Here is a 59,583-nt window from a genome sequence, read left to right on the forward strand (position 1 = left end):
CTCTCTTCATCCTCTGTAACGGCCCTACTCTCCTCTTCTTTACCATTGAATCCCTCTAAGTTTACAAATAGCCCTGTGGTGCTTTCCTCCCTTAAGATTTGGTCACAGTTTAGGCGCCACTTTAAATTTGCTTCTCCATCCACCTATACACCTGTTACTAAGAATCATCTGTTCCCTCCATTACTAATAGACACCACTTTTATGATTTGGTACAGCCGGGGCATTAAGCACTTCAGGGATCTATATAAGGATGGTATCTTTTCCACATTTTCAGATCTGAGGTCAAAGTTCAATTTGCCTGCCTCCCATTTGTTTCCCTACTTCCAGCTTCGACACTGTGCCTCTGCTCTGTTTCCATGCTTCCCTTCCCTTCCTGCGAACCAACCGTGGGATGATCTTCTAACTATGAAACTCAGTCAAAAGTCTCTGATATCTAAGATATATGCACTGTGTATGACATTTGATGATCATTCTGTAGATAAAGCTCGGGAGGGTTGGGGACGGGAGTTGGGCCTTGACTTCACAGGGGAGCTGTGGGATAAAGCTATCCGTAGCATACGATCTAGCACGCCTTGCGCTAGACTTGAACTTATTCAATTCAAGGTGCTGCATAGAGCCCACCTATCAAAATCCAGATTATCGGAAATATATCCGAATGTTGCAGACCTATGCGACAGATGCCAGGGTTCTCCCTGCAATTTAAGTCATATGTTTTTCTCCTGTCCTAGTTACAGACATTTTGGAGTGATTATTCTGTGATCATGTCTAAAGTTCTGGGGAAAAAAGTTGTTATGGCCCCTCTCTTAGCAATATTCGGACTCTCTGTTGACTCCTCACATATCAGCCCCACACAGTCAGAAGTATTGGCTTTCACATCCCTTTTAGCAAGACGTTGTATCTTACTTTCATGGAAATCCCCCAAGTCTCCGTCTATTTCTCTTTGGCTTAGTAATGTTATGTTTTTTCTCAAATTGGAAAAGGTGAGATACTCCGTAAAAGGCAACTCAGCTAAATTCGTTCATAAATGGCAATCCTTCATAGATCACTTTATCGCGTTGAAGACTCTACCCACCGACTGACCCCCCCTCCCTTAATTTTCTTTTCATTTCCTTTATTTGTTTTTTATTATTATTATTTATGTTGCATTTTATGTTTTATTTATTTCCATTTAATGGGATATCAGTGATGGGCATTTGCATTTACCACTGCATTTGTTTTTTGTATGCACTTTTGCTCATTCATTACTTTCCTCCTTTGATCATTTCTTGCTCATCTGTTTATTTATTATTTAACGCTACAGAGACTCTGTTCCTTAGTTAGGTTTTGTGTGTTTAAAAAAAAAAAAGGGGACAATGTATAATGCGTATCTTTGATTACATGTTTCCATGTTTTCATTGTATGTTGTTTCTTCTAAAAAGATCAATAAAAAAAAAAGTAATGTTTTTATCCTGATTTAAAGGAGCTGACAGTTTGATCAGACCTCAGGTCTACAGGAAGTTTGTTCCACAGGTGAGGAGCAGAATAACTTTGTAGACCAGCAGTAAGATTTTAAACTCTATCCTTTGACTCACTGGAAGCCAGTGTAGTGATTTCATGACCGGTGTAATATGGTCCAGTTTCCTGGTGTAATATGGTCCAGTTTCCTGGTGTAATCTGGTCCAGTTTCCTGGTGTAATATGGTCCAGTTTCCTGGTGTAATCTGGTCCAGTTTCCTGGTGTAATATGGTCCAGTTTCCTGGTGTTTGTAAGGACTCTGGCGGCAGAGTTCTGGATCGGCTGAAGCTGCCTGACATTATAAAACATTGTCCCACCGAGCAGCTAACAGCGGAGTTGCTACAATATAAAACCTGCAGGCAGCACTAACATTAAACTTTCATATTAAGGTGGGGGCCACAGAGAGTAGGGAGTAGGGAGTAGGGATCATTTGGTTCAAGATGTTCAAGATGTTCTTGTGTTTGCAGAAGTATGCAAAGAACATAACGAGTGTACTCTGATTACTTTGAAACCATCAGGAAGAAACTGCAACATCAGAAATGTCGATCCTTCTGGAAATATTTGAAGATTTAAGTCTCAAGGATCTTGAACATTTTAAGAGGCTTCTTATGACAAGAAGTGTCAGTAAAATTCCCAAATCGCGCCTTGAGATGGCCGGCAGAGTGGAACTCGTGGAGCTGATGGTGGAGGCGTGCGGTCAGCAGACTGTGAAGGTTGGAGGTTTTAAGTCTGATGAACTTTGCTGATCTGGTGCAGAAGCTGTCAGACATCAGCCTGGCATCTGAAGGTGAGTTATCTGTGTGAAACAGATGCCGGGCTTTTAAACGCAGAGATATACCATTATATCACTTATATTTCTACATTTCTCTGCATTTACTTGGAAACTTAGTTAAGGCAAATATGGACTTTCATTCAGGCACAGATATTTGATTTTAGATCACATTGATACACAGAAGAGTCAGCTCAGTGACTGGCCGCTCTTAAAACTCGCCCAAATGTATTACCGCAGATGCATCAGCCTCTCCAAACTAGCCGCACATTTCCAGTCTTTTTCTAATTGTTTATTTGTTTAATTAGGATCCCCATTAGCTACAGCATGACTGCAGCTATTCTTCCTGGGCTCCGCCAACATTTTAAAATAATACAGTACTAAACATAACATAATAAAAGCAAACCAAATAAATTTCCACGAGATAACGAGAATATCAAATTAAAAATACTCTGCAAAAAAAGCAGACACATTCCACAAAATGAAGACAGCGAAATGAGAACAAACACCAAACAAAACAAAAACTCTGCACAGTTAAGAGTTCATCTGAGGTCGTCAAAAAGTCTGAAAAGCAGTCCACAATTTCATTTCATTTGCAGTCTAGAACTTCACAACTGATCTAATACAGAAAAAAGAAAGAAAAAAATACATTTAACAGTCATAACATGTTTCAATTTCCAGCATGTCAGACAATCAGTCTCAGCAGCTGCTGGTTTCAGTGATCTCTATTTCAATCTTCTATAATTGTTACTTATACTGATTCAAAAGATGTTGCTTAACTAATAATTTGAATGTTCTTATGCTGTTTGTTTGTGTGATGTGTTTGGGAAATGAATTCCACTCATACATGGCCCTGAACACAACATTCCTTTTACCAGCATTAGAAACACATTTGGCAGCAGAATATCCTCCAGTTGCATGTCAGTGATTTATTTATGATAGTCAGAGCTGGAACATACAGCAGCTCCTGGTATAATACCTGAGGAGACATATTTCTAATAAATGATAATAATGAGTAAAGTAATCTGTCACTAACCATTAACCAACCAGGATTCTTATGCATTTTAATAACGCTTGTCGTCCAGTTACGACTAAGAACAATGCATGCAGCCTTGTTTTGTATTTTTTGTGGTTTTGCAATCATATCTGCAGTTGCATTTGACCAAACTGCCGGGCAATAGTCAAGATTTGATATAATTAAGGCCTGAATTACTAGTTTAGTTGCTACAGTTAAAGGAGCTTGAGGCAGGATTGAGGCAGGATTTATGAAAAAAATTCGTATACGTTTTGAGTTTTCTAGTAATAATGTCAGATGAAGCGTTCCAAACACAAAAGAATGAGCCTAGTGTATCTCTCCGTTGCCTTGAACAGGCTGTGTGCTGCAAAATGTGCTGCAATTCGGAGGCCGAATTTCCCGCGCTGTCCTGTGGATGTGACGTCACATGACGCTGCATGTGCGTTCTCCCCGTTCTCCCGTGCCGGCTTCACTGTTGGCTGCAGTACCCCCGACGGCCGTCGTGGTGAAGGGTGGCGCTAGAGAGTCTCATTTCTTAAAAGGAGCCTCATGCTCCTTTAAACATTTTTTATGTCTTCTTATGACAGAAATACCATTTCCCATTGTATTAACTATCTTGTTTATATGTGATTTCCATGACAATTTTTCATCAATGACTATTCCCAGCTTTATTCTAATCTTGCTGTGATGAGCTTTAATATCTCGCCTGATAGCTGAGGTCTGTTGGTTCTAAGAGGCAGCATGTCTGTGGACAATGTACCATAATCAAACTCTGTCTCAACAAGGGGCCTCAAGCAGCTCGGAGCCTGAGGGTCCTGCAAGTGTCACGGTAAGTCGTTTGTTGAAATTATTCTTCAATGACTCATTTGTCAAATGGAAACAGCTGTATGTTATTTTTTTACAGGAGAAATCCAGCATCTGGACTAAAGTGGAGCCAGAAGTGAATGACTCAGCTGCAGGCGAGGCTACGACTTACAGGTAAAAAAACAACGTCATAAATACTGAAGCGCAGCAAACTGGAACAGCTGGACAACCGTTGATCTTCAGTTTCACTTACAGAAGAAAAAACAACTTCTTTTACATAAGTCATAGCGCTACATCATCCACGTAGGTTCTCACTGGATTGAAACCATGCATCTTGAGTCACAGACATGTTCTTTAATCGTATTTCAGACTCCAGTCTGCAGCAGGACACTTTAAGAACAGCGTCTCTGGTTTGCGATGGGTTTGTAAGGAGGAGGTTGGCTTGAAGTACCAGTTTTGTTCTTGGGAGGGACACATGGAGAGGATGAAGAGCAGACAATACTCACCTGCCGGTCCCCTCATGGATGTCATGCTCATCGCTGGGAAGATAAATGAGGTGCTCCTGCCACACTGGGTCTGCATAGGTGAGACGACACGGAGATACCAATGCAAATGTATCACTGTTTTACATTTCTAAATATTTACGTTCAGAACTGATTCAAACCTTGTTGTCTCAAAATCTGTTCTTGTATTTCATGCAGATGACATTCCCAACTTATTACAGAATTTTAAAGTCCTACACATAAATGACTGCGGGGAAGTTCTGGAGACGGCCTCTGAGGTCACACCATCACACGTCAGGTTAACGGAACCGGACTTCTCGTTGTTAGCGGCCCTGGTCAGCTCCATCTTTCGTGTTAAAGTCAGCTGTGACATGTTGATATACTACCAACCCGACGCAACGTTCCTCAAGCTCCGCCTCTATCTGATTCCACATGATTCTGGTGTCAAAGAGGTGACTGAACATCTACCCAAACATGATGTTTATTCTCAGATTTAGAGGTATTTGGTAAAATTACACTTTTAGTTGAATGATTTTGCCTTTATACACTGTGCTCAAATGATTTGTTATAAAACAACCAGGATGAGATCCAAATGTGGAGTTACATCCGTGAGATATGAAATTTACCATTTAGGATTAATGATGTTTTAAGTAAAAGATACCCTGTTTTAAGGGGCTAAAAGTAATTGGATGCAGTGACATAATTGCCAATATAACAATCATTTTTAATATGTGGATGCAAATTAATTTCAGTTAACGGGTCTATGGACGTCAGCAGATTCCGAGGCTCCTCCCTGGAGTCGATTTCCCTGCAGCCTCCTTCAGCTGCTGCCTGATTTTCTTCAGTAACTGAAAAGCTGTTCTGTTGGGTTCAGATCAGATCTGAACAATATTCCTCAATTCATTTCAATTTTATTTATATAGTGTCTACTACAACAGTGGTTCTCAACTCCGGTCCTCGGGACCCCTTGCCCTGCATGTCTTAGATGTTTCCCTGCATCAACACACCTGATTCTAATTAACAGTCTTCACCAGCTTGTCATCAAAGTCTGGACAGTTCTGTTGATGACACAACTCCTTGTATCACGGTGTGCTGAAGCAGGGAAACATCTAAGACATGCAGGGCAGGGGGTCCTGAGGACCGGAGTTGAGAACCACTGTACTACAACACAAGTTGTCTCTAAGTTGCATCTAGGCGCTTTCCAGAGACCCAAAACATGCCCCTGAACAATTATTACATAAACAACGGTGTCTACATCCTTGTCGCCGGAGGCCAGATTGAATACAAACCCAAGTATTGATCTGATTTACTGACTAGAAAAGAATAAAAATGTTCGTGCTTTAACTTTAATTTTTCTTGTGCTTACAAACAGCAGAAAAGAGCTAACATACTTTTTAAGTTTCTGGCAATGTAGTTGATAAATGTCCTGAATATTATTTATATTAATCTGGATTCTAATCTACATTTTATTCTAGACTAAATCTAATAATAATAAGAAAGTAGTCATCTGAGGTGGCTTGGGCATCTGTATCGGATCCTCCTGGACGCCTCCCTAGGCAGGTGTTCCAGGCATGTCCCTCCTCCCTAGGGAGGTGTTCCAGGCATGTCCCTCCTCCCTAGGGAGGTGTTCCAGGCATGTCCCTCCTCCCTAGGGAGGTGTTCCAGGCATGTCCCTCCTCCCTAGGCAGGTGTTCCAGGCATGTCCCTCCTCCCTAGGGAGGTGTTCCAGGCATGTCCATCCTCTTTAGGGAGGTGTTCCAGGCATGTCTCTCCTCCCTAGGGAGCTGTTTCAGGCATGTCCCACCGGGAGGAGACCCGGGGGCAGACCCAGGACACGCTGGAGAGACTATATGTCTCTCGGCTGGCCTGGGAACACCTCGGACTCCCTTCGGAAGAGCTGGAGGAAGAGATGGAGGAAGAGATGGAGGAAGAGATGGAGGAAGAGCTGGAGGAAGAGCTGGAGGAAGAGATGGAGGAAGAGATGGAGGAAGAGATGGAGGAAGAGCTGGAGGAAGTGTCTGGGGTGAAGGAAGTCTGGGCATCTCTGCTGAGACTGCTGCCCTCGCGACCCGGGAACGGATAAGCGGAAGAAGATGGATGGATGGATAAATCTAATAATATTGATGTCCACATTTATAATTAATATACATTAGCTGCGCTGTTGGTTTTAAAACATTTTGAACCCATATTTTTTATTGTAATGTTGTCTATTAAGCAATTTTTACTATACATTGGAAAATGTGGGTAATACACTAAAATATTGCAAATATTGCAACTCATACATAAGCACTTCTGGTTAGATTAACTGCATTCCGTTGCCCTGTACTTTTTGACATGTGCAATGACAATAAAGTTGAATCTACATTACTTAAAATAGATTTAAATGGTAAATGCCATTTTTAAACAATCCAACATGTTTATCCTAAATTTCCTTCGGGATTAATAATGGTTTCCATCTATATATCTATCATCTTAAAGTAGGGACACATGTGTTCGGTACTAAATACCTAAATCTCATGAACAGACATTTAACTAAACATTTAAAATCTGTAAAAGTATACTTTCTTCTGTTTTTTAAAGGCAGTAAACAAGAGTGAATCTTCCAGGGGATTTGAAGAAATCAAAATGCATCGACCAAACAAGTTCCTGAAGATGCATCAGGGCTTCAGCCTCAACGCTACTGTGGACACGGTGAAAGTCCAACCAAAGGTTCGTGCAGCCTCAAAAACTAATGGACGCCACCTAAACAGTGTGTTTCACACTTTTATAAATACTGAAAGTTTCCTCAAGGTGAGGATCGTTTTGATTGGGTCAATTTATGAGTTTCGTGTGTGTGTGGCTTTGTGTCGGACCGGTGGCCCGTCCAGGGCGACCCCCTGCCTTTCATCAAAGAGAGCTGGGAAGGACTCCAGCAGACTGCCGATCTTTAAACGGGTGTTTGTTACACTTATTTAATGCAGTATTATGACATCAATCTCATGTTCTAAATTTAAAATGCTGCATGTTCAAGTATTAATTTTACTTGAATGAATGAAGGTTCTGCAAGAACCTACTCTGTAGATCTCTTATCAATATATTACTGAAATCGACGTGCAGCAGCTTCGTATCGGTGTGAACGAGTTTCTGACCTGTGCTCCATTTGACCAATCACCTTACTTTACTTTCATCTTGGACGATGGGACTTGTCTAACTGTTCTGGCTTTTGTGTCTTATGTCTGCACAGGAAATAACTCTGAGGTACGACAGTCAAGACCCAAACTGCTATGAAGTGTTGATGAAGAATCCAGACAGACAATTCAGCCTTGAGCTCCGAAAAAGTTCCTCACCAAAAGATGACCCGGTCTGGATCTGTGAATTTTGGGAAGGTCAGTACTCACTAATTTTCTAAGAATACTAGCTGAAATACGAGAAGGAAAATGTTAAGTAAATTTAGTAAAGAAGAATGAAATAACGATCTTGTTTTAGCAGCTTGATTTATGGGTTTATGTTCGGCGCCAACGTTCCAACCAATCCAACGCTGAAGTAAAAAAATTGCATATCCACCACTGATGACTAAAATTAGTGCGGTCAAGTGATTAAAGAAATTGAGGGATTAACTAATTAGGATCTGTGATAAATTAATCTAATTAATCTCTTTCTTAATTTCAACTAGAAATTGATGAAAAAAGCCCACAACTTGAGGTGTTTTCCTTTAAATTCATTACATTATTGTGACAAAATCAAAACATTGATATATTATTTTTTTAACAGACTTGAACAGATGCATTTGTAGCCATTTACATCCACTTGTCAAGAACATCCGCCAGCCAGAACATCCCCAAACGTGTGCCTGCGCGGGGTGCTCTCCTCGAGTCTAGTTTGGAGAATAGCATTGCTGTGCCTTGATAAATATCTAACATCTTTGCTGCAAACATTAGCTGTGGCTGCGCTAACGACCAGGTGCTCTGCGTTTGTGTTAAGGAGCTTTCACATAGAGGGCGCAAAGCAGCGGCCGCTGCCGGCTTTCCCGTTCATTGTGAATGTGCTGCCGCTGAGCTTGGCGGTGCGGAAGAGGGCGCATGCCGCGGGGTTTGCACGGTGGCAAAGCGAGGGGGCAGGCTGCCGCGGCGAATTGAACATTTTTTTATTTCACCGTACCGCCCTGTGACGACATCTCGGCGCATCCAATAGGAGAGAAGATGTGGAAGGGTGGAAAAAAACTGGCAGGTTATAGATCAGAGACAATCAACATGGAGGAAATTAATAATCTTGGCTGTGAGTCTGTGTGAGGAGCTGTGGAATGAGACTGCAGGCCTATCATGACCTCAACTGAGAGAGAAATCTCCCAGAATTTGGACAAACAGGTGTGTTTAAAAGTGGTAGAAATGTGATATTCTTTTGCTCTTTTAATAATAAAATGTTAGTTTAAAATGGGGGGGCTGGGCTGTCAGCGTGAGGGTCCCGCTCGAAGGGTCTGGCCCTGCCTGGGTGGGAGGTGGCTGTCTGCGCTGGGGGGGCATTGCTGCCTTGGTCCTCCGTTGCTGGGCGGGGGCCGCATGCCCCTGCGTCTGTGGGGTCTCCGTGACCCTTGGGGTGTCCGCCGGGCTGGCCCCGGGGGGCGGGTCCGGGGATCGGGCCATCCCCTGGCCGGGGGGGGGGGCGCGGCGGCGGGGTGGAGCCATTCTCAGGTGTCTATGTCTTATGTCGTCAATATGAATGGAGGGATGTTGGACCATTTCCCCCTCCGGCTGGGGGCTCCGGTGGCGCCGGGGGCGCCCGTGGAGGTACGGTGGGGCCCTGGCCCGGCTCGGAGGGCCGGGCCCCGTCAACTTGGATGGCCACACACACACACACACACACACACACACACACACACACACACACACACACACACACACACACACACTGCTCTGTAGTTGTTTTTTTTTCTCAGATCTCGAGATTTGGGTCGATTGCTGCTCGTGTTTTGGTCGGCTCCGTGTCGGTTTTGTGTTTCGTTTGTGTTTTTTGTTTCAGATGTCCAGTGCTCGACGTGTGCCTCCGTGTGTTCTTGCTTCCTGGATTGGCAGTGGATGTCACCTAACCCCCCCCCCCCCAAAATAAAAAAAAACAAAAAAAACCTCACTGGGTTTGTATGTATATATATATATATATATATATATATATATGTATATATATATATATATATATATATATATATATATATATATATATATATATATATATATATATATATATATATATATATATATATATATATATATATATATATATTTATATAACTAAACTAATATAAACTAAAGCCAGGGCTTTTCTTTGAAGCAGGGACAGATACATTTTTCAAACCGAGCTGTGCCTACTGTACGTTCAAATGAGTAGGAAAGCAGTGTCAGACTGGAAAAAAAAATTTTTCGGTCACCAAGCAACTTGCAACAAATATGTTCGCGATGCGCGCATGCGCGCCTTGCTCTGCGCTGACTCTGCGCCGAGTCTGCGCTCACCCCGGCAGTGTGCGCTCCATGTGAAAGGGGTATATAATGGGAACATACCAGTTTATGCTAAACAAGCCTAGATGCAGTGACAGCCAATCAATGTCCACTTCAAGGTGTGATTAATTGAGTGTGTTTTCCACCCCTAACAAGTCAAGCACAAACACAGATTTCAAAATAATTGTTAAGCGATTAAAAAACATAACGCACTAAATATGCATGTAATTAATTTATCACAATTAACACGCTAATTTCACACCCCTAGCTAAAATGTCCAACTTTGCAGAAGAAAACATATTTAGAAACAGATTTATTCTCAATAGCTTAATGGAAGACACCTTTATATGCCTCTTCAGGTTAAATCAAATAAAGCAACACATTTATGTAAAATTAGCAGTGTGGACTTTTGACCGTTTGGTGCGGCCAATAGTTAGGGGTGATCCCTTTACTACTTTGCGTTTACTACTACTACTACTACTACTACTACTACTACTGCACCGTCTTGAGTTCTGAGCTGTGATTGGGGGACCTTTTGTTTTTTTTATTTAATTTTATTAACATACAGTACAAACAGCGACAAAAGACAACATCAGTTACAATGATATGTATCTAGGTGTGTGTGTGTGTGTGTGTGTGTGTGTGTGTGTGTGTGTGTGTGTGTGTGTGTGTGTGTGTGTGTGCGTGTGCGTGTGCGCATGTGTGTGTGTGTGTGTGTGTAAATAATATCATGAAAGTAGGTAAATAGATTAAGAATATTAACTTGAAAGTAAATAAATAAACAAATAAATAATTATCATATAGAGTGAATAAAGTGTAATATAGCACGATATAATATAAATATATGTAATACTATAATAATATATATCCATCCATCCATCCATTTTCTGCTGCTTATCCGGAACCGGGTCGTGGGGGCAGCAGTCTCAACAGAGATGCCCAGACTTCCTTCACCCCAGACACAGAAGTCCAGCTCTTCCTCCAGCTCTTCCTCCAGCTCTTCCTCCAGCTCTTCCTCCAGCTCTTCCTCCGGCTCTTCCAGGGGAGTCCGAGGCGTTCCCAAGCCAGCCGAGAGATATAAGCCCAGTCCCAGACAGTACACCCACTACTCCTACTTTTCAGCACTACCCCTAAATTTTGCGCGTTCCGTGAGGGTAGTGGTGTCCCAATTCCTCTTTTTCCGAGTGCACATAACGAGGGCTAGTGGTTATCAATCTAGCCCTACAGAGCGAGGGTTTTCAGATGCACACTAGCTGACCGAGGGCTAGAGAAATTTCCCAGAATGCTTTACGTCATCATTTGCAGACTGAAACTGAATAAAAAAAAAAAAACATGGCGGACATTTCTTATTTTTTAGTGAATAAAATCAATATTTTGAGTTAGTTTCTGCATAAAAATGCATTTTGATTACATTTCTAGCGAGAAATATATATTTTACTTTCATAATATTCACTCAGTGAATGTATATAATCACTTGCTTGCCCGTTGTTGCGAAGTCTTTTTCAGACCTTGCCAGAATAAAGGCTGATTTATGGTTCCGTGTTACACCAACGCAAAGCCTACGGCATAGGTTACGCGGCGACGCGCGCCGTACGCCGTACCCTACGCCGTACCCTACGCCGTACCCTACGCCGTACCCTACGCCGTACCCTACGCCGTACCCTACGCCGTACCCTACGCCGTACCCTACGCCGTACCCTACGCCGTAGGCTACGCCGTAGGCTTTGCGTCGAATTAACACGGAACCATAAAACAGCTCCAGGCTGTTGTCGTCCCGAAAACATTGGCGCAAATTTCTTAACAGGCGTTATTTGGATAAACTGAGCTCAGGTTGGGGATCTTAACGGTTACTTTTACGCCTGAAAAAATAATAAAAATTAATAAAGTGGCATATTAACAGCGCTACAGCGGAAATTAAAACAGCTTCTAGCTCTTAGCTTCCTGATATGATGTGACATATGTGCAAACGTAACTACGCAGTCGCTTACGTACCCGAACGTAAATCACGCAGTTACGTAGCAAGTAAAATTTAGGGGTAGTGCTGAAAAGTAGGGGTAGTGGGGGTATTGGGACTGGGCCCAGGGAAGATTACAAGGGCCCTAAAATTTGTGGCTTCATTTTTAGAGGTAGTGGTAGTGAGTGAGGGCTAGTGGTAGAAAGTAGGGGGTGTATTGGGATTGGCCCATAGTCTCTCCAGCGTGTCCTGGGTCTTCCCCGGGGTCTCCTCCCGGAGGAACATGCCTGAAACACCTCCCTAGGGAGGCGTCCAGGAGGATCCGATTAGGGCTGAAACGATTCCTCGAATAATTCGAGTAATTTGATTACAAAAAATGATCGAGGAATTTTCTCTGCCTCGAGGAATCGTTTAATTTTGCAGCTCAAAGCAGGTATTTCGCCCGGACTACATTTAATGCGGCACAGCGCGCTGACGCCACGCACGTAAATGGTAGAAGAAAGAGGCGGCGGATTTGTTTGGTTTTAGTAACATGCCGTGCTCAGGCAGTCTGCAATGGCCCAGATGGGAGACACATGTAGTTCAGTGCTTAACTTTTATTTTCAATCCACGCTATATTCTTCTGGTCCGTTATCCTATATGTTCCCCCTCTAAAGCCGGATTTATGGTTCCGCGTTAAATCGATGCAGAGCCTATGGCGTAGGCTCTGCGTTGTTGTAACGTGGAACCATGAATCAACCTTCACCCGGTACATACATAGGTTCCTCTAAACATCTGTTCCCGCTACAGTTTTGACTAAAAGAAAATGTGCTCCAATACAGCAGGTCTCATAATTTTATTTTGAACACTGCCAAAACTCAAGATCTTAAAGATTAACTTAAAACTTAACTAGAACTTAAAATTTGCTTGACACAAATGAAAGTTCAATTGAAACACGTGGGAAAAACACCCAACCTTTTAAGTGATGTGTGTTATCAGGTCTAATGGCATTTCTAGGTTAGAAATAAGAAAATTTCTTGGTAAGATCCTTAGTTTTTTGAGTGAAGGCAGTGAATTTGGTCAACTGGTGTAAGTTCAGGGTTTTTAAATGCACAGCCATGAACCTACTGGATTATATAATTTAGTCTTAGTGATGTCAATTAACATCTAACATCTTATGTATATTTATAATTGCTCTTCAACTAAACAAAATTATGTTTTATCCGATGACTCGATTAATAGATGGAATTTTCAGTAGAATACTCTATTACTAAAATATTCGATAGCTGCAGCACTAGATCCGATACAGATGCCCAAGCCACCTCAGCTGACTCCTCTCAATGTGAAGGAGCAGCGGCTCGACTCCGAGCTCCTCCCGGGTGACCGAACTCCTCACCCTATCTCTAAGGGAGCGTCCAGCCGCCCTGCAGAGGAAACTCATCTCGGCCGCTTGTATCCGCGATCTCGTCCTCTCGGTCACTTGCCAAAGTTCATGACCATAGGTGAGGGTAGGTGCGTAGATTGACCGGTAAATAGAGAGCTTCGCCTTTCGACTCAGCTCCTTCTTCACCACGACGGTCCGGTACATCGACCACATAACTGCGGACGCTGCACCGATCCGTCTGTCAATCTCACACTCCATCGTTCCCTCACTTGTGAACAAGCAACAAAATGATATCACCATACTATAATATGTAACAATATAATACTATAGTTTAACATCCCATGAGATTTCATAACTTAATATAATAATACACTATGAAACAATATATCATTATAATGCCAATAATAATAATTAGAATTAGAATTGGTAATTTATGTATTGCAATGAGGGGTGAGGTCAGACCGGGGCATCAGGGAAGCGAGCAGGAGGCCCCCACCAGACTCCAGTTGCCCAACCGGGAGCCCCAGAAACAGGCAGGTAGGAAGGCAGGGAAAGGAAAACCCTGCCCCCTCCTTATTTTTTTATTTTTATATATATATATATATATATATATATATATATATATATATATATATATAAAAAATTTCCTCTATTCCCCTTCCCCCCCTGATTAATTAGGGCCCGAGCAGTACTCGAGTTGAGGGGGGATGAGGGAGGATGGCATCCCCCCTGAAATAAAAACGATCCAAATCATCCCCCCTGTAAAACTGCCACCCCCCCCCTTTCGATCCCTTATATCCTTTTATCAATGAATGTGGTTTTACTGCTATTTAAACATTTAGGGGGTTTTGTGCATATGAGTAAAATACTTTGGGAGAGAGGGCACGGACACATGCGATGACACAACATGATTTTTTTTTTTTTGGATCAACGTCAGTAAGGCTGATTTATGGTTCCGCGTTACACCAACGCAGAGCCTACAGCGTAGGTTATGCGGCGACGCGCACATATGGTGTGCGTCGCCGCGTACCCTACGCCGTAGGCTGTGCGTCAATTTAGCGCGGAATCATAATTCAGATTTAAGCGTCATACCAGCGCACGCAGGTGCAATTTCAGCGTCATGGCCAAGCGACCAGGACAAAGCTCTCTGAGGGACTTTGGGTTTTTCAAAAAGACAAAAAAAAAACGTCACAGGCAAGTCAAGAGTCATGAATCTCATGACTCATCTCAGTCATTACTTTAATTAGCCTACAACAGTCGCCAAAGGTGAAATCTCTGGACATAAAAACAAAGCTAACGTTGATGTTTGGAGCTTACGTTTTCTCTCTTGTTAACTAGCATTAGCTAGCTAACATAACATCTTCATTAGATCTAACTTAACGTCAGGTTTGACATTCACTAGGCTAATGTTAGATCTGAAAAAAAAAACATCAAGTGGAGTTAACGGGGGACCAGCGCGGTGGAGTTAACGGGGACCAGCGCGGTCGAGAGGACGGGGGACCAGCACGGTGGAGTTAACGGGGGACCAGCGCGGTGGAGTTAACGGGGGACCAGCGCGGTGGAGTTAACGGGGGACCAGCGCGGTGGAGTTAACGGGGGACCAGCGCGGTGGAGTTAACGGGGGACCAGCGCGGTGGAGTTAACGGGGGACCAGCGCGGTGGAGTTAACGGGGACCAGCGCGGTGGAGTTAACGGGGACCAGCGCGGTGGAGTTAACGGGGACCAGCGTGGTGGAGGAGTTAAAGGGGGACCAGCGTGGTCGAGAGGACCGGGACCAGCGCGGTGGTGACCCGCACAACGGGGTATGAAAAGTCATCATTTACTGTTGTTCGGGCATTTGCAAAAGCCGGCATTTCCGAGGCGCCGCACGGCACAGAAAGTGACTCTGACAGCGAGGAAATTGGGATTGGCACAGCTGAATTAGCGGAGCTCTTTAATGCTGAAACAGAGGATGAGGACTTTGAAGGGTTTGATTAATGTAAAAACTGAAATAAAATACAATCAAACTAAGTTTTGCTCCCGCTCTACTTTTAAATAAGCACACTTGTGTGCTTGGGTATGTGGTCTGCGGCGCGTGTGTGTTTTGCGGCGCGCGTGTGTGCAGCTCCGTGTCTGTAGACGGTGCCTTTTAGGACGGTGCGCCGTATCTGTGGCCTGGCTGGCTGGCTGGCTGGCTGGCTGGCTGGCTGGCTGGCTGGCTGGCTGGATGGATGGATGGATGGATGAGTGGCTGGATGGATGGATGAGTGGATGAGTGGATGAGTGGCTGGATGGATGGATGAGTGGATGGATGAGTGGATGAGTGGCTGGATGGATGGATGAGTGGATGAGTGGCTGGATGGATGTGTGGCTGGATGGATGAGTGGATGAGTGGCTGGATGGATGGATGGATGAGTGGCGCTGGAAAGCTAGGAATGAACTGTAGACAATCTGGCAACTGGAAGGTGGTAATGGGCCGGTATATAAGGGGAACTGATGATGATGGAAACCAGGTGTGGAGCTGGGCGGGGAAGCACAGGTGAAGGGAATGAGAGGGTGTCTGGCTGATGAGGGTGGCAGGATCTGGAATGACAGGAGAGTGAGTTAACAGGTAAAAACTCTATCCCCGACTGGGAAACCATGACACTAGTTGAGCTTTCTGCAACCAGTGCGGATGGAATTTATCAAGCTCTGATGAATAACCTGTCAAACCATGGCTTCTCTGATATTATTATGAAGGAGCGCTTTGTTTGCTTTGCTTCAGACGGAGCTTCTGTCATGCTTGGAAGTAAATCAGGTGTTGCAACCAAAATTGTTGAAAAGTTTCCCAACGTGATGGTGTGGCAGTGCATGAACCACTGTCTTGAGTTGAGTGTTGGAGATGCTGTTGAGGAAATTACAGGGATGAATGATTTCCAGTTTTTCTTTGACAAAGTGTACAGTCTCTATCATGCATCTGCCAAAAACCGCCGTTAGCTCACTGAATGTTGTGAGGTTCTTGCAATACAGTGTCTGAACATAGGGAGAATTCTCAGCACTAGATGGGTGGCATCCAGTTATAGGACCATTAAAGCTGTATGGCAACAGTACCCTGCACTCCACAAGCAGTTTTTTGATGCCTCAGTTGATCCCAAAAGAAGCTCAACAGAGAGATGCATGTTCAGTGGTTTAGAAAATTGCCTTTCTAGTGCAATCTTTATCCAGAATCTTGGAGTCATGTATGATGCTTTAGAAGAGCTGTCTGAATTATCTCTCCCTTCAAGAAAGAAACATGATGCTCCCCAAGGCCGTAGCAAGTCTCAGTCGGCAGGTCCGCGTGTTAAAGTCAATGGCAGAGCAACCTGGACCAAGGGCAGAAGTGGCTCGGACAGCAGTGGGTTTGAAGCTATTCATAGGAGTGCCATTGACAAATAATTCAAGGTACAGCAGAGAAATAAACCACCAATGGTTTTTTCATGCCCTGGCTGCTAGTATTGAGACGAGAATGTGCTGTCTGCCTGGCAAACAGAGAAGCAAAGAGGAATACCAGAACTTTCTTAACAACATCAAAGTGCTGCAGCCGTCTAGCTGGCCAGATGTGTGTGGGGTTCGTTATGTGGAAAAGGAAATACAGGAACTCTGCTCCTTTTTCAAGCCTGATAATAGCAGACAAATTCAAAGAGGGATGGGGGAATATATTGACATGATCAGACTCAAAACTGTTGATGAACTGAAACCACCAGCACAAGAAGAGCTGAAACCTTTCCTTCAAGCAGTGAACACACTGGTCATCTCCACAGCTGAGTGTGAGCGTGGTTTTAGTCAAATGAACATTTTAACCACAGGTAGGAGCACCCTAGAGGTAAAAAGCATGTCAGCCTTGATTTTCATCAAGTGTGTTTGCCCTCCACTGAAAAAGTTCAAACCAGATGTCTATGTCAAGTCTTGGCTTCAGAGCCATTGCTTAGCTAACAATCCGAAACAAGAGCCCGAAAAATTGACAACAAAAAACATGATTACGAAAGTGTTTGGAAACTTCTATGAGTGGGGTAGGCAGCCATAGCCAAGTTCAGCAAAGTGACCACACAAGAGTTATCACTGCAAAAACTAAAAATCTTACCAGGAATATTTGTCTTATTTCTAGTTAAAATTTCTCATTTTTAGTCAAAAAATCTCATTACACTTAAAACAAGAGTCATCACCAGAAAAATAACTTATTTGACAATTTTCACCTGTTTCAAGTACATTTTCACTTGAAATAAGTTGAAAAATCTGCCAGTGGGACAAGATTTATCTTCTCATTACAATAAAAATAAATCTTGTTCCACTGGCAGATTTTTCTACTTATTTTAAGTGAAAATCTTGAAACAGGTGAAAATTACTGTTTTTTCCAGTGATGAGTCTTGTTTTAAGTGTAATGAGATATTTTTGACTAAAATTTTAACTTTTTAAGACAAATATTCTTGTTAAAATTTTGAGTTTTTGCAGTTATCCATTTTACTTATCCTGTGAAGGACAGAGGCATATTGATAAGTTCAGAAGACTGTTTTTTATTTTTGTGTTTTGATGTATTTGATGTAAGCTAAGTTCTTTATTTTCTGCAATGCAAATTACAAAAACAGAAATGTCATACATTCTGGATTCATTACAAATCAACTGAAATATTGCAAGCCTTTTATTATAAATATATAAATATCCTATCTCAAAAAATTTGAATATTCTGGGAATCTTAATCTTAAACTGTAAGCCATAATCAGCAATTTAAAATAATAAAAGGCTTGCAATATTTCAGTTGATTTGTAATGAATCCAGAATGTACGACATTTTAGTTTTTTTAATTGCATTACAGAAAATAAAGAACTTTATCACAATATTCTAATTTTCAGTCCTGTAAAGCGTACAGAAGGCTGCAGTTAACTACTGCTATTCCTGCAGTGTTTCTGCAGGTGTTTTGGTCAGTGCTATTTTGTATTATTTGTAATATTTTCAGATTTTGTAAATTGTTTCATTTGTTTTCAACAATTTTCACTTGAATTAAAATGGACTTGACTTGACATGAGAGGATTCATATGTTAATTTACAGTGTTTTGTGGGGTTTTGTTTTGAATTGTAATAGATGAATTCCCAATAGATTTACAAGTACCATGAGGAAAAGTTACACTTGATTGATCCTAGTGGTAAAATGTGTCTTTTGCATTTGACCCTAACTATTAAGAGCAGTGGAGCTATGGCAGCCCGGGGACCAACTCCATATCTGAGGTGCCTTGTTCAAGAGCAATGACAGAAGTATCTGACACCTAACATCTATAACATGCATATTGTTTTAGGAGTATAATAATTATCTTTGTGCTTTAATAATAATCAAAGGGGTACACAGTTGGTGTCCCACCCTCTGCGCTGTCATCAGCACAAATTACCTGTCCCCATATGAAAAAATCCACCATCCCCCCTGATTTTTTTTACAACTCGAGTACTGGGCCCGAGCACTTACAGTGCGAAGGCCCTATTGTATCTGTAGGAATTTTTATTTTTATTCTTCTGCGAAAGGAGGGCCTTTTAGCCCCCCTAAACGTGCCCCAAAAGTCACCAAATTTTGCACCAAGCCAGACCTGGCCTAAAATTTGATATGTCATGGTTTGCATTAATGGGCGTGGCAAAATGGCTCAACAGCGCCCCCTAGAAAACTTTGTGCCTCAAGCCCCACAATACGGTTTGACGTACATGCACCAAAATCGGTACACACCTGTATCATGTCGCAACTTAAAGAAAAGTCTCTTGGCGCCATGGCCGAACCCGAACAGGAAGTCGGCCATTTTGAATTAATCATGTAATTTTTGCGCAATTTATGCCATTTCTTCGGCAGTTAATACGGCCCGAATCGTAACGTGCACCCAGGTGTGTTATACATCAAAATGCGCGTCTCCATCCTGCGACAACGTGCATTACTTTTCTCTTTCAAAAGCGTTACCGTGGCGACGCTAGACGCCTTGGGCGTGGCAAGATGGCTCAACAGCGCCCCCTAGAAAACTTTTCTCTGCCATAACTTTTGAATGGAATTTACATAAAGACTCGTAGGTGGTGTCAATATTTGATAGTCCCTAATTTTGGGCATAACTTTTGAATGGTTTGACATTTGAGAGTCGTGGGTGGTGTCATCTGACTCGGTTTTGAGTACTTGACCTTCATTGGCATGAATTAGCCCCGCCCCTTCTTCTGATTGGTTGATATGTGGTACTTCCGATTTACTGCAATAACTTTTGAATGGTTTGACATAAAGACTCGCGGGTGGTGTCATCGGACATGGTTTTGAGTCCTTGACCATAATTGGTGAAAATCAACCCTGCCCCTTCTTCTGATTGGTCGATATTTCAAAGTTCTTATTTTCTGCCATAACTTTTGAATGGTTTGACATAGAAAGTCGTGGGTGGTGTCATTTCTGATATGCTTATGGGGGGCGGTGGCCATGAGTGCGAGGGCCCGTTCATCGCTGCTTGCAGCTTTAATTTTGTTTAATTCTTTCTGATGTGATTGAGATTCAGGGGGGATCGCATCTTGGACTGCAACCAGACCCAGAGGAGGCTGCTGGTCCATTGTGGATCTAACCTCCTGTGCTTCATATATTCAATGAATGAACGAATGAACGAATGAACGAATGAACGAATGAATGAATGAATGAATGAATGAATGAATGAATGAATGAATGAATGAATGAATGAATGAATGAATGAATGAATGAAAATGGGAAAGCTTCTCCTCAGGGTCTTGGAGTTGCCCAGATTGGAGAAGCACAGGAGACCTTTTTTAAATAGCATGCATTTGTTCTGCTGCTAATGTTGGTGACGGACCACTGTGATGGCCCTGGGTTGGTCTGGAAGTCAGAGGATGACACTTTGGTAGGATCAGGCAGCTTGTGCTAGCAGCAGCAGGTCCTCTGGGCTAGCTGGGCCTCCGGATCACCAAGAATTTGCAAGAAGGAGGTGATTTGTAAGATTATCAGGGCAAGTAGGCGGGGCCCGAGAACAGCGGAGAGGGATGTAGGGCCTGCTAGCTCAGATAAACTAAAGTAGTTCAAACATTCAAGTTATATCCACCTGCGTTTTGGTATATAAACCAAAACATGAAACTTTCATGCTTCTATTTTCATTTCAGGTGACTATCCAAAGTCTGGACCTTCCAAAGGTGAGAAATCATGTGGAGAGAATTTGGTGGAAAATAAAATATTTCAAATCATGACATAACCGTACATGAGTCTCAAATCGCTTAATTCCAATGAATGCATTTTAGTTTGATAATGATAATTTGATGATAAAAAAAACACTAAAACCTGCTTGAGCTTGAAAAATGTGATATTTCATGTATGCACTAATGGGCGTGGCCTAATGGCCCAACAGCACCCCCTAGAAAACTTTGTGCCTCAAGCCCCACAATACGGTTTGACGTACATGCACGAAAATCACTACACACCCGTATCATGTCGCAACTTAAAGAGAAGTCTCTTGGCACCATGGCCGAAACCGAACACGAAGTCGGCCATTTTACATTAATCGTGTAATTTTGCCGCAATTTATGCCATTTCTTCGGGAAATGGACCGTAACGTGCACCCAGGTGTGTTGTACATCAAAATGTGCGTCTCGATCCTACGACGACGAGAATTATTTTTCTCAGTCAAAAGCGTTACCGTGGCGACAATAGATGCCAAAAAGCGCGCCCCCCCTTCATCTGGTTGGTCAATATTTGATAGTTCCTACTTTCTGCCATAACTTTTGAATGGTTTGATATAAAGAGTCGAGGGTGGTGTCATCTGACTCGGTATTGAGTACTTGACCTTCATTGGCATGAATTTGCCCCGCCCCTTTTTCTGATTGGTCTATATTTGATAGATCCTATTTTCTGCCATAACTTTTGAATGGTATGACATACAGAGTCGTCGGTGGTGTCATCGGACTCGGTTTTGACTCCTTCACTCCTTCACCTTCATTGAATTAGCACTGTCCCTTCTTCTGATTGGTCGATATGTGATAGTTCCGATTTTCTTGACATAGAGAGTCGTGGCTGGTTTCATCCGCTAAATGTCCAGGCCTGAAGAATCTACATGCAAGTCATACAAGCTTCCACTGCAGCACGCCTGAACGTGCACAAGGGTGCGAGGGCCCGTTCATCGCTGCTTGCAGCTTTAATTTATCTTTTTAATGCTAAACTAAACTTAATCTTTGGAATCAATTGGTTTGCACATTTAACTGCTACATCAGGTTGGATAATTCAAAAGGGTATTGTTTCTTTAGCTGCAACAGTAACACTGAAGACAATTGGAAAAATTAACTAAATAAATGTACTTTATATTTTTACAGAAGCCACTAGTGTCAGAACTGCAGCTCATGGTAAGTTGGGAAGTTTTCTCTCTTTTCTCTGAGTTTGTAATACAGTATTGATGTCCTCAGTGGTGGGCAGGGCCTGGTCGGGCAACGTTTTTCTTGACAGTCTTCCAGGTAGAAGTGGCGTAATTCAGTCTTCAAAAAATTATGTTTTGCTCAGCTCAGCCAAAAGAGTAGTTTGAATTTGTTCGGCTAAGTTCGTCCCTGCCGAGACTATGACCCTCAACCCCCGGTGTGAAACACCAGCACCAAATCGGCCACTGTGAATCGTGGCCGTGTGGTCTCACAGATGGCGCCGTATAGCCGTTTAAGCCTGATTTGAAACTCGACAGGCCCAAGAGTTTTGAGGGGAAGCCCTCTTGCCCCCGACGGGACATTTGCTGCTGGATACACGATGGACTCCTGGAAGACATGGATGATTGTGTGTCTGTCCATACTGTCGGTCGAGGATGGCGAAGATGCGTTCATAATTGGATTTCTGATAACAGGATTTCTGTGTTTTGGAGCTGGCGGTTACCTGGCATATCAAATAATTCAGAAACAGTCAACAGATATTCTGGCCCTTTCAGAGCTGCCTGATGTGTCTGAAGAGATAAGTTGTGCGACCAACACTCAGACTCAAACGTTGAGCGAGCGAAATTGCAAATTGGATGCGATTCTTGAACAGAATTGCAGGCTAACTGCGGTTTTGGAACTCATTGGCAGGATGGAAAAGACCTTGGAGAAGTTGGAAAATCGGCTTGGCGGGAATTGACCAAACATTCATGTGTTTGGAGTCGTTCATTTGAGATGAATTAGAGACTTTAAGGCAGACGGAAAATGACTGGAGTCTGCCTGGCCCAAATGCAATTTGTTGATTCTACAATCTGACCTTGACAGAGCAGCTTGGCAGGCCGCTCTAGTCACAATCTCCCTGGAGGAATGAAAGACACTCTGGTTCCACTAGCCCTCCCGTTCCCCTCATGACACCTGTGGACCTGTATCCGAATTATACCGAGCCGCCTAGTAACATCAACACACACATGCACATAGTGATAAATACACCTCCCTCATAATTCAATGCTTTCTCTGGCTCCCCCCATATAACCCCTCCTAACACAGCTACAAACAGTTGGAGAGCCGCGCCATAAAGGTGCTCACTTTGATGGCCTGTGCCTGGAATTTTTCAACAACTTTATAACTTTTTACCCCAAAACAACTGGTATGATGCCTTCCAGTCAGGTTTTAGACAGCACCACAGCACTGGCCACTTTGGCTCTGACCAAAGTGTTTCATGACATATGTCTGAATAGAGATGGTGGAAAGGTTTCAGTCTTAATTTTATTAGATCTCAGTGCTGCATTTGATACAGTTGACCACAATACACAATAAACTGGGTGGGTCTTTCTGGAACTCAAGTCCAAAACATAAAATTTACCACAACATTTATACAAACCCTAATTCAATAAGAAAAGCATAAATATATACACAATTTCAATGATTCACACCTCCTTTTTAAACTATATTCACTTGAGTACATTACAAAGACAAGTGTCTATGTATGAAAGGAGCCTCTCATGACAGTCGTTCACAAGCAAGAATGAGGAGCCAAATGAATGAGAGCGAGCTAAAGTGTATAAAAAAAGTTTGAACGTTAGATATCCTGTCTTTGTATTCATGTCACACCAGGGTGTGAGGTTCTTTGGATACCAGCAATTGATTTGTTTCCACTGTTAAAAAAACGACAACCGTCCAAGTAGAGTTTAAATAATTTATTAAAACTATTAAAACACCAGAGTAAAATGCTTAGAAGAACACAATAGAAATGCTAAAAAGGGGCTTAAAGTCCACAATTAAAAAGGATAAAATAGTCCAAGGCTCAGGAGGCAGTCCAAGTATTCAATATTCAAAAAGGTAATTGTTTCAGAAAGAAAGGGGAAAGGGGGGGGGTTCCTGTGTCCGTCGGCTCCCAGCTCCGGCCCTGCAGAAACGCCCTGGCTCCTTCCCTCGAGCAGCTGCTTTACTTATCGTTTGTCAGGCGTTGAACCAAGTCTTTTGCTGCTCTGGCTCGTCCTCTCACGCCTGCCCGGACTCTCGCCGTAGCCTCTCTGTCGGTCCGCGTCCGTCACCAAACCGTTTTCTTCCAACGTGGTAAGAACTCCGTCCTGCTGCTCGTGTCGCGTCTCGTGTCCCTTCTCTGCCGTACCTGCTGTCCCTTTCCTCCCCTGCTCACCTGTGCGCAATCAATTAAAACCCATCACTTGTCCGTCTGCACCAATCGTGCTCTGTGGGGTGTGTCACACAATCAGTTTTCCAGGTGTCCCTCATCAGTTCAGTTTTTGATCCAGTAAAACCAATACAACCACAATAAGAACACAATCATGCAAGAATATAAAACATGCAATCATAAAAATCATGATAATATAAAGCAAAGATAAAAACCCACACAATGTATGAAAACAAATCAGGATCAAATGATAAAATAACTGATGACAGTCTCACTGTGACATTCAGTTGACTAAAAGTTGACGAGGATTATCAGATCATTTTATTCTGTTTTTATTTACGGTTCATATTCATTTCATATTTCAGGTAAACTTACCACATTCACTAAAGCTTGAATTATGGTTCTGCGTCAAACCAACGGCGTCACCGTGACGCCGTCGTGAACCCTTCAGACTTCTCCGTCACTCCATTTCTCCGCGGTGCAGTTCCCCCCGTGACCGCTAATTCGCGATCTTTTCCTGAATGGTTTATCCGACTTTTTCCGGTCACAGTGAATCAAAGAGATAAGGACAACTATCGTGCAAAAAAACAAAACAAAAATCACACATACACGAAGAAAAGAGCGCTGAAAGTTCACGACTGCTTCAAACCGGAAACCGGAAATGCGTTGCTACCAAGCAAACCAATCACAGCCCTCTCGGTCTGTGTTTGGTCTGCGTCGCCTCGACGCGTAGTTACAATTTTTGGGAGGTGAAGGTCAGTGACGTGTGGTCTGCGTCTGCGTCAAGCTTTAGGGGCAAAGAATTGAAAAGTGATTTCACTAAAAACACAACAATGACCCCTGCTGATATGACAGCTAGCTGCTAATTCAACAGTACTTCAACAGAAACAAATGAGACCGATAAAAGGATCAATAGACATCATTATTGAAAACTAGGGAGTAATGGATACACAGAGAGATGTTAGCAATGAAGAGAAACATATTCAACCTGGAGCAACAAATGAGTGGAAAGGGAGAGATGTTAGCAGGTAACCAGCTGGTTTCTCCAGCTGCGTCCTCCAGCAGGTGGCGCTCTGATGCCACCATGTTCACATTTAATCAATGAAAGTAAGTGCATTTTATCTTTCAGAATTTAATACTGTGTCTTCCTCACTTTTGCAGCTAAAGAGGCAGGTGCAGCAGGACCAGGAGGACCAGCGGAAGCATCCAGTACAACTGGATCAGCAAATGTAAGTCAGACACGAGACCAGAGGAAAAGGCTGGATCTATCAAAGGGAGGGCTCAGGTGCATTAGGGCGGGACAGTAATGACACACAGCAGGAAGGTAGACACATACAAGGAAGTGTAACACCTGACATGAGACAGCGGAAAGGAAAAACATGATGTACATAGAAAGAACATGATGTACATAGAAAGAACATGATGTACATAGTGATGATAAATGAATTAAGCTTTAGAAGAAAACGAAACACCAGTTTTGCTAAAATAAAAACCTAAAGTTCTGCACATTGATCAGTCTAACACACCAAGCATCCGAACTACATGTTTCACATTCATCATAAAAGGAATTGCTCTCTATCACTAACTTTTCCGACAGAAACTGAACGCATCCTTCCTCTTCCTTGACTTAATAGTGAGCGGATAAGCGTGTGCACTAAGTTGGAAACCATCACATTCTCATCTTTTTCTTTACTTATTTTTGTCTGAAAGATGGAGCAAAAAAAGATGTTGAAAGAGTCCCTAATGAATATTTCTGCGGAGAACTTCAATGCGTTTTTAGACGCGCTCTGGGGCCGCAAGGAGAAGCCGCGCATCTTTCGCGTGAAGGTGGAGGGGAAAAGCCCCCTGGAGGTCGCAGATGTGATGATAACCACTTTCGGGGAGCAGAGAGCTCTGGAGGTGGCAGAGGAAATCCTCAGATATATCAACTGCAACCAGGATGCGGACGAACTCGGTAGGTTCAACATCTGGGTTTGTGGTTGGATGCAGGGACGCAGGAACTGCAGGTGTAATATTTTTAATCAGCGGAGGTTTGTATATTAATACACAAAAAGTCTCAATTATCTTGGAATATAAACAAATTTTACTCGTGAAACCACATTAAACAACGTTCAACAGTTACAGACCAAACAGGCTCTTTTTCTAGTTTACTTTCGCTTTTGCGCAAATAAAAGTTCAGTGAAATAAAGCCTGCTCCCAGTTTACTTTCGCCTTGAAGCGATTTGAGACAATTTACTAAGAAAAACAAGATATTTATGAAGCTCGAACAAGTAAAAGCTCGTTTGAACGCTGGAACCTTTCAAACTGCTAAATGAAGAATCAATGTCGGCTGGTGAAGTTTCCACGAGACAAACAGCTTTGTTGTTTTTGTGTCTGCACATAAATGTTCATACATGTGTGTAGTCTTTTGGAAACAAATTTGAGTCATATTTTAATAAAACAACGTTTTAGGTAAAAGGTCAAAGCTGATATTTTAGCAGTTTTATTATTCCCAACAGTCTTTAACAGCCAGATATAATAAAATGCATGATTACATTTAAATCTGAACTTATATTTAGGGTGAACTTTCTGTCCTGTAAATGCAGTTTACCTTTCAGAATGTAATACTGTCTTCCTCACTTTTACAGCTAAAAAGGCAGGTGCAGCAGGTGCAGCAGGTGCAGCAGGTGCAGCAGGTGCAGCAGGTGGAGTAAGACCAGCAGGGACCAGCAGGACCAGCAGGACCAGCAGGACCAGCAGGTGCACCCAGGTAGTCATCCTTCTTAATTGTTCCACTTGAAAATGAAACATACCAGTCCTGCTGTGTGATGTTACATAATTGCAAATTATCTACAATTGAGCATGTTCTGGACGTAGACAGGGAGGACTTGGTCCAGAGGCCTTCGATGGACCCCACGTTGAGTGAGCTGCTCTAAAACCGTCGTCCAGTGGTAGATGTAAGCCAGAATAAGAGCTCTGCCAACCTCTCAGGAGAAGAAGGGAGCTCTACGATCCTGACGCCTGCAAAGACATCTTCCTCAAAATCCTTCGGAAGCAGCAGCCATATCTCATAGCTGACCTCCAAATGAAATGGTTTGTGGTGAAATCAAAAAATAGAAAACCACCAAGAAAATGTTTTCTCTGCAGTGGAATATAGCAGAGGGCTTTTTGTCATGTGTATTATTTTACACCTAAATTTGCTGGAATTGGAAAGGTTTGAAATCCCAGCCCTGATCACTGAGCCTCATAAAGACCTCGTTTTATTTATAAAAAAAGACGTGTGTGAGGTAGCTTTTAATTTTTTTTTAAATAGAGATATTTATAAATGACTTTTATTAATTGATTATGTAATTAGACTTAGAATTCCACAAAGAATGTCATATTTCATACCTGTTAGGGAATGTTATTGATTTTTTTTTATTGAACATAATTGAATTAACAGCCCAGATACAGATAGATTGATAGAACAATTTTAACTGTCTACTAAGAATATACTATTGGTTCTTCACTGAAAATAATCTGTGATTTGAACATGACAATAAAATCATTGCTTTAAGTAAGATCTGAGTTACTGTGTTTGCTTTTCTCCAAATATGGAAAGAATAATATTTCAAAGTTGAAATTTTCCCTAAACCTTTAATTTGGGCTTAGAACGGCTCCTGAACTGACATAATTGGTGGTAAAACTGTAAAAGAAGAAGTGAATAAGCAGAGGAGTGAAAAAATTGACTCATTAACGAGTCATTAACAAGCTTGATTTCCATGCTGGTCTAAACTGGTCATTGCTGGTTTGATGGTGGTTTAAACCAGTAAAGTGTCATTATTGATGCTGGTTCACCCACAAGACCATGCTGCTTGTCCTGCTGGTGAAGGTGGATCACAATTTGAGCTCTTACCTTTTCAGATATTTGTACTTAAATGACCATTGTAGGTTTTCTAGGTCTAGGTTCAGTCAATGAGCTCATCGGTAGCTTCCATGCTAAAATGTAAAATGTTATGGATACTATTGCTGCCCCTGAGGTGAAGGTTATCTCTAGGAGGAAGACGTCTCCGTGGTGAAACTCCAAACTGGTGGAAAATGGGAAAAGAGAGTGTTGGAAAGCTGAGCTCAGATGGAGAAAAACAAACCTCCAGGTTCATTATGACATCTACAAAGAGAAACTTCACTTCTCACCTGCATTTGAGTAAAGCTCTAAATTCAAGATTCAAGATTCCAGATTCTCTTTATAGTCATTGTAAGAAGTGCCACGAAAGGTAGGGTGCAGGCCTTCAGTACAACAAAAAACAGTGCAATATTAACAATAAATATATAAAACAATATAAAAACAACAATATAAAAACAATATACAGACTTAAAGAATGTTTGAAGCATTTATGGCTCTGACATCGGTTGGGAAAAAACGATTTTTCAGTCTGTTTGTCCTGGATTTAATGGCCCTGTAGCGTCTTCCTGACGGCAGTGGCTCAAACAGGTAGTGACCCAGGTGGGATGATCCTTCATGATGGTGTTGGCTCCTGAGGCAGTAAGAGCCGTGAAGGTCCACAAGTGTGGGTAGAGGGTTAGCCCCCTATCACCATCTCAGCCATTCTGCTGACCCTCTGGAGCTCTTTCCTGTTTGCCACTGTGCAGCTAAACCATGTGCAGAGGCAGTAGGTGAGGATGCTCTCCATGGTGGAGCGGTAAAAAGACACCAGAAGTCTCTGGCTGATGTTGTTCTTCCTGAGGATTCTCAGGAAGTGGAGTCTCTGTTGTGCCTTTTTTACCACCTGTGTGGTGTTTTTGTTCCAGGTCAGTTTATCCTCTATGTGGACCCCGAGGAAGCGGAAGTCACTGACCCTTTCCACACAGGTCTCACCAATGTGAATGGGCTGAATGTCCGTTTTGTCCGTCTCTAAACCTGCACTGGTACTTTTAAACTTGTTTACAAACTTGATCATATTTTAACTACTGATTTTTATCGGATTTTTACGTATTCTTTTTTGTTTACATTTTAAAAATCATGCTCTTTATTTATTTTTCAATGTCTTTGTAAAAATCTATTGTTCTTATTCCTATATATCCTATATTCATGTAAATCAAACTTTTATCCCTCTAACTCACATCTCGGACTGCAGTCTGGGCCGGGACACTTTGTTTCAGGTTTACGATGGGTGTGTCAGCAGAAGTCCATCTTGAAGTACCAGTTTGGCTCCTGGCAGGGACACGTGGACAGGATGGAGAGCAGACGGTTCATGCCTGCAGGTCCGCTGATGGACGTCACCGTCATTGAAGGGAAGCTGAATGAAGTCTACCTGCCACACTGGATCTGCATAGGTGAGGGGAGCTGAAGAAAACTGTACTGAATATGATGTATTTTTATGCCTTTTTCTCTTTTTTTAACTGTTTATGCAGAAGACAACTCTGAAATCTTGGTTTGCAAAAAAAGTTTGCAGTCCTGCACGACTGTAGACGACTGTAGAGATGTCGTGGAGAGTCCAGAGGTCACAGTGACGCACGTCAAATTGACCGAACCAATTTTCTCTCCGTTAGCCGTCCTGATGAAAAACGTGCTGAATTACTATAAAACCAACAGGACATTCCTCAAACTCCACATCTTTGTGATCCCTAATGATCGCGTTCTTCAATAGGTGAAAGTTTCATTTGCCATCATAAAAAACTACGATTCAGAATATAAACAGAGCTCACGGGAGAGTATTCATGTATGTGTTGATAAAGAAAAAATACTGAGAACTTCATACTTGATATCATCCTAAGGCTTTTCAACACTTAACAAAGTTAATAAAAGCTGTGAGAAAGTTACGTTGTGAGAAACACAATGAGGAAGTAAAAGTAAAGCATACACGTTTTACATGTCTCATTTGCATAAAACTTCCTGTTTGTTCTGGTGCATAAATATAAAAACCTACTCTATTTCCCAAAATGATGTAGTTAAAATGTTGACATTTTAACAGTTTTACTCCTGAAACCTCTTCAAACACTGAGAAAATAACATATTTGAACAATTTTTCAGACAATAAAATAACATGTTTTGTTGATGAGAAAATATGTTTCTCTATTTTTCTTTTGTGAGGGGGGAGCACAGAGTCACAAGAACACCTGGAAGCATTCATGCTTACGACCACAGAGAAAGATCCTCATGTCCCTTGATAATGACTTGGTCGTAGACAGAGTTACAGAAAAAAGTGACCTGTTGAAGAAACTCCTTATCCCCAAACATTGAGGAAAATGGCATTGCTGGTTTGTTTTTTTATGTAAGTATTCAACCTTCATTTCTATGTGAGTATTCAAGTTAAACTGTATATTTACACCCTCTTTACATTGTGATGTATCATAACTCATACAGTGTTGTGTATTTCAGATACCTGTTTTGTATTGGTTCAACCAGAGGGACTGCAGTAAGACCTTCATTTCTATGTGAGAGTATTCAAGCTAAACTAGAATACTATGCTCTTAACACATCTAGTCAACATATGTGCTATTGCTATAATTTGGATGGTATAGTATCATGAGCCACAATTAAGTATTGTGACACTCATGCCAGGCGTTATTGTTGTTGTTCTTGTTTTTGAGTTTCCGCGCGCCGATTGCTTTGGGCCGGGCCTAGTCAAAGTCCAAAGTTCTTTGCACTTAACCCATTTCTTGTCTCAGCTGTTGTGGAACAATAAGCTTTGCTGCTTTGAACATCAGCCCAGCTGTGTGAGTGATTTCATCCTTAAATGTCCAATAGGGCTGAATGTCTTTTGGCACTGCTCTTCTGTCATTTGGCCAACCTCTTAATGTTACGTCCTTCAATAGCTGCATTTCAGGATCCTCATCCGTCGCTCTTCTGAACTTTTGCAGCTTTTCCTCTGAAATGGGTAGATGAGATGTAATCATGTTCACCTCTAAGTCTTTGTCTAGCAGATCTTCTCCCTGCTCCTTGAGAAATGCTCGACTCAGAGCGTCTGCAAAGTGAAGTTCCTTGCCTTGCCTGTAGGTGACTTTAAGGCTGTATCTCTGCAGCCTCAGCAGCATCCTCTGAAGCCTCAAAGGAGCTTGGTGTAACCGCTTTTTAAAAATGCTTTCCAGTTGCTTGTGGTCACTCTCGACTTGAATATCTTTTCCATACAGGTACTGATGGAAATTCTCACATCCGTAGACAATGGCAAGCAACTCCTTTTCAATTTGCACATAGCTGCGCTGACAGTCAGTGAGTGCCCTCGACCCATAAGCTACTGGTTGTCCTTCCTGCAGGATAACTGGTCCGATACCCTCTGAGCTGGTTTCCACTGACAGTGTGATGGGCTTCTTGACATCATAATATTTCAGAGTAGGAGCGTTGCTGACCAGCTGTTTAAGGTGTTCAAAACTCCTCTTCTGTGTTTCCTCCCAGTGCCACTCTATGTCACCTTCAAGCAGCTTCCTTAAAGGCGCACTGATGTCTGACATGTTGCGTATGAACTTGAAAAGGTATTGAATCATCCCCATAAACCTCAGCAGCTCCTGCTTGTTCTGTGGTGGCGGTAGCTGTGTCACTGCTCTCCCCTTTCCCTCATCTAGTCTCAGTCCTCTGGCGCTGAGTGTGTGTCCAATGTATTTGATTTCCTTTGTCCTGATGAAGCATTTTTTTTATTAAGCTTCAGATTGTTTTCTTTTGATCTGTCCAACAGGTTTCTAAGCCTGCGATCATGCTCTTCCACAGAGTCACCCCAGACGAGTAAGTAATCAATGAAGTTCACAACACCCTCCAGTCCTTCAATCATCTGTGCAATAGCCCTCTGGAACACCTCCAGAGCTGATGAAATGCCAAACGGCAAGCGCAGGAATCTGTATTGTCCTATGGGGGTGTTGAACGTGCATAGCTTTGACCTTTCATCATCAATTTTGATCTGCCAAAAGCCCTGATTAGCATCAAGCACAGAGAAGTATTTTGCATTCGGCATACAGGACACCACTTCCTCCACAGTATGTAATGGATAATGCTCCCGTTTAATAGCTATGTTCAGGTCTTTTGGGTCCATGCAGATACGCATTTCCACAGTTACCATACTGTTGACCCACTGTGTTGGCTCAGTCTGTCTTGCTATTACACCCAGTTTCTCCATGCGCTGCAGCTCCTCAATTACTCTGTCCCTGAGTGCTACAGGTATCCTCCTGGGAGCATGCACAACCGGTGTAACAGTGTGGTCAATTTGTATATGGTGCTTGTAGGAGCTGTACGTCTCCTCTGCTTTTATGTTCATGGTCTCGTATTGCACCTGCACATTTCATTGACACTTTGGGTGGTGGGCGTGTTCACCGGGGCATGGGCGGTAACAGCTGATAGTATTTCATTCATTACCTTCACCTGGTCTGGGTTTGACAGAGAGGGGGTGAGCTCGAGGAGGTGATATTTTTCTGTTCACCGCACTCACGCACGCAAATGTTGTCTTGGTAACTGGTACCTGGAGTATTTTAACGTGTTTGCAAGTAGAAGAATCTAGAAGTCTTCTATTGATGAAATGTTGAATGCTTCATATTTATCTGATGAGGAACCTGATTTTATTACTTTTTCCAATCAACATCTTTCATCTTATGATAATGCTGACTCAGATATAAATCTCAGTATTGGTTCCAGTAAGTCTGCCTGTAGATATTTTACTACGGAATCCTTCAATACTCTTGTTGCTGAAAGGGACACCAGTGTTGAGGATTCCTTGTCATTTTTCCATCTAAATATAAGGAGTTTACCAAAACATTTTGATGACCTTATTGATTATTTTTCTTTATTTTCAATTCAGTTTAAGATAATTGCCTTAACAGAAACTTGGTTGACAAAAAGAAAGTATCCCAGTTTAACATCCAGGGCTATATTCATATTCCTTGTCACAGACAGGACAGGATTGGTGGTGGTGTATCTTTGTTTCTGCAGGAGGAACTTAAATTCTCTCTTCGCCCTGACCTTACAACTCCCCTTGAAAAGGAAGCTGAAGCCATATTTATTGAACTTACTGTGCACAAGACCAAGGTTATTATTGGCTGCATTTATAGGCCCCCAGATTCCAACCATAATTCATTTACTCATTGTTTAACTGTTTCGTTGAGTAAAATATTATCAGATAAGAAATTATGTTATTTGTTGGGTGATTTTAATATAAATCTGATGCAACCCCAATCCTGTACTTTTGTTGACCATTTGAATACCTCTGCTTTTTATCCTCTCATTACCAAACCTACAAGAATTACAGCTACAAATAGAACTCTTATTGATAACATACTAACAAATTCAGTTGAGGGCCCGGGGATATCCGGTGTTCTCCTTGCTGATCTTTCTGACCACCTCCCCCAATTCCACTTAACACACACTGTTGCTCCTTTCAAAAAAGGCAAGCCAGCAACCTCCCATAGAAACTTCTGTCAGGCTAACATAGCTAAGTTCATCCTGTCCCTCTATGAAAATTCATGGCATTCGGTGGAGATGGAAGACGATGCCCAGAAAGCATATGATATATTTTTAAAATTATTTTCTAAATTATTTGATATTGCTTTCCCCTACCAGAATACAAAAAGGTGCCCCCAAAAATCTAAATCTTGGCTCACCAAGGGTCTAAAGAAATCAATAAGAAAAAAGCATAAACTTTATAAAACATACCTAACCAGCCCATCTCCACTGAATTTTAACTCTTATTCCTCTTATAGGAACAAACTTCATCATCTCCTCCGAATTGCTAAGAGACAACATTATGAAACTAAATTTACTGAGTCTGGTAATAATATTGTTGGAACTATTGTAAATAAATAATAAGTTATCATGCTTGCTATTAACAGAACATATGATGACTGGCTTACGCCTGTGACACACTGATAAAACAATGCTGTGTTTAAGTGATTATAAGTACTGCACAAGAAGTTTCCTCTTCTCTGCAGATATCTGCTCTATGCTGATATCTATATTTTTAGCTGTTGTTGATAAGCCCCATCCGGCTGCTCATCGTAAGTAATGCCACTGTGGCGCCTAAAAGCTTTTTCCATTCGGATTCTGTAATCGTCGAACGATTCATCATCTTCTTGTTTAATTCTTCCAATCTCGGTGTAATCTGCGCGCCTCTTATACCGTTTGCAGACTCGCTCTAATAAGCTTGTGAAATCAGTCTTCAGCTGCTGATTATCGTGGGGTTTGGGTTGTCCCTGGTGATTCGTGGGGTTCCAACTTCCTTTAACATGATACCAATCAGGCCCTGTTGATATCATGACAATGGTTTGGCATTCAAAACCATTTAAATGATAAGACTTCCTTAGAGCCTCCATCTGCTCAACATACCCTTCTGGGTCTTCCTTGGGTGCGGGCACCCCCTCTAAAGCTTTCCTAACATCGTCCATGGTCCAGGTACGATAAATTAATATTGTGGCCGGTTGACCCAATTCTATGTTTGGGTTTGCTACATGAACCATGGGACAGATATCGTATGTACTGGATTCTGGAGCCGACGAGCTCGTTGGTTGGGGACTTAGAACATTTCCTCCCATGGTTTTAGACCAGTCTCCTACGCTTGTTTTAGACCGCGTGGAGATTGGTGACTTATCCTTTTGTTTATCATATGGAGGAGGTTTTTCATGGAGGTCGGGATATAATCTTCTTTTCGTTTCATCCACTTTCTCCTTTTCTGACTCGGGTCCGGGAGGCATTCTCCGTCTATTCCTCCCTACTGTCGTTTCATCATCTTCGGCTTTGTAATATAAAACTTCCTTTTCTCTTTCTTCACTTGCCTTCGCTCTTTCTATTTCTTCTTGCTTTTTCTTTTTTGCTTTACGTTCTCCATTTTCCCGGCGGTGGGCCACATCTTTCCAATACTGAACACACTCATATCCATATTTCTTTTTCCATGTTTCACTTCCATTGCTTTCTTTAATTATCCTGTCACCAAGTTTCGTTAACTTGTGGGAATTTAATTCTCCGTCGTAACCAAACTTTTCCACCCATATCTGCATGTATTTAACCTGTTTGGGGTCTGTCTTTTCTATACATTTCCAGTCGTTTGACTTTAATTTACTCTCGAGGTTTTTACTTGACCCGTTTCCCATTTTTATTTTTCCTTCTTCTTCTTTTGGACCAGTGGGTTGGCGTCACCTAGGGTGACCTAACACTGGTTTATGTTTTATTTACGTGAGACGAGTTTGGTAAAAAATCTGAGTGGTAAGTCTCACTTCTACCGTTTATAGGTGGAGACTTCTTGCCTTTGTATCCACTCAGACCCAACCTGCGTCCTCACTTTTTAGTATGGGAATATTTCCATTGAAATATTACCCCTTTCATTCATTCATTCACAACCCCCCCTTTTTTTTTTTTTTTTTTTTTTTTTTTTTTTGTGTGCACTTATTTCCTTATTCTATGCCAGGGGAGTCCGTCCTCCCACACGGAATTTAACTACTTAGTAGAGGAGTCCGCCCTCCCACGGAATTTAACTACTTATCTCAGTAGAGGAGTCCGTCCTCCCGCGGAATTTAACTACTTATCTCAGTAGAGGAGTCCGTCCTCCCGTGGAATTTAACTACTTATCTCAGTAGAGGAGTCCGTCCTCCCGCGGAATTTAACTACTTATCTCAGTAGAGGAGTCCGTCCTCCCACACGGAATTTAACTGGTCTTCGTTATCCCTGTATTATTATAAAATAAAACTGACTTACCCTGCATTGTGTCTAGCTCTCCTGCTATCGGAATGTCATCAATCCTCGGGCTCCAGCGGTTGACTCCGAAGTCGGTCCCTTCAAAAGGGTCTGTGCCTTGGCCAAGGTCTTGTCCACCGCGTTCGCGAATCGCTCGAAGCGGTCGAACCGCTGGAACCGTCAGATAATATTGACATCCATTACAATGTACAACGTCTAGGAAACTATACCGCGGATGGGTTTGAGGCCGTGCATGAACAGTTGTCCACAACCTCATTGATGTCATTTCAGAATCGAATAGCATTGGACATGCTGCTGGGGAAAAAAAGGCGGAGTATGTACTCTGTTTGGTGAACAATGCTGCACTTTCATCCCGAATAATACCGCCTCGGACGGAAGCCTGACTAAGACCATTCAAGGACTTCGAGCCTTAAATTCTAAAATGAAGGAACATTCAGGGGTAAATACCTCCATGTGGGAGGATTGGCTGAACGTGTTCGGACGTGTTTGGAGTAGCCTCGGCGCTCACATCCATAGCGGTGTTTGCAGCTATCCTAACACTGTGTGGCTGCTGTTGCATTCCGTGTCTCCGAGCTCTCCTCAACAGGTTGATCGTGACGGCCCTTGGGCCTCAACGGCCAGCATCACTACAGGAGACATACCCCCTGCTAGCCACGGAATCCTCGAGAACGGACAACGAGGACGACAACGAAGGAGAAAAGGATGATGACATCAATGACCACCCGCATCTGCCGGACCTGTTCCCTGATCTCGGGACTCATGGAGAAAATAAACATTGAAGATCTCTGAGTGTAAATGTGTGACTACAACAGAAATGAACTCCTAGTTGAAAATCTTTTGAGAAGACTAGGTTGTGATATGAAGTATGATGTGTTGTATAAGCATGCATGATAAACAGGAGGGAAATGTTGGAACTATTGTAAATAAATAATAAGTTATCATGCTTGCTATTAACAGAACATATGATGACTGGCTTACGCCTGTGACACACTGATAAAACAATGCTGTGTTTAAGTGATTATAAGTACACAAGAAGTTTCCGGATATCAGCATAGAGCAGATATCTGCAGAGAAGAGGAAACTTCTTGTTGCTAAACAAATGAGAACAAGAACAAATCAATGCCTGACTCAATACCTGAATCCGCTGACTGCGACCACTCCTTTCCCCTCCCTTTAGGGGCGCAGTTAGCTATGTAATCTAGGGTACACCCAGAGTTAATAAAAGCAAGGAAGCAGCAGAGACAAATCAGAGTATGTTGGAGATCTTACAAATCTCGACTGCTCTCCTTGCAAGTAAATTCTAACCGTTTTGTGTCTTTCTTTGTCTCCAGAGAGTTTGATGTTACAAATGTTACGTGCCTAAACCTAACAAATATGAAGTCAACTTGGTCAATTATCAATGAGATCATGAAAAAGACTCCTCAGTCCTCTCAATAAAATATCATGTGATGAATTTCAAGTGGGATTGGAAAGTAAGTTAGTAACTGACCCTGTAGAAATTGCTGATGGATTTAATGATTTTTTTGTTAACATTTGACCCTCACTTGCTGCCAGTATACCTCATAGTTCTATAACACTTCCTGAAATACAGGCTCCTCCTAAACCTTTTAGGTTCAAGATGATTGGGCAAGCTGAGCTGGAGGACATTGTGACCAAACTCAAACCTAAAGGAGCTGGTCATGATGGACTGAAGCCTAGTCTTCTCAAGAAATGCTTGCCTGCCATTACAAAACCTCTTCTTCACATATTGAATTGCTCACTTGCTACAGGTCGTTGTCCTGACCAGTTCAAATGGGCCAGAGTCATCCCAGTACACAAATCTGATGAAAAGTGTAAGTACTCAAATTATAGACCAATATCCATTTTGCCTTGTTTGGCCAAAGTACTTGAAAGAATTGTGTACAATAGACTAACAGAGTATTTAAATGAATCCAATCTCCTCTATTCTCATCAATATGGATTTAGAGAAAAACACTCCACTGCGATGGCTCTGGTTCAACTAATTGATAGATTTTCAACGGCATTGGATAATAATGAATTTACTATTGGGGTTTTTATAGACCTGTCCAAAGCCTTCGATACCGTTGATCATAGTCTTCTGGTTAAAAAATTGCCGATGTATGGTATTGGGGAAATAGAGCTTCAATGGTTCTGTGACTATCTGAACAACCGTAAACAGTTTGTTTCTTGGAATGGTTTTGATTCTAGCTATAGGAAGTTAACATGTGGTTTGCCGCAAGGATCCATTCTTGGTCCTTTGCTTTTTATTATTTATGTAAATGATTTATATCTGGTTTCAAAAAGCATGTTTTTTGTCAATTTTGCTGATGATACGAATATGTTTATGTCGAATCGAAGTTATGAAGACCTAATTACTCAAACAAATGTTGAACTTACAAAAGTTAATCTTTGGTTCCAAAAAAATAAATTATCTCTAAATATTAAAAAAACTTCATACATGTTAGTCGTACCAAAAAATAAGAAAAAGATTCCTTATGATAAAGATGTCTACATATTCAATCATTCTCTTATTAGAGTGCAATATGCCAAGTTTCTGGGTATTTATATTGATGAAAAATTAAATTGGAAAAATGTATCATTCATCTGTAACAAAGTTGCTAAGAACATTGGTGTCACCAGCAGGATAAGACATGTTTTACCCAGAAAAATCCTTATATCACTTTATTATACTTTAATATATCCTTTTCTCACTTATTGCAATCTTGTATGGGCAAGCACCTACAAAACAAACCTCAAACACCTTGTTACTTTACAGAAACGATTTGTTAGAATGGTTACATACTCTGAGCCACATGCAAATTCAGGTCCACTGTTTCAAGAACTTAATTTCATGAATGTCTATGATATCAATGTGACACGAAACTCTTCCAACCTCCACACTGCCTTCTTTAGAACTGCTCTTGGGCAATTTTCAATTCGTTATCAAGGTCTACGTCTCTGGAATCAACTACCTGACTATCTCAAAAAAATTATTAACTTAACATCATTTAAAAAGGCTCTCAAAAAGTACCTCATCAGTCAAACCATGTATCATCAAACATAAGATAATTATTGTTGTGTTTTCTCTCTCTCTCTCTCTCTCTCTCTCTCTCTCTCTCTCTCTCTCTCTCTCTCTCTCTCTCTCTCTCTCTCTCTCTCTCTCTCTCTCTCTCTCTCTCTCTCTCTCCTTATGAGCTTATTCATTATTTTTGTTTTGTATTATTCATTTATGTACGTATTCCTATTTTTTTTTCCTTATATATTTTACTGTTTAATCTCTACACTTTTCTACTTATTTCTCATTACTGTTCAATTATTTTCCTATGTTGTTTTTAAACTGTAACAAATTTGATATTTGAATATGTTGGGTGAGGTTTTCATATAAGCCCTCTCTAAACTCTCATTCAAGTTTCTGATGCACATCATGCTGAGAATGAGTCTCATGTTTCATCTCATGTTTCAAAGCCACATGTACCCACATGCCACATGTAGCCGCAGTGCAGAAGACCTCGAATCGCTGTATCCAGCATCTCCAATTTTTGGCAAGATTGCCTTGCAGAGCCCACTGCGGTGCAGGTTGAAACTGTGCCATTCTCACTTCTCCCCTCTGTGGGGTTGCCGGTGGCCTGGGTTCCGGGCTCTTCCGTGTCGGCCTCTGGTCTCGTGGGTGGCGGGGTTGCTCCCCCCCCTCCCCCCCTATAGATACACTTCAGGTGGAGCTTTGTTTGGTTTATTACACACACACACACACACACACACACACACACACACACACACACACACACACACACACACACACACACACACACACACACACACACACACACACACACACACACACATATAGTCACTTAGTCACATGCATATACACACACACACACACACACACACACACACACACACACACACGCATGATCATATACATACACACACACACACACATAGACATACACACTGGCTTGTTCACCTGCATGCTGGCTCTCTAGTTTTTGGGTTTAGGTAGCGGTAGCGATAGCTTAGCTCAGACTGCGATCAGATCTCAAGATTTAGGTCGATTGCTGTTATTGTTTTGGTTGGCTCCGTGCCGGTTTCGTGCTTTGTTTGTGGTTTTTTTTTTGTTGCAGATTTCCAGTGCTTGACGTGTGTCTCCGTGTGTTCCTGCTTCCTGGATTGGCAGTGGATGTCGTCACCACCCTCCCCCCCCCTCAAAAAACAAACAAAAAAAAAAAAAAAAAACACTGGGTTTGTATGTGTATATTTATGTATGTGTACGCATATGTGTGCGTATATATATGTATATATATTAAATATAGTAATAATGCACATATATACACTTTTGGTTTCTACCGTCATGGTATCAATCAATAATATGTGTGCAGACAAGGTAAAAAAAAAAAAAAAAAAAAAAAAAAAAAGAAACTGTGCCATTCTCTTCTTCTGCTTTCACTTCTGACACCATGTAATATTGACAAGGCTTGTCAACCATGCTCTGTTGCTTCTTCTACTTACTTACTCACATGGATCAAATTACAAGTCAGAATGACAACCACAACACTTCCACATGACGTACATCCTTAACTACGGGTACCTGGAAGGCTCGAACGCCTATTACATATTACAGGTGGTAATAGGCAGATAGACATATACTATAAAACATTGCTAAATAGCCTTTTAAACTCATTAAGTTAATAAATAATTTAGAACGACACAATAAAGCTGTTAAAGTGTGTTAAGTATATTTGACAATATACCAGTTACAAAGCCATGTTGGTGTAACTAAATGACATGATGGGATGACATAACGTGCCTGCGCGCACTGTTCTGAGCATGCGCAAGAATAGACGGTCGGAGAAAAAGTTCTGGATTCTCTTGACCAAGGAAGGAGACGTGTGTTTGCCTTTTTGTCCGTGATTCCATGAAGGTAATTTAATGAACCATCTCTGGTGGCTGCTGAAAGACTGCTGCAGAAATGTCTACTGCTACAACGTGGTTTTAACTCTATATTTGTGAGCCACGCCCGTCTGTGCAACCCCTTTAAACAGAAAAAAGAAGACACCTGCCGCGGTGTTTGCGCCGCGCCTGCGCCCGAATTGAACATTTAGACCAGACAATTTTTTTTTTTTTTTTTGTTTGTTTCGTTTTTTCAGATCCAGGGCTTTTGGAAAAACATTCGGGACTTGAGCCCAAGTAGCCACCCCCTAGATCCGCCTCTGGGCGTAGAGAACCATAATTCAGGTCTAAGAGGCGGGGATTGCTCTGTCGTAATCACACGCTTTTCTAACAGCAACTGAGCGCATCATTCCTCTCCTCGATTCATCACTATCAGCGTGCACTAAGCTGCAAACCATCACCTTCTCATCTTTTTCATTCCTTATTTTGGTCTGAGAGATGGCGCAAAAAAAACCTCAAAGCATTTTGAAAGACTCCCTGGACGATCTTTCTGAGGAGAATTTCAAGCAGTTTTGCGCCTCGCTCGTGGACCCCAGGCAGAAGATTCACATCGCTCTCGTGAAGGTGGAGGGGAAAAGCCGCCCGGAGATCAAGGATGTGATGATAAGCACTTTCGGGGAGCAGAGAGCTCTGGAGGTGGCAGAGAAGATCCTCAGATACATCAACTGCACCGAGGCTGCGAACAAACTCGGTAGGTTCAACATCTGGGTTCGTGGTTGGTTCAACATCTGGGTTCGTGGTTGGATGCAGGGACGCAGGAACTGCGGGTGTAATGTTTTAAATCGGCGGAGGTTCGTGTATTAATACACAAAAAGTAAAAATATTATATAATCTTAGAATATAAACGAGTTTTACTAGTAAAACCTCATCAAAGGTTCAACAGTAACAGACCAAACAGCCTCGTTTTCTAGTATACTTTCACTTTTGCGCAAATACAAGTTCAGTGAAATGAAGGCTGCGCCGTTTGAGACACTTTAACTTGAAGAAAAACAAGATATTTATGAAGCTGGAGCAAATAAAGGCTCTTTTTTAACGCTGGAACTGTTTCAGACTGATAGATGAAGAATCACAGATGTAAATGTCGGCTAGGGAGGTTTCCAGAGACAAACAGGTTTGATCAGAACTAATACAAATAAACATTAATTATCATCATGAATCAGCCTAAACTAGTGGTCCCCGGATTATGTTTGGTGGTCCCCCTTTGGTTTATCAACAATTGCATTTAGTGTATCGTAGATAATCTGATTAAAAGTGTGAAAGATAAACATTTTTTAAATAGTTCACATTTGTATTGTTTCAAAATATAAACACTAAAGGCAGACAACACACGATTATTATATCCGTCCACGTTTGTAGCACATTTTCTACATGTCTTGCCAATGGATCTTATAACAGACCCCCCACTCACTCCCAGTTAATGCAGTAAATGTATTTTATCTTTCAGAATTTAATGCTGTGTCTTCCTCACTTTTGCAGCTTTTGCAGCTAAAGAGGCAGGTGTAACAAGACCAGGATAAGCAAATGTAAGTCAGACACGAGACCAGAGGAAAAGGCTGGATCTATCAAAGGGAGGGCTCAGGTGCATTAGGGCAGGACAGTAATGACACACAGCAGGAAGGTAGACACATACAACACACCTGACATGAGACAGCGGGGGGAGGGGGGTCTCTGGGTATTCATGGGAAATGAAAAATGAAGTCAAGCAATCATATTGGAATTAATTTTATTGCTTTGATGAATTTTCCTGTGCTTTTGCAGCCAGCCTTTTTTTTAAGAAAGAACATGGTGTACATAGGGAGAACATGATGTACATTGTGATGATAAATGAATAAAGCGTTGGAGGAAAACAAAGCACCTGTTTTGCTAAAATAAAAACCTCAGTTCTGCACATGGATCAGTCTAACACACCAAGCATCCGAACTACATGTTTCACATTCATCATAAAAGGGGAGAATTGCTCTTTATCGTAATCACACACTTTTCTAACAGCAACTGAACGCATCATTCCTCATCCTTGACTTAGTGAGCGGATACGCGCGTGCACTAAACTGGAAACCATCACCTTCTCATCTTTTTTCTTTCTTTATTTTTGTCTAAAAGATGGAGAAAATAACCCCGAAAAAGATTTTGAATGACTTCCTGGACGAGCTTCCTGAGGAGAAATTCAAGGAGTTTTGCGGCGCGCTCCTGGACCGCAAGGAGGAGCTGCGCGTCCTTCGCGTGGATGTGGAGGGGAAAAGCCGCCGGGAGATCGCAGATGTGATGATACGCACTTTCATGGAGCAGGGAGCTCTGGAGGTGGCAGAGGAAATCCTCAGAGAGATCAGATGCACCGCGGCTGCGGAGAAACTCGGTAGGTTCAACATCTGGGTCCGCGGTAGGTTACGTTTGCTTTTGCGCACATAAAAGTTCAGTGAAATGAAGGCTGCTCCCAGTTTCCTTTCTCCATTTGAGACACTTTAACTTGAAGAAAAACAAGATATTAATGAAGCTGGAGCAAATAAAAGCTCGTTTGAACTCTTTCAAACAGCTAAATGGAGAATCACAGATGTAAATGTCGACTGGTGAAGTTTCCACGGGACAAACAGCTTTGTTGCTGTTGAGTCATAAATGTTCATACATGTGTGTAGTCTGTGGAAACATATTTGAGTCATATTTTAATAAAACAACATTTCATGTAAGGTAAAAGCTGATATTTTAACAGCTTTATTCTCAACGGTCTTTAACAGCCAGATATAATAAAATGCATGATTACATTTAAATCTGAACTTATATAGGGTGAACATTCTGTCCTCAGTCAGCAACAATTAAAACGTTTACTAAGATGGCCAGAATGACACCTGCTGGCCACAACTGTAGACTGTATAATAATAGACTGGAAAAACCACGTGATGTCACCCACTGGCGCACCTCTGCACAGATTTGATCAGAACTAATACAAATAAACATTAATTAGCATCATAAATCAGCCTAAACTAGTGGTCCCCGGATTATGTTTGATGGTCCCCCTTTGGTTTATCAACAATTGCATTTAGTGTATCGTAGATTATCTGATTAAAAGTGTGAAAGATAAACATTTTTTAAACAGTTCACATTTGTATTGTTTCAAAATATAAACACTTCTGGCACACAACTCACAATTATTCTCTCCGTCCACCCACCGTAAATGCAGTGAATGCATTTTATCTTTCAGAATTTAATACTGTCTTCTTCACTTTTACAGCTTTAGACAAAGTTCGCTTAATCCAGCATGGAGGCGAAGCTGATATGGATCAGCGCTAGAAATGTCATCCAGTGTGAGATGTAAAGCAGAATAAGAGCTCTGCCAACCTCTCAGGAGAAGGGAGCTCTACGATCCTCTCAGAAGCTCAGACGCCTGCAAAAACATCTTCCTCGAAATCCTTCGGAAGCAGCAGCCATATCTCATAGCTGACCTCGACAACAAATAGTTTGTGGTGAAATAAAAAATACAAAAAAAACAAGAAAATGTTTTCTCTGCAGGAGAATGTAGCAAAGTGTTTTTCTAATGTGTAATATTTTATAGCTAAATTTGCTGGAACTGGAAAGGTTTGAAATCCCAGCCCTGATCACTGAGTCTCATAAAGAACTCATTTTATCTATAAAAAAGACGTATTGTAAATGTATTAGGTAGCTTTTAAATTTGTTGAAAATAGAGATTTTCATGAATTACTTTTTATAAATTGGTTATGTAATTAAACAAACAATTCCACAAAAATGTCATATTTCATACCTGTTGGAGAATGTTATTGATTTTTTTAATTGAACATTTATTAAATTCAGAGCCCAGATATGGATAAATTGCAATAAAATATTTTTACTGTCTACTAACAATGTACTATTGGTTCTTCACTGAAAATAATCTGTGAATTGAACATGGCAATAAAATCATCATTTTAATTAAAATGGAGTTACTGTGTTTGCTTTTCCCCAAATATTGAAAAAATAATATTATATATATATATATATATATATATATATATATATATATATATATATATATATATATATATATATGTATATATGTGTGTATGTTTATATATGCATATATATGTGTGTGTGTGTGTATGTATATATATATATATATATATATATATATATATATATATATATATATATATATATATATATATATATATATATATATATATATATAAACATAATTGTTGTTGTATACACACACATATATATATATATATATATATATATATATATATATATATATATATATATATATATATATATATATATATATATATATATATATATATATATATATATATATATACACAGACTAAAATAGAGCTTTTTGGTCTAAACTCCATTCGCCGTGTTAGGAGGAAGAAGGATGAGTACAACCCCAAGAGCACCATCCCAACCGTGAAGCATGGAGGTGGAAACATCATTCTTTGGGGATGCTTTTCTGCAAAGGGGACAGGACGACTGCACCGTATTGAGGGGAGGATGGATGGGGCCATGTATCGTGAGATCTTGGCCAACAACCTCCTTCCCTCAGTAAGAGCATTGAAGATGGGTCGTGGCTGGGTCTTCCAGCATGACAACGACCCCAAACACACAGCCAGGGCAACTAAGGAGTGGCTCCGTAAGAAGCATTTCAAGGTCCTGGAGTGGCCTAGCCAGTCTCCAGACCTGAACCCAATAGAAAATCTTTGGAGGGAGCTGAAAGTCCGTATTGCCCAGCGACAGCCCCGAAACCTGAAGGATCTGGAGAAGATCTGTATGGAGGAGTGGTCCAAAATCCCTGCTGCAGTGTGTGCAAACCTGGTCAAGAACTACAGGAAACGTCTGATCTATGTAATTGCAAACAAAGGTTTCTGTACCAAATATTAAGTTCTGTTTTTCTGATGTATCAAATACTTATGTCATGCAATAAAATGCAAATTAATTACTTAAAAATCATACAATGTGATTTTCTGGATTTTTTTTTAGATTCTGTCACTCACAGTGGAAGAGTACCTATGATACAAATTACAGACTTCTACATGCTTTGCAAGTGGGAAAACCTGCAAAATCGGCAGTGTATCAAATACTTGTTCTCCCCACTGTATGTATATATACATATATATATATATATATATATATATATATATATATATATATATATATATATATATATATATATATATATATATATATATATATATATATATATATATATATATATACACATATATATATATACGCATACATACGCATACATTACACATACATATATATATACACATACAAACCCAGTGACTTTTTTTTTTGGAAAGGGCTTTGGGGAGGTGTGACATCCACTGCTAACCCAGGAAGCAAGAACACACGGAGGCACACGTCGGGCACTGGAAATCTGCAACAAAAACCACAAACGAAACACGAAACCGACACAGATCCGACCAAAACACGAGCAGCAATCAACTCAAATCTCGAGATCTGATCACAGTCTAAGCTAAGCTACCGCTAACTGTACTGGTAACACAGATGGTACTAAAACTGGTAGTACGGGTACTACAACTGGTACTACTACTGATTCTACTTGTACTACTGGTACTACAACTGGTACTACAACTGATTCTACTGGTACTATAACTGAGACTACTACTGGTACTATAACTGGCACTATAACTGGTACTATAACTGGTAGAACTGGTACTATAACTGGTACTTTTATCTTTTATGGTCCAGTCTCCTGGCGCAGCAGCATCACAGCAGCAGGATACTGTAGTAGTAGTACTAGCTCTTTCCTGTACTTTATCTCCATCAGAACCATGGAGAGCTCCATCAGAACCATGGAGAGCTCCATCGGAACCTTGGAGAGATCCATCAGCTCCATCAGGTCCTTCCTCCCCGCTGCCATCAGACTGTACAACCAGGCTGATCACCGTAGCAACGGACAATAATAATAACAACAATAACATGTGCAATATCTGTCTGTTTACCTTACACATCCTACCTGCTACAACTGGTACTACTGGTACTACAACTGTTACTACTGATACTACAACTGGTACTATAACTGTTACTACTGGTATTATAACTGGTACTACTGATACTACAACTGGTACTATAATGGCACTTTCGCACTAGGACTTACTTGGCCCGACTCGGCTCGGCGCGGCTTTACACGGCTCCACCCATGTGTTTTCACACAGCCAGGGGAGAAGTGTGCAGGTTGGGGTGAAGCTGCTGTGACGTACTCGATTGCGCAACCGCTTTGTTCATGTCGGCGCTGATGAGAAATCAGCTGGAGCCGGAGCGGCTGAGAGTAAAACAGCCCGTCTACATCGCTTTTTTAATTTTTTCTCGACAGCCACCAGGTTTATGAACATCTGCACCTCAGAGTTGGATCACCAAACAGACGTTTGTGCTGTATAATAAAATCGCCGCGAGTCACCTCGCGCTGACTCCCGCTTCCTGATTCAAACGTTTGACGGCCCCGCCCCCCGACCAATCAGAGGCGAGGAGGTGGTGATGTCAGAAATAGTCCCTGCTCAGCTCGCTTTCAGAACCTCACTGAAATGGTTACAGAAAAAAGTATCGACTTGGAGCGGCTCTACTCGTCTCAGCCCTAGTGCGAAAGCGCAAAACGGGTAGAACCGAGCTCAGGTGATACTAATGCAAAAGCGCCAATAACTGGCACTATAACTACTACTACTGGTACTATAACTGGTACTTTTATCTGCTGGCGCAGCAGCATTACAGCAGCAGGGTACTGTAGTAGTAGTACTAGCTCTTCCCTGTACTGTATCTCCATCAGAACCATGGAGAGCTCTATCAGCACCATGGAGAGCTCCATCAGGACCATGGAAAGCTCCGTCAGGACCATGGAGAGCTCCATCAGCACCATGGAGAGCTCCATCAGCACCATGGAGAGCTCCATCAGGACCATGGAGAGCTCCGTCAGGACCATGGAGAGCTCCATCAGGACCATGGAGAGCTCCGTCAGGACCATGGAGAGCTCCATCAGCACCATGGAGAGCTCCATCAGCTCCATCAGGTCCTTCCTCCCTGCTGCCATCAGACTGTACAACCAGGCCGATCACCGTAGCAACGGACAATAATAATAACAACAATAACATGTGCAATATCTGTCTGTTTACCTTACACACATCCTACCTGCTACAACTGGTACTACTGGTACTATAACCGGTACTACAACTGGTACTACTGGTATTAGAACGGTATTAGACTTGGACCGGGACAGGTCTACTTCCTGGTTGGATCCTGGGACCGGTCTAGTTCCTGGGACTGGTCTAGTTCCTGGTTGGATCCTGGGACCGGTCTAGTTCCTGGTTGGATCCTTGAACCGGTCTAGTTCATGGGACCGGTCTAGTTCCTGGTTGGACCGGTCTAGTTCCTGGTTGGATCCTGGGACCGGTCTAGTTCCTGGTTGGATCGTGGGACCGGTCTCGTTCCTGGTTGGATCGTGGGACCGGTCTAGTTCCTGGTTGGATTGTGGAACCGGTCTAGTTCCTGGTTGGATCCTGGGACCGGTCTAGTTCCTGGTTGGATCCTGGGACCGGTCTAGTTCCTGAGACCGGTCTAGTTCCTGAGACCGGTCTAGTTCCTGGGACCGGTCTAGTTCCTGGTTGGATCCTGGGACCGGTCTAGTTCCTGAGACCGGTCTATTTCCTGAGACCGGTCTAGTTCCTGGGAACAGTCTCGTTCCTGGTTGGACCGGTCTAGTTCCTGGATGGATCCTGGGACCGGTCTAGTTCCTGGGACCGGTCTAGTTCCTGGTTGGATCCTGGGACCGGTCTAGTTCCTGGTTGGATCCTGGGATTGGTCTAGTTCCTGGGACTATTCTAGTTCGTGGTTGGATCCTGGAACCGGTGTATTTCCATGTTGGACCCTGGGACCGGTCTAGTTCCTGGTTGGATCCTGGGACCGGTCTAGTTCCCGGGACCGGTCTAGTTCCCAGTTGGATCCTGTGACCAGTCTAGTTCCTGGTTAGACAGGTCTAGTTCCTGGTTGGCTTCTGGGACCGGCCTAGTTCCTGGTTGGATCCTGGGACCGGTCTAGTTCCTGGTTGGATCCTGGGACCGGTCTAGTTCCTGGTTGGATCCTGGGACCGGTCTAGTTCCTGGTTGGACCGGTCTAGTTCCTGGTTGGATCCTGGGACCGGTCTAGTTCCTGGTTGGATCCTGGGACCGGTCTAATTTCTGGTTGGATCCTTGGACCGGTCTAATTTCTGGGTGGATCCTGGGACCGGTCTAGTTCCTGGTTGGATCCTTGGATTGGTCTAATTTCTGGGAGGATCCTGGGACCAGTCTAGTTCCTGGTTGGATCCTGGAAACGGTCTAGTTCCTGGGACTCTTCTAGTTCGTGGGTGGATCCTGGGACCGGTCTAATTTCTGGGTGGATCCTGGAACCGGTCTAGTTCCTGTTTGGATCCTGGGGGTCCTATGAATATGGTCTTTGTTCAGATGCACAGATGAATCACTTCACATCACATTTATGAACTGTGTAGCCAGAAAATGGGCATGGCTAACAAATACAGGATGTTATACAGAAATACCAGTAAATAATGAGCTGAGAGATGGAGCTGCCACTGAAGCGTAAACATATGATGGTAAAATACAGATAAATGTATGAATACAAACCAACGATGCAACTCAAAACAAGCTGTAGTCGCCGATAATCACTGGAAACTGACATGTGCTTTAGTTGTTACTAACTCTCATGCAACATTGACAAAACACTAGCCGCAATCCCAACATTAGGCAGTAGGAGGCAGTACTGCACCTTTTAAATATATCATTCAAGGAAAACATTATGAAACGAATCATATTCAATATATCACATATTTGTAACTGAAACTGTAAATTGTATGAACTAAACTGATCAATATACTTGAATATTTAAGAGTAGATTTGCTATATATACACTGGTTCATATATCTACCGCCAATTATGTACATAAAAATTACTATAAATCTATATATCAATGTTGACTTCCGGTGTAGCGACTAATGGACTAGGACGTGTTTTTTTGAGCTCCTGCAACAACCTTTAAAAATATCTATTTTTGGTACAGCTTTTTCATCTTCCTTCGGTTTATTTTTCCCGACCTTCATTATTCTACTTTGGCCCCGTATTTTTGCCGACCAAAATGCCTCCAAAACTCAAACCATCCGCACCACCCCCGCGGCCCTCTCCGCACGCAGCATCCCCGCCTCGTGGTGACCCCCCGTCCAGCCTGGCCGAGGCCGCCGGGGCCGCTCCTTCACACGACTTTAAGGCCGAGCTGCTCGCATCACTCCGCGTTGAGATGGCGGCTGTTTTTAAATCGGAGCTTCAGGCTGCTTTAAATGAAAACCTGTCGAGCATCAAGACTGAGCTGCAAGCGGTGAAGTCGGAATTATCAAAAAGCATTACAAACATCCAGTCTGATGTGCGCGCTCTGAAGAACACCGTGGTTGAAATGGAAACATCTCTTTCATCCTGCACCGATGACATCACAACCTTACAGGCTAAAGTGGAGCATCTGTCAGCTGAACTGATGAGGCTGGATGGTAAATGCGAGGATCTGGAGGCGAGATCCCGGCGCAATAACATACGGATCGTGGGAATTCCTGAAGATTTTTCCACCTCTTCTGCTGTTACGGATATTCCCTCTCTGCTCAAGGAGGCTTTCAGCTTGGAGAAGGAGCCTCTCCTGGACCGGGCGCACCGCACCCTCCAGCCGAAGCCGAAGCCCGGAGAGCGCCCTCGTCCCATCATCGCCCGTCTACACTATCATACAGACTGTGTGGATATATTGCGCCGAGCCAGGGCTCAGCAACGGATTACGTGTGGAGAGTTGACTTTTTCTGTCTTTCCCGACCACACCCAGAAGACGGCCCGTGCCCGAGCCGCCTTTAATGACGTCCGCCGCCGGCTCCGCGAGATCCCGGGGATCCGCTACGGTCTGCTGTACCCCGCCCGCCTCCGCATCACCCACAACGGCGCAGAAAGGGAGTTCAGGTCGGCAGAGGAGGCCAGCGCTTTCATCACGTCGCTCAAAGTCTAGTTGAACTTTTTTCAGTTCATCAGTGTCGTTTTTTTTTTTTTTTTTTTCTCTCCCATATATACACGGTATGTGGTTTTCAGTTTAACTTGGTCGTGATTGGTTGTACCTCTCTGTTAATGTTGCTGGGCTTGCAGGAGCTCAACACGAAGCTTGTTAGTTATTATCTTGTTAGTTATGCTTAAAGCCGTAAGTGTTCTTTTCAGGGATCTGACTCCTTCTGGAGTTTGCACTGGGTTCTCCATCGTTTGGGGATGGGGTCGTTGTAAGTGCAATTGGGGGGTGGGGGGTGGGGGGTTCAGTAGGTTAAGTTTGTTGTTGTTTTCAATTTTCCCCCTTTTTTTTATTTATTTTTATTTTTTTATTTTTTTTCTCCCCCTTTTTTTTTTCTTCTTCTTTCCTCTTTCTTTCTTTCTTTCTTTCCTCCCTCCATCCCTTTCTTTCCTTTCCTTCCTTGGGGATCCGCATTCGGTACATCTCTATCTTTAGAAATTTAACATATGGCCACTAATACTGGTACTTCTGTGAGGTTGTTGAGCTGGAATATTAAAGGCATGGGGAGTCCAATTAAGAGATCGAGAATATTTGCTCACCTGAGACGTCTTAAAGCTGACTTAGTGTTCCTTCAGGAAACCCACATGCGCACCAAAGACCAGGTCAGACTTAAATGTCCCTGGGTTTCTGAGGTGTTTCACTCTGATTTCAACTCTAAGGCCAGGGGGGTTGCTATATTAATTGGTAAGTCAATGCAGTTTTCAGCATCTAAGGTGATTTCAGACAAAAACGGCAGATACTTAATTGTGGCGGGTACGCTATTTCATATTCCCATATTATTAGTTAATATATATGCCCCCAATTTTGACAACCCACACTTTATGAACAAGCTTTTTGAATGTCTCCCCTCATTGAACGACAGTCTTCTTATAATTGGCGGGGATATGAACTGCGTAATTGACCCCAAACTAGACCGCTCCAGCCCACGAAATCTGACTCCTTCTTCAATGTCGAGGTCTCTTTCAGATTTTGTGTCCAAGAACGGTTGCACCGATCCTTGGAGATTTTATAACCCTTGTACCAAAAAATATTCCTTCTTTTCTCAGATGCATCAATCTTTCTCTCGGATTGATTATTATTTTATTGATGCTAAACTAATTCCCAAAGTACTGTCTGTTGATTATCATCCTATTGTGATCTCCGACCACGCTCCTCTTTCTTTGGATATTCAGTTCTCTTCACAGCCACGCTACTCAACATCTTGGAGGTTCAATACATTACTTCTCTCAGATGATAAGTTAAGTGATAACCAATTTTATTACAACTAAAATTGATGATTACATCTCTATAAATCAAAATGATATGGAACCAATTTCATCTTCACTGCTGTGGGAATCATTAAAAGCATATTTGCGGGGACAAATTATCTCCTTCTCTGCTCACTTGAATAAGTCCCGGAAAGCCAAATTACAAGAACTCTCTATTAAGATCACAAAATTGGACCAACAACTTGCTACTTGCCCCTCTCCCAGTTTTCTTAAGCAACGTGTCGATTTACAGACTGAATTTGATCTCCTTACCACTAATGACGCAGAGCGACTTCTCTTACGATCACGCTCCGTATATTATGAACATGGAGACAAGGCAAGTCGGCTCATGGCTCATCAGCTACGTCGCCAGGCAGCCTCACGTATGATCCTTCAGATAAAAGATTCATCAGGCTCATTGCATCAGGATCCCACCACCATTAATTCTGTCTTTCACTCATTTTATTCCTCTTTATATACGTCTGAATCTCCATCTGGCTCCACTGAATTGAATTCATTCTTAGATAGCCTCAACTTTCCTGTTATAGGCTCCGATGCTGCTAAAAATCTTGACTCGCCATTAACGGTAGAAGAAATTAATCTCGCTGTGAGAAGTATGCAAAATAACAAAGCTCCTGGCCCTGATGGATTTCCAGTGGAATTTTTTAAGAAATTTCAGGATAAATTGTCCCCTTTATTGCATGCTGTTTATAAGGAATCACTGGAACATGGCACTCTCCCTCCCACTTTAAGGCAAGCCTCCATAAGTCTCCTCTTAAAAAAAGATAAGGATCCAACTCTCTGCGGCTCATACAGACCTCTTTCGTTAATAAATGTAGATGCTAAGATCCTTGCTAAAGCCTTGGCTTATCGCTTGGAGAACATTGTGCCAACTATTGTCTCAAATGAACAGACAGGATTTGTTAAGGGGCGACAGTTATTCTTTAATGTGCGGACACTTTTAAATATTATTCACTCTAAAACTATCACCACAACACCTGAAGTCGTAATCTCAGTCGATGCTGAAAAGGCATTTGATAGGATTGAATGGGACTATTTATTTACTGTACTGAAGAAGTTTGGGCTGGGGAATGGGTTCATTTCTTTGATTCGTCTCCTTTACACGTCTCCACAAGCAAGCGTTTCCACTAATGGCATTCAGTCCAATTTTTTTACTCTAGCCCGTGGCACCAGACAGGGGTGTCCCCTCTCTCCCCTATTATTCGCACTAGCTATAGAGCCCCTGTCAATCTTTCTGAGGTCCTCCCCCACTTTTACTGGGATCTCCCGATTGGGAACAGAATATAAGCTGTCACTTTACGCTGATGACTTACTGTTATATGTCTCGGATCCTGTCCTCTCCATTCCTTCAATTTTATCTGCTTTCCAGAGATTCGGGTCTTTCTCAGGCTATAAAGTGAACGTATCTAAAAGTGAATGCTATCCCATTAATGACTCAGCAACACAGCTCGTACAGTCAGATATCCCTTTTAAGATTAGTCCTTCCGGCTTTAGGTATCTTGGGATCAACGTAACCAGAACGTTAAGCTCTCTTTTTTCTGCTAATCTCTCACCTTTAATGTCTACAATTAAATCTGACCTCCATAGATGGAAAAGCTTACCTCTTTCATTAATTGGAAGAATTAACGCAGTTAAAATGAATATTTTGCCCAAATTTCTATTTCTGTTCCATTGTCTTCCACTTTTCTTACCAAAACACTTTTTTAAAATAATTGATCAAACTATTTCTGACTTCTTATGGTGTGGGAAGGCTCCTAGAATCCGCAAATCCACACTTCAGAGATGTAAATTCAATGGCGGACTGGCACTTCCCAATTTCCAACTGTATTATTGGGCAGCACATATTCAAAAAATTTCATTTTGGTTCAAATCGGTGAATATGCCATGGTGTAAATTGGAGGCACAGTCATGCATTTCATCCTCTTTACCTGCTCTACTTACCTCATCTATTCCATCCAACCTCTCTGTCTTTACAAATAATCAAGTGGTTCACTCCACACTTAAAATTTGGTATCAATTTAGGAAACACTTCAAATTTAAGTCAGCATCTACTTTAGCTCCATTACTGAACAATCATTTATTTCGACCTCCGCTTACAGATTCAACCTTTCTCATATGGCATAATAAGGGCCTGAAAAGTTTTGGAGATCTTTACAAGGATGGTATCTTTCGCAGCTTTGCAGATCTCTCAGGTGAATTTAATCTCCCGCCTTCTCATCTCTTTCGATACTTTCAGATTAGACACTGCGCTAAAGCTTTGTTTCCAGTTTTTCCATCCTCTCCGCCGACTCTACAGTGGGAGGTGCTTTTAAACCATGATCCACTTCAAAAATCACTGATCTCTAAGGTTTACGATGACCTTCTGTCTTTCGATCTCTCTCCAGTTATTAAAGTTAGGGCTGCCTGGGAAGATGAACTGGATCTAAATTTGGAGGATGACTGGTGGGACGCTGCTCTTAAAAAAATTTACACAAGTTCATCCTGCGCTCGTCTTACACTTATACAGTTTAAAGTACTGTTTAGAGTCCACTTTTCTAAAGCTCGACTCTCACAGATCTATCCCAGTGTCACTGACGAATGCGACAAATGTCATGCCTCGTCCTGCAATTTAACCCATATGTTTTACTCTTGCCCACTACTTTCTCGCTTTTGGTCGAATTATTTTGACACCATGTCAAAAATACTCTCGGTGAATATAAAAGTCTCCCCCCATGTTGCCATATTCGGGCTCCCAGAGGACCATGGCCGGTTTACTTCAAACCAAAAAGACATTTTGGCTTTTACTTCCTTACTGGCAAGACGCCACCTTCTTCTCCACTGGAAGTCGACTAAGGCTCCTTCTAGTACCCAGTGGCTCAACGACACCATGTTTTTTCTGAAGCTGGAAAAGATTAAATATTCACTGAAGGGTAGTTGCAACAAATTTTATAATAAGTGGCTTCCCTTTCTTACATTCTTCCACTCTCTCCAGTCCCTGCCTCCTGATTGACGGATCCCCCCCCTCCCTCTCTTCTCTCATTCCTTTCTTTCTTCCTCCTTTTTATTTATCTTTTTATTTACTTTTCTTTTGTTTTTGGGTTTTTTTTTTGTTTTTTTTTTCCCCTTTTTATTCATCTATTTTTTTAATTCATACTGTTTAGCTTAAATACTTAAATATTACTTGTATATAAGAATATAATAATTTTCGTGTATTTGTCATTGTTTTGTGTGGATTTTTTGTTCTGTTCTTAATTCCAAAAAAAAAAAAAAAAGGAGGTAGACTGTATATCTTTTTTTTGTTTATTCCTGTTCAACTGTGCCTTACCCCCTAATAAAAATATCAAAACAAAAATCTATATATCGACATATATACATATAACTATAAATCAATATATATATATATATATATATATATATATATATATATATATATATATATATATATATATATATATATATATATATATATATATATATATATATATATATATTAATACACAGATACACAGATATACACAAATACTGTACGTATAATACAACTCAATATATCCATAGTATTACCCCAAATTTCAACACGATAGACTTGTCTGTTTTGACCACCAGAGGGCGCCGTCTGCACTACAGATGGGTAGATGGAGGGAGAGGGGACAGCAGTACTGTTTCAGTACCTGATCACGCTCCGGGTTTAAGGTGGACTGATGGAGGGTTTAAGGTGGACTGATGGAGCGCAGGTAGACAAGCACCAACCTTCCAGCTCTTCAGATGTCAAACTAACATCCAGAAACACTCCAACTCTTCACCTGCAGCTGATCTACCAACTGACCGACCCATCAGCCCCGGTTTCACCTGTTTTCATGTCAGTTTCATCATAAACATCCGATTTACTCAAATCAAGATATGAAATGTGAATCATTCTTTAAAAAAAAAAATTTTTTTATATATTTTTATTAGAGGGTAAGGCTGCAGAAGAGTATTAGGGCCAGGCAGGAGAAAAATAAAAATAATATTTTAGAGGAGGAAGATTTTTTTTTCGTTATGCACTTTGAGAAAAAAGTCGAAATGTCGAGAAAAAAGATGAAATGTCGAGAAAAATGTTGAGAAAAAAAGGGCAAAATTTCGACTTTATTCACATTTCGACTTTCTTCTCGAAATTGTATTTTAACATTAATCTCAACATTTCGAGTTTTTTCTCAAAATGCACAATAAAAAACAAAATCTTCCCCCTCTCAAATATTTTTCCTCCTGCATGGCCCTAATGCTCTTCCGTAGTAAGGTACCGTAGAACAGGGATCAATTATACATTTACATTGAGTATCATATTATTTCTCTATGGCAATCTACAATATATACTGTATTTGACCATAAAAATACTGTGCATCTCGTTGAAATGAGAAAAAGATATACAGTCTACCTCCTAGGATGTTTTTTCTGGATTGAAGAACAGAACATTACACAATTCAATGAAAATAATGATAAATAAATAACTGAAAATCATTTAAAGTAATAATTAAGTATTAAAGCTACACAGTATAAATAAAAAACACATGAATAAAAAGGAAAAAAAAGCAAAAAAAACAACAAAAAACAAAGAAAAGTGAAACAAATAAATAAAAAGGAAGAAGAAAGAGAGAAAAGAGAGAGAGGGGAGGGGGGGGGGGGGTCCATCAATCAGGGGCAGGTGCTGGGGAGAGTGGAATAATGTAAGAAAGGGAAGCCACTTATAACATTTGTTATAGCCACCTTTCACTAAATGTGAATCATTCTTGTTGTAATTTTATTGTGTAGATGATTCATCCCGTTCTGCTGCTTTCATATCGACTCTGTTTCAGTAATTGTGTTTTCTGTTACGTGGAGTTTCTGCTCAACACGAGGTGATCAGCATTTTCATAAACAAAGCAACAGGCTCTGTGATGACCGCTGGAGTCTCAGAGCGCCGTTCCTCGGACCGACACCAGGGAGCAGCGTCTCCCCGGTGAGGTTCTGCCAGCTGAGTGTACTGGGATCACACTGGGTTAAACGATAGAAAACACACTAAATTCACTAAATTATAAAGGAACTGGAGGACTGAGGTCCCGGAGGACTGAGGTCCTGCAGGACTGAGGTCCCAGAGGACTGAGGTCCCAGAGGACTGAGGTCCCGGAGGACTAGAACCGGAGGACTGAGGTCCCGGAGGACTGAGGTACCGGAGGACTGTGGTCCCGGAGGACTGAGGTCCCGGAGGACTGAGGTCCCGGAGCTCTAGAACCGGAGGACTGAGGTCCCGGAGGACTCAGGTCCCGGAGGACTGAGGTCCCGGAGCTCTAGAACCGGAGGACTGAGGTCCCGGAGGACTGATGTCCCGGAGCTCTAGAACCGGAGGACTGAGGTCCCGGAGTACTGAGGTCGAGGAGGTGTAGAACCGGAGGACTGAGGTCCCGGAGGACTGAGGTACCGGAGGACTGAGGTCCCGGAGGACTGAGGTCCCGGAGGACTGAGGTCCCGGAGGACTGAGGTCCCGGAGGACTGAGGTCGAGGAGGTGTAGAACCGGAGGACTGAGGTCCTGGAGGACTGAGGTCCTGGAGGACTGAGAGGTCCCAGAGGACTGAGGTCCCAGAGAAGTTATGATGCAAACTTCAAGATGATGATTTGAATGAGGCAAAATAACATGCTTTTTCTCTCCAATATATTGTTATCATCATTTGTTTGTCATTATTTTCTGTATAAATATTGAATTTGATGTTGAAAAAGTCTTTTTTCAAACTTGAGTCTTGAAAAAGAGGCGGTCGTTTAATAATCAGGGTTGTCTTATATTCGAGCCAAAAAGAGTCATTTCTTAATATCCATGTTCGGACCCCTGCTAATGAAGCTCCACCCGAACGGCCTCCACCTTCTAGAGCTGCATGTAACGAGGCGGATGGAGAACCAGGCGGGAGGATTTTGAATAGAATAATAATGATGATTATAAGACACCAAATCAATGTCTTGTTTATTCTTAAAGGATTGTCTCGTCCTCTGGAAGGTTGTTTCTGCGGTTCGAGCCTCGCGGACCGCGGCAGATGGTTTTATCAGCGGACATGTGAAGGTCTCTCTGGGAACTGGGGCCGATGATGAACCGGGTGGAAGACGAGTTCCTCTGGTTCCAGTTAGAGTCGGAGATGAATACGGCGGTAATCATTTGGCTGTCCGGGAGATTGTGAGGCGTGACAGACTTTAATTTCCTCCCTTCTTCCATCTGAAGTTTCCACGTTTGCAGGTGGATCAGATTTGTGTCTCGACGGTTTAATAATAGGAATGAAGTTGTCGTCTCTGGGGAGACCGAACCCCCCCCCCCCCCCCCACTGAGCATGTGCAGAGTCCTGGTGTCCCCTCAGATGGACCTTCAACCATCACCATCGTTGCCCTTTTCCCCGTCTGACAGGCCTCAACCCTTCCTCCTCCTCTTTCTCGTTTGACATTCATCTTAGACTGATGTGTCAACATTTGACCATAAATCTCAGATTTTCTGTGTTTCAGATAAAAACCGGCCTCAGAGCTGCTGTTTACCTGCGTGTTTCAGGTGTGGAAAAATGAAGGTTGTCAACAAAAGCTGCTCTACAGGATGAATGTGGGAATGTAAGAACTTTGATTACGCCAAGGGTCCACCTGGATCCACCTGGATCCACCTGGATCCACATTTGATCCACCTGGAATCCACCTGGATCCACCTGGATTCACCTGGATCCACCTGGATCCACCTGGATTCACCTGGAATCCACCTGGATTCACCTGGATCCACCTGGATCCACCTGGATTCACCTGGAATCCACCTGGATCCACCTGGATTCACCTGGAATCCACCTGGATTCACCTGGATTCAACTGGATCCACCTGGATCCACCTGGATCCACCTGAGATCCACCTGAAAACCACCTGGATCCACCTGGAATCCACCTGGATCCACCTGGAATCCACCTGGATTCACCTGGAATCCACCTGGATCCACCTGGAATCCACCTGAAAACCACCTGGATCCACCTGGAATCCACCTGGATCCACCTGGAATCCACCTGGATCCACCTGGATCCACCTGGATCCACCTGGATTCACCTGGAATCCACCTGGATTCACCTGGATTCAACTGGATCCACCTGGATCCACCTGAGATCCACCTGAAAACCACCTGGATCCACCTGGAATCCACCTGGATCCACCTGGAATCCACCTGGATCCACCTGGAATCCACCTGGATCCACCTGGAATCCACCTGGATTCACCTGGATCCACCTGGATCCACCTGGATCCACCTGAGATCCACCTGGATTCAACTGGATCCACCTGGATCCACCTGGGTCCACCTGGATCCATCTTGAATCCATCTGGCCGATTATAGAAGAATGAGAAAACTCTACCAGTAGGTAGAGTTCTTCTTTTCTCCGTCTCCATGGTAACCGTTGTGTCTCTCCATCTCGATTCTCTTTGTACGTTTCTTGGTTTTGTTTATTTGATTTACTCTTCAGCAGCTGGACTCTGTTGTTCCTGCTTCTTCTTGTGTTTGTGGAGGCTGAACGATCTCATCTCAGTTTCAATTATCATGGACTGCAGAGAGCTGATTTGAGGATGGATTTTAATTTTTATTTCAGAGAAACATCTTTCTATTTTAGCTCTGTAGCTTAATATGAGCACACGGATCCAACTGTACCCCTGAAACCTGGAGAAATGGAGCCTGGAACCCGATCCCCGATCCTAACTGGTGTTTGGACGCTACGGAAGAGTATTAGGGCCAAGCAAGAGAAAAATAAAAATAATATTTTAGAGGAGGA

The 59,583-nt window shown here is 42.2% G+C and overlaps 1 protein-coding gene across 1 annotated transcript; it reads left to right on the forward strand.

Moving 5' to 3' along the window:
* The first annotated feature begins 4,074 nt into the window (after nucleotides 1-4,074).
* Nucleotides 4,075-27,193, forward strand: LOC133441187 (uncharacterized). Its single transcript, XM_061718586.1, has 11 exons — nucleotides 4,075-4,256; nucleotides 4,452-4,666; nucleotides 4,784-5,037; nucleotides 7,166-7,294; nucleotides 7,809-7,950; nucleotides 20,475-20,504; nucleotides 21,675-21,704; nucleotides 25,066-25,133; nucleotides 25,615-25,858; nucleotides 26,532-26,653; nucleotides 26,761-27,193. The coding sequence occupies exons 2-11, from the start codon at nucleotides 4,558-4,560 to the stop codon at nucleotides 26,803-26,805; spliced, it is 1,173 nt and encodes a 390-aa protein (XP_061574570.1). The 5' UTR covers nucleotides 4,075-4,256; nucleotides 4,452-4,557; the 3' UTR covers nucleotides 26,806-27,193.
* Nucleotides 27,194-59,583: the final 32,390 nt, after the last annotated feature.

The sequence above is a fragment of the Cololabis saira genome, chromosome 3, assembly GCF_033807715.1.
Source record: "Cololabis saira isolate AMF1-May2022 chromosome 3, fColSai1.1, whole genome shotgun sequence".
Classification (NCBI taxonomy): Eukaryota; Metazoa; Chordata; class Actinopteri; order Beloniformes; family Belonidae; genus Cololabis; species Cololabis saira.

Excerpts from the sequence above, each read along its gene's own strand:
- LOC133441187 (XM_061718586.1), top strand. The coding sequence starts at position 4,558 with ATGGAGAGGATGAAGAGCAGACAATACTCACCTGCCGGTCCCCTCATG. Across the intron at positions 4,667-4,783 it reads GCCACACTGGGTCTGCATAG|ATGACATTCCCAACTTATTA; the intron begins GTGAGACGACAC and ends TATTTCATGCAG. Across the intron at positions 7,951-20,474 it reads GATCTGTGAATTTTGGGAAG|GTGACTATCCAAAGTCTGGA; the intron begins GTCAGTACTCAC and ends TTTTCATTTCAG.